Source organism: Populus trichocarpa, chromosome 2 (genome assembly GCF_000002775.5).
Source record: "Populus trichocarpa isolate Nisqually-1 chromosome 2, P.trichocarpa_v4.1, whole genome shotgun sequence".
Taxonomy (NCBI): domain Eukaryota; kingdom Viridiplantae; phylum Streptophyta; class Magnoliopsida; order Malpighiales; family Salicaceae; genus Populus; species Populus trichocarpa.
Window position 1 is genome coordinate 17,520,457 of NC_037286.2, and position 72,089 is coordinate 17,592,545.

At 35.4% G+C, this 72,089-nt stretch overlaps 2 protein-coding genes across 2 annotated transcripts; both read right to left on the reverse strand.

The window, feature by feature from the left end:
- Window positions 1-28,055: 28,055 nt before the first annotated feature.
- Window positions 28,056-34,153, reverse strand: LOC18096465 (metal tolerance protein 2). The gene is made up of 11 exons (XM_006386701.3): window positions 33,477-34,153; window positions 32,772-32,869; window positions 32,465-32,619; window positions 31,803-31,918; window positions 30,774-30,870; window positions 30,586-30,670; window positions 29,404-29,466; window positions 29,160-29,265; window positions 28,620-28,765; window positions 28,458-28,549; window positions 28,056-28,381 (listed from the first exon to the last, which is right to left on the reverse strand). Exons 1-11 carry the CDS (start codon window positions 33,937-33,939, stop codon window positions 28,261-28,263), a joined length of 1,542 nt encoding a protein of 513 aa, XP_006386763.1. The 5' UTR covers window positions 33,940-34,153; the 3' UTR covers window positions 28,056-28,260.
- Window positions 34,154-35,211: 1,058 nt separating this feature from the next.
- On the reverse strand, window positions 35,212-45,384 carry LOC18096466 (homeobox protein LUMINIDEPENDENS). The gene is made up of 13 exons (XM_024592219.2): window positions 45,015-45,384; window positions 44,893-44,920; window positions 44,619-44,749; window positions 43,750-44,399; window positions 43,573-43,666; window positions 43,398-43,491; window positions 41,898-42,024; window positions 41,768-41,819; window positions 41,642-41,685; window positions 41,475-41,563; window positions 39,170-39,601; window positions 37,188-37,726; window positions 35,212-36,590 (listed from the first exon to the last, which is right to left on the reverse strand). Exons 1-13 carry the CDS (start codon window positions 45,174-45,176, stop codon window positions 35,634-35,636), a joined length of 3,399 nt encoding a protein of 1,132 aa, XP_024447987.2. The 5' UTR covers window positions 45,177-45,384; the 3' UTR covers window positions 35,212-35,633.
- Window positions 45,385-72,089: the final 26,705 nt, after the last annotated feature.

The window sequence follows — 72,089 nt, forward strand, 5'->3', positions numbered from 1 at the left end:
GATTTTTCTAGTTCTAAAAGTATATTTAATGGGCAGTAACATAGTTTTCAAGTGTGGCAAGGATTCCTTAATATTCCATTATCTTTTTCTTATAATGATTCATTATTTGTCCTAGCTACACAAAGAAAGAAGGGTTGAAGTATTTAATGGCATATTACTTTTAGGTTGAATTATTTCTTTATATTAATCTGAATTATTTTAAGGTTCTATTTTATTATTTGGATATTTACATTCAGTTTAAGGCTTGTGTTTTAGTTTGGACTTATTTTGGTCCCAAATCATTGTTTTTGGATTGATTTAGGCATTAGACTAGTGTTAATTGATTAGCTTATTGCTTTGCAATTCAATAAGGGTCCATTAAGGTTATTTAGGAGGACTTTTTTTTTTTTTGTAATATCCAGTAGCCATGATATTTTGAATAAACTTGTGTTTTTAAGTTATACAACACTTTTCTCTTTGCTAGGACAAATAACATATTTGAATTATCAAGGTATAATTCACCTTGTGGTGTCTTCGCATACTTTGGGTTCTTATTTCGCTATAAATAGTGGGTCCAAGTTTATTTTCTAATACCTTTGGTTCTTGAATGTAAGGTTATCTTTGGAATAAGGTTTCTATCTAAACCTAATTTTCAGTTTTCTTGGGTTTTTATCTACTTCTTTGTGAGTTTCTAGATTTTTATATTCACAGGGTTCGCAAAAGTAATAATGCTGATGTTTTATCTGCTAGGGTTTTGTTTGATGCTATGCTAAAGAAAAACTTGGTCTTTTGGAATGCGATGATTAGTCGATACTATCAAAATAAACAAACCTATGAAGCATTAAAATTATTTATGAGTTGCATTCAAGCATGGTGTTTGAATCAGATGAAGTAACAATTATACGCATTCTTTTAGCTATTGCTACTTTGGATGCTCTAGAATTGGGTGAATAGGTACATCTATTTTTTAGAGGAAGAAACTTGATAAAGCAGTTAATGTATGTACTTCAATTATCGATATGCATGCAAAACATGGAGAAATATCAAAAGCAAGAATTTTTTTTAACAAGACCCCTAAAAAGGAGATGGGTACCTGAAATGCTTTGATAAATGAATTTGTAGTGAATGTACATGCTAGTAAAGCATTGGAGGATTTTTTGGACATGCAACGGGAAGGAATTGTGAGTCTTTTGATTCCTTTCTTTCCAAATAAGCAAAAACAAAACACCAATGATACCTAAAAATTGTTTAATGAAATGCCTAAAAGGAATTTGTGTTCATAGAATTATGGATGGTATTATTATAATTATAAATTATAAATGGAAATTTTGTTATTTTGATGCTACAGGAGCGTTTTTATCATTAAAATAAATATAATGACAAACCTATAAATAATCATATTTTTTGTTGACTTTTTTTAGGATGTCAAGTGTTAGTGCATGTATAAAGTTTAGGAGGCAAATCGTGATTTCTCAAACCTTAGATTGAAAATGAAAAATGGACCAAAATATAGGATTTTTTTTGTAATTTTCCCATATTTCTTTAGAATAACTCAAATGGATGTTAAAACTGTTTTTTCTTTTCTTTTCTAAAAGGGACTTTGGATGAAGATATATGTATGGAATAACCTAAAGGTATTATAAATAAAGTAAATGAACATATGCCTTGCAAATTAAAAAAAAATCCATTTAAGGACTTAAACAAGTTTCCAAGCAATGATATATTAAGTTTAATGATATCATCACTTTTTTTCCAAGCAATGGTATATTAAGTATTGCTTCGATTATCTTAGAAATGTTACATTGATCGAGTCTTTAAGAGATATAACATGTAGTTTTGTTCAGTTAATAATGCTCCTATTATGAAAGGTGATAAATTGAATGAAAACCAATGCCCAAAAAATGACTTGAAACAATAACACATGAAGAAATTTCTATATGCATTTGCTATTGGGAGTTTGATGCATGCACAAATTTGTACGAGATTGGATATTAGTTTTGTAGTGGAAATGTAGATGCTAGAGTAACCTAGGAATTGAACACTAGAGGCAGTAAAGAGAGCTATGAAATATCTACAAGGGATAAAAGATTATATGCTCATATATAGAAAATCAAATCAGCTTAAAGTGATTAGATGCTCAAATGTAGACCTTATTGGTTGTATAGATAATAAGAAATCTACATCGGGTTATATATTTATGTTGGTTAGTGGGACAATTTCATAGAAGAGTGCTAAACAATTAATTATTGCTTCATCTATTATGGAAGTTGAGTTTATAACATGTTTTAAGGCAACAAGTCATGCTTTATGGTTACAGGATTTTATCTTAGGACTTGGTATTATTGATTTGATTAAGGTTGTCAATTTCATTCTGTTACAGTTGAAATGACTAGCATACCTCATATCATTTTAAGAAATTGCAAAAACTAGAATAAATTTCTTCTTTCTCAAAATCTTGGATCATTCTGGATTACTTGCTTAAATTCCACTCAAGATGTTGTAGTTTACTTTGTCCTTTATGTTTTGGATAATTCTTTGATTGTCATTACGGTTAGGTGTGATTCTCGCTATCTCTTTTTATTAGTAAATATGTGTAGAGTAATTATTCAAAATAATAAAGGATAATTGCTACTAAATTATGTTATGTGGTGTGGCAAATTTGATGAATGGAAAGACCCATTAGAGGAAGCTTTAGCTGGAGGTAGAGGAATGTAAGTACACTCCTACTACTTTTGTAACACCTCAAACTTCTATTGTGGTCTTCACCTTTCAAATAATGCATATACATGAGAAATAGGGTACTAGACACACACACACACACACACAATATCATGATGATATTCTTATGCCTACCTTCCATCAATTTCATCAACAAAGATGATGATACAAAATTATACATACAAAATAGTAAGGTTACAACACTTCCTTGAATTACATATATATATATATATATATATATATATATATATATATATATATATATATATAAACAAAACTTTCAACAGACATTAAAAGGACTTAACCAGTATGTAAGGTTAAATATCTCAATAGCACTTTAATGAGGATTGAGAATTTTGAGGGAAAGTACCTGTGACACATACGATCATGAAAATTAAAATAAACATTTGTGCCATCATGGTTACTAATATCTACCAATTCATACGAGCAAACACCACATCTTTAACACATTTATAAGCATATCAATTCCATGCCAACCTTTTGATTTAATATATTGTCTAACTAACTAACTCTTTTCTTATATACTCATTGAATTATTGTCATCATACCTACAATAACTTCTTGATTGAAAATCTATTTCTTCACCCATGTTACATTCATCACTTATGTTTTGAATTGTCGAACTCATGGTAACATCACAATCATCCTTGTTTGTGTTTTAATCTAACTACCTTTATAAAATCATTACAAATACTCCTCCTTCATAGTCCAACCAATTTAGGGTTCATTACTTTTTACCATACTCATATATCATACTTTAATTTAATTAAGAGTTCATCACTATCAATTTTCAATCTCGACATCTATTATACCAATTATAGCTCATCCATATATTTTTCAATCTCAATATGTTTCATGGCTCAATCATATATTTTCATTCTCAAAATATTTTATGCCCATTTATGGATCATTCAGGTATTTTTCAATCACAAGTACTTTTTATGCTCATCTATGGCTCATTCATATACTTTTTTCATCTTAAGTATTTCTTATGCTCATTTATAGCACATTCATATATTTTTCAATCTTAAATATCTGTTGTGCCCATTTATGGCACATTTGTATATTTTTCATTCTCAAAATGCTTTATGCCCATTTATGGCTCATTCATATACTTTTCAATCTTAAATATTTTTTATGCCTATTTATGGCACATTCATATATTTTTCAATCTTAAATATTTCTTATGCCCAACATGGCACATCTATATTATTTATAACTTTAAATTCTTTTTAAAATACTTGTAACTCATACTTCAATACATGATAACCCTTTGTTGTTATAGTCAGATTAACATTTAGTATAACAGGTTTATTGTTATGGCTGGTTTAAATTTCACATATTAAATGTACCATTAGGGTTAAATTAAATTTCATAAATAATCCCACCATTGTGGTCGATTTAAGTTTCATAAATAATCTCGTCGTTGCGGTTAGTTTAAGCACAAATAATCTCACCATTGCGGTTGGTTTAATTCTTAAAGTAGTTGTTGCTCATGTGGTTAGCTCATATTCCTCGCTCATACAGCTGACTCAATACTTTTCAATCCATAGCCCCCACTTATGTGACAAACTCATTTCATTTTTATAAAAAGCCCTTGTCAAAAAAGCTGACTTCATTTAATTTTTATAATCCCCATCCAAAAGGCTAACTTTATTTAGGTTTTAGAGTCCCTGTCCAAAAAACTGGCTCATTTAAACTTTATTGCCTAAACGGCTAGCTTAAAACTTTTTTTTATCAATAGCTCCCTCTTATACGACTGGCTTAAAACATCTTTTTTGTAGTCGATTTAAATTCACATATTTATTTATGTCGTTGTGGTTGATTTAAATTTAGATATTTATTTTTGTCATTGCAGACGATTAAAATTTACATATGGGCTACCATTATTGCGGTCAATTACAATCACATATTGGTTACCGTAGTTAGAGTCGACCAAAATCACATATTGGTTACCGTTGTTGCGGTCAATTTTAATACATATATTGATTTTTGCCATTATGATCAATTACATTACACATATTTCTTTTCTGCCCCGTTGGCATACTTTCTCATGATGAATTGTTTTACACAAAACATATTACTTTCATTTCTTTCTAACATTACAAAAGCAATTTAAATAATTAAAAGGCAAGAGGACATCCCTTACCTAAAACTCCTAACGCTCGTCTCATGCACAATGTGTCCTTTTCAGGCTGTGTTTTCTACACACCCCAGTGGTATTAATCTAATACTCATTTGACCATCACATACATACAGATAATCTATTTATAAATATTTGTTCTTCCAATTAAAATTTCAAACCTAGAAGTTTCCATACAAACATCAATCATTAATTAATATCCACACCACCAATTAAAAATTCAACCATAGAGATTTCTATTCATTCCAACATTCTAATAAATTTCCAATCATATTACAAAAATAACTTAATATTCCAATCCATGATTTAATATCCATGCCATAATCTAAATCCTTACTTAGAGCTTTTACACTTCTAAATCCCAATTTCATATTTAATACATCACAACCCAAAAATTAGTATTTACCTTATCAATTTAGGATTTTAACATAAAAATTTCCACAATTTCACAATCTCAATCCAATACTCAACACACAATTTCTTTCTTTCATATTGATGAACACACAATAACTTGTCTCCGAACACCTAATTATATTACATTATGTAAGTTTCCTACACCTACATAATTCAATTTATCATTTCTCATAGTCACACATACAAATAATCAAGTATACTCCATTCACACTCAAAATCAAACAAGCAAAATATTAAAACAACATAAATTAATCAAAATTCAAGGTCAAATTTTCATAATTTTCCGAGCACCAATTAACCAAATTCTTAGTCAACAAATATCTTAACCACAATAAACTTAGGATTTCAAATTTCTATATTTTTCAAAACATGACCACAATTATCTAATTCATACAATAATCTCAATTTCACCCTATTTACAATAAATTAAACTCACGTATCATCAACTTACAAAAATTAAATCATCAAACCAAAATTTCCAATTCAACCTTCACAATATAAATTTGTTTCAGCCATATAAATAAAATTCTAGGCAAACTAATTATCATCCTTTCAAATCAATCCCAACACATTTTTTTATAGAATTTTCATATTTTTTATCTATTTAAAACACGACACAATCAATTAAATTTGATATGTAATTTCACCAAACTTGCATACTTTTCAATATCATTTGCAATCAGCATATACACATATAACATTTAAGACAATGCAAATTAATCAATAAATCATCATTACTTCTTAAATTTCCTAAAACATTTTTAAACTAACTATTCAACCAATTTTTAACAAAACTCATAATTTGTCATATTTTTCATATTTCATAAATCAAACATGTTAATTTCGATACCAAACATATAATACACCTACCAATTTAGAAATTAATCACCTAATTGGAAAAAATTTTAATTTCCATATATGGTTGGCCGCTTTAGAAGCAAGAAACTCATGCTCTTCTTTTAATTTTGTTTCATTTCATCCATTTATTTTCACTACCAGAAATTTGCTAAATACCAACGGATTTACCGACGGAATATTTATGTTGGTAATTTGAGGTCGAAATTACCGACGGACACTTTTCCGTCCGTACTTCAGTCGGTAACTACCGACGGACTATTTTCCATCTGTAATTCAGTCGGCAACTACCGACGAAAATTTTCCGTCGGTAGTTACCGACTGAATTACGGACGGAAAAGTTTCTGAATTAAAAAAAAAGGCGGGTCGCTGACGTGGAGGTTTTGGCGGGTTATTTTGTTTCCGACGGAATCACCGACGGATTCAAAACGACAGCCCGTACAGTGCCCGTACAGTGACGTGACCGGTTCGTCGTTTAAATTGCCGACGGACTCACCGAGGGATTTGAAATGGCAGATCCGTACGGTGACGTGTCTATGTTTCCGTCAGAATCACCGACGTAATCACCGACGGACATTCCGTCGGTGAAACCGTCGGAAAAAGTTAATATATGACAGCTCTGGCGACCCTCTCCTCCCCTATTTCTCCTTCTTCTTCCTAATCCCAACTCTCCCTATCTGCAAACAACCAGCCCCCACTCCCCCCCCCAAAATTAAATCTTCCTCATATCAGCACAACAAGTTATATTTCTTGAAGTTTTGTGGTTACAGCATCCGTGTTCTGATTTACCGACGGATTTTATCAATTTTTGTAAGTAATTCTATCTTTTTAAATTTTAACATTTAATTAAATGTTAATTTTATTGTTTTTTTAGTATATGTATTTTGGTAGTAGATGTACATGTTTTATTGTTATTTCTCAAACAAACTTGTAGTATATGAATGTATAATTCTATACCTGTTATGGTTTGTTTTAGATTTTGTAAGATTGTATTTGTTTGTAAATTGTTAAAACTTTATGGAACTACCGAAGTACATGTGTTATTTTGAAATAATTAATAGCTTGCTTAATGGGTCCGTTTAAAGTTTTATCAATGGTATTGCGGAGTGGTAATTTCTGTAAATTTATATATTTTAATTCGTATGGACGTTGATAAATGATAATGAATATTTAATATTTATGACAAGTTGTGATTGGTTTGTTGGATAATCTCGAGGTAAAGTAATATTTTTGCAAGTTTATTTACCTAACTTAGTTAATTAGTACATGATGTCATCATAATTTTATAGAGGTTCGATATAAGTCATGGATGATCGTTCATGGATGTATCGAGATTCACCCCAAGGATTGCGGATGATAGATTATTGTAACGGGGTTCAGTGTTTTATTAATTTCGCAACATCTATTCCCAGAAATTTTACTGGAGGCGGTATTAGGTGTCCATGCAGGAAGTGTGAAAATAAAAAGTATCTGCATCCAGATGTTGTAATGATGCATCTTCTACACAAAAGGGTTTATGGAGAATTACCAGTGTTGGTATGCACATGGAGAAGTATTTGTTAGCGAGAGTGAGAGGAGAATGGAAGAAACGGTGGTTGGGTCTACTTCTAGTGCTAGCAACATGCATGAAGCGGCAAATGACAACACTAATCCTTACAGAAATATGGTTATGGATGCAATGAGAATGAATCAAGGTAATGGCAGTCAATGTCCAATTGTAGAAGAAGAACCTAATGCAGATGCAGCTAGGTTTTTTGATTTGTTGAAAGATTCTGACGAACCATTATGGGATGGCTACACGAACCACAGTAAATTATCGGCCGTAGCATAGGTGTTCACCATCAAGTCAGATCACAGGTTGAGTGAGGTCGGGTATGACAAGATTATTGAATGGGCAAGAAGCATTTTACCTGAAGGGAACATGCTGAAAGAGAAATTCTATGTTGTGAAGTCCATGATGAAAGGATACCAAAAAATTGACATGTGTCCTAACTTCTACATGTTATACTACCTTGAAAATGCTGAGATGACCGAGTGCATGACATGCGGGCATTCCCATTACAAACCTAGAATTGGCAGGGGAAAAACTCTAGTGGCATATAAAAAACTTAGATACTTTCCGATCACACCTAGACTGCAGAGGTTATTCATGTCACCAAGGACTGCTGAGCACATGACATGGCACCAAGCACACCATGCGGTTGATGGAGTGATGGTTCATCCTTCTGACGGCGAAGCGTGGAAACGCTTTAACAGTGTTCATCCTCACTTTTCAGCTGAATCAAGGAATGTGCGTCTTGGGTTGTGTACAGACGGATTCAACCTATTTGGGTCATTTGCTGCTCCTTATTCTTGTTGGCCGGTCATACTCACAGTTTATAACTTGCCACCGGGAATGTGTATGAGGCCGGAGTTCATGTTTTTATCTACTGTCATACCCGGTCCAAGAAGCCCGGGGCGGAATATAGATGTTTGTCTTCGACCGTTGATTGATGAGTTGGCGCAGTTGTGGTCCTCCGGAGCTCTGACTTATGATATATCGAGGAAACAAAATTTCCTTATGAGGGCGGCATTGATGTGGACTATCAATGATTTTCCAGCTTATGGAATGCTTTCTGGTTGGAGCACGCATGAGAAACTCGCATGTCCATACTGCATGGAAAACAACAAGGCATTCACGCTAGCAAACGGAGGTAAAGCTTCTTTTTTTGACTGTCACCATCGCTTCTTGCCACTTCATCACAGGTACAGAAAGAACAAAAAAGATTTCTTTGTTGGCAGAGTTGAAAAAGATGTTGCATCCCCACGTCTTTCTGGTGAAGAATTGCATGATGTTGTCTTAGAGTACGGTGACATTGTGTTTGGCCTTTAATCAGGTAAGCAAAAGTTTCCTGGTTTTGGTTTGACCCATAATTGGGTAAAGCAAAGTATCTTTTTTGAGCTTCCTTATTGGAAGACCAATCTGCTCCGCCATAACCTTGACGTCATGCACATCGAAAAGAACATGTTTGAGAATATTTTCAACACCGTCATGGATGTGAAGGGGAAGACAAAGGACAACATCAAGGCTAGATTGGATATAGCTTTATACTGTAACCGTAAAAATATGGAGTTGGTTTATGATGAGTCACGGGTCGCAAAACCAAGAGCAAGCTTCGTGTTAGAGAAAAACGCACAACTGCTAGTCTACAAATGGCTTAAGAGTCTGTGTTTTCCGGATGGACATGCATCGAACATATCAAGGCTGGTTAATATAGAGGACTGCAGATTGTATGGAATGAAGAGTCATGACTGCCACGTGTTTATGCAAACACTCATCCCATTAGCTTTTCGTGATTTGTTGCCAAAAGGAATATGGGATGCACTCACGGAGATCAGTCATTTCTTCAGAGATATATGCTCCAACAAGTTGAATGTTGATCACATTGAGAGGCTTCAAATGAATATCGTCGAGACACTATGCAAACTTGAGATGATATTCCCTCCATCATTTTTTGACTCAATGGAGCATCTCCCTATACATCTACCGTTCGAGGCAAAAGCTGGAGGACCGGTCCAATATAGATGGATGTACCCATTCGAACGGTTAGATATTACAGTTGCAATGTAATTCATATATAAAAGTATTTTATATGTTTTTCTTAATTGAAAATACTTGATTAATATTTCAATGCAGGTACTTGTTTAATCTCAAGAAAAAGGTTAAGAACAAGGCGCATGTTGAGGCTTCGATATGTGAGGCCTATATTGTTGAGGAGATCTTAACATTTATCTCGTACTATTTCGAACCTCATCTGAGAACGAGAATCAATCGCGTTCCACGGCATGATGATGGCGGTAAAGTGCCTTCCAGTGGGAACTTGTCAATATTCTCCAATATTGGACGACCCACACCTAAAAATGCCGTAAGAGGAAGATATTTGTCAGAAATAGAGTTCAAACAAGCACACAACTATGTTCTATTTAACTATGATGAGCTGAGACCTTTTATTCAGTAAGTTTATACTAATTAAACTTTGTTAGTAATATACTGTTAATTATATATTGTAATATCATACACTCATTATCACTTGCAGGCAACATCGTCAATATTTGCTATCCAATAACTCACAGCTGACCGAATCCCAGATCTTTCAATTACAAGACGAGCAGTTTGCCACGTGGTTCAGAACACATGTAAGCACTATCACAAACTCATTCTAACTTGCAAAATTACTGTACGTATGCATGTCATTACGAGATTCTCGTTCATTTACTGTTTATTGATGTACATTACATACAAGGTTTATCAAATGGGAAGGAGTGCACCTAAGTCATTGTCTTCACTAAGCCTGGGGCCTGAAAGAAAATGTAAGTGCTACAACGGGTATTTTGTCAATGGATATGTTTTCCATACTGAAGAATACGGGCAAGGAAGAAAGACATACAACAACGGTGTTTGTGTTAAGGGATCCACTAGTAGTGAGTTAGAAGTTGACTACTATGGTAGATTAGAAGAGGTCGTCGAACTGCAATATCATAACGAGCAGAATATAATGTTTTTATTCAAATGCTATTGGTATGACACGACTGACAGAGGAATCAGAGTTGATCCGCACTATGGTCTGGTCGAAATCAACTCAAAAGCTAGACTCCGCAACATAAACGATGTCTTTGTTTTCGCAAAGCAATGTCAACAAGTTTATTACACATACACCCCTTCATTTAGAAAGGATCGATCAAGAGTGGATTGGTTGTCCGTTTTAAAAACGAAACCCCAGGGTCGTGTCGAGGTTGTTCAGGATGAGAACAAAGACACAAGTATGCGAGATGAAGTCTTTCAAGTTAGTGAGGTGGTTGAACCATATCGAGTTGCTACTTCGATTGAATTGGAAGAAAATTCAAATTTTCATGTTTTCGATGATAGCTTGTTGATGTTGACGCAGAGGAGTTGAATTTTGTTTTGAACTCTAGCGGACAAGCAAATGTCGATGAAGAAGATGATATTCATATTGAAGATTGCGATGAAGGTGATGACAATTCAATTGATGATGAAGAAGAAGAAAATTTTGACTAACTACCAAAATGAAGCCCTATGTAAAACCCTTTTTTTCATGTAATTTAGATTATGGATGATATATTTTGAAACACAAAATATTTATTACTTGAAATAATTAGTTGAAATGCCACAATTACAAAATAATTACTTGAAATGCCACCACATCACCGACGGCCACACCGACAGACGTAAGTCCGTTGGCATTTCACAGAGAGTTCGAAAACAATTACTGGTAATGCCACCAAATCCCCGACGGCCACACCAACGGACTTAAGTCCGTCAGAATATCACAGAGAGTTCGAAAACAATTACTGGTAACGCCACCAAATCCCCGACGGACGTAAGTCCGTCGGCATTTCACAGAGAGTTCGAAAACAATTACTGGTAATGCCACAAACTCCCCGACGGCCACACCGACGGACTTAAGTCCGTCGGCATTTCACAGAGAGTTCGAAAACAATTACTGGTAATGCCACCAAATCACCGACGGCCATACCGACGGACGTAAGTTCGTCGGCATTTCACAGAGAGTTCGAAAACAATTACTGGTAATGCCACAAACTCCCCGACGGCCACACCGACGGACTTAAGTCCGTCGGCATTTCACAGAGAGTTCGAAAACAATTACTGGTAATGCCACCAAATCACCGACGGACGTAAGTCCGTCGGCATTTCACAGAGAGTTCGAAAACAATTACTGGTGATGCCACCAAATCAACGACGGCCACACCGACGGACATAAGTCCGTCGGCATTTCACAGAGAGTTCCAAAACAATTACTGGTAATGCCACCAAATCACCGACGGCCACACCGATGAATTTATAGCCGTCGGTAATGTGTCAATTTTACCGACACAATTACCGACGAACTGCGCGAATATCAAAGGGTTGTGCATTAAATGCATCTCTGACCGCGTCATCTTACCGACGAATTTACCGACAGAATTCAAAAAATATGGAGCGCCATTAAAAAATTTGGTGCGAAATTCAAAAATTACCGACGGATTTTTAACACCTCACCGACGGAATAAATTAAAATAATAATTAATTTTATATCCATCGGTAAATCCGTCGGTAAAACTGGCTTTTAACCTACCCCGACCGCCTCTTCAGTTCATTTTCTCTTCTCCTCAGTTTTTCACCATTCTTTTCCTCTCCGTTCTTCACTCTGATCTCAAGCTTTTTTTATCGTGAATCTCCATCAGATTAAAAGGTTAGTGTTTCCTCTATTTCATTTTACTTTAATGGGTTTTTTTTTGCTATTTTTTTGATATTTTTTTTGTTTTGGTGTATTTTTTGTAATGTAGATAATTAAAGTCTATAGTTTTTTTTTGCATAATTCATTGCTAGAGTCTATAGTTTTTTTTTTTAATTTATTGAATATTTTGTATTGTTGTATTGGCATAATTATTATTAGTTAATTTGTTGAATATTTATTGTTAATGTTGAATTTACCATAGAATTAGAAATTGAATATGTTGGAATAATTATTAATTTTACTTTATTATTGCATGATTTGTGTTTAATTTTTTCCATTTATTTTGATTGTTATTCTAGAGTTTTTTTTTTTAATTTATTGTTTTGTTGTATTGGCATAATTATTGAATAATTACTTGAATTGTAATGTTGAATTTACCTTAGGATTAGTAATTGAATATGTTGGAATAATTAGTATAGATTGGGTAAATTGGTTGTGGCTATTGTTAATATGTGTAGGTTTGTGGATTTGGGTAGTATTCGGTATAGGGGAGGTGCTGTCGAATTTTTTTTTTACATTTGAATTTAATTATATAATTATTTGTATCAAATTGTGTAGATGCGTAGAACGAAAACCAGAGCTGGTCGCTCAAGTGCGGTCGCAGCTAGTTCGTCTAGCAGCGAGGATGATATTTCCTTAGGTGCCTCTCAAGAAGAGGCACCTACACCACCTGCGCCGTCAACTGATGCTGCCTCTTCCAGCGGTACTTCACAGCGCAGAGGCGGCGTGCCTTCGCAGCGGAATCAATTTACCCGCAAGTACGAGGCACAGTGGAAGGACGACCTTTCAATGTAAGTTTATTAAGGTTTTAGTTTTTTTAAAAAAAAATTACAACATAATTTATGAAGTAATCACTATTGAATTTATTTCATTTATTTTCAGGTTCACAAACATTGAAGCCGCCCGAGTAATATCATCGGCGTTTAAATCGTCGATGGAGATTCCATTGTTTCAATGGAGTCAGATATCCAAGCATCCTGAATGGATGCCTCAAATCAATGCATGGTTTAACAGGTTTGAGGTTGGTATTAATTTATAATTTTCAGCTTATTAATATAATTGTAAATAAATTATTATTTTTATTTAAACTTGTTTATTTATACACAGCACAAATTCTGCTGGGACATTGAGCATAACACTGTTGTGACGAGGGTGTGGGAAAATCACGCGGCAACTAGGTAAGATCGAAAACAATACAGGATTTTTTTTAGACAAAAATTTATGTTTCGAAATGTAATTTTTGGTTGCGTGAAGTAGGTTGCGTGATTTTTGGTATGAAGCACAGAAAAAGGCAAAAAAAACCGTGAGGGATAGGGGTTTCCAAGGCTGGAACGATGTTGCGGTTTGGAGGGATTTCAAACCGATATACATCCCGGAAGATATATGGCCGCACTATCTTGAGCACATGACGTCTGAGCGGTTCACACGACGCTCACAGTCCGGTGCTGGCAACCGGAATCGGCCAATTCATGGCGGGGTGACAACGCACACTGGCGGCTCCGTTCCGTTTGCTGCACATGCGAAACGGATGGTAAGATTAATTTAAATGAAATATATCGTTAAATTCAGTTGTTGTTAATATATCTTTTTTCATTATAGGCTGCGTCTCTTGGACGTGAGCCGAGCCTGATGGAGCTGTTTGTGGAGACGCACGTGCGGAGTCAAGACCGCCAGAAGGGGGCGCAACAGTTCGTTGATAACCGTGCTCAGCATTTCGTGGTATGTTTGTTCAACCATTTTATTTTGTAAGTTATTATGTTTATTTTATTGAATATGATGATTACTTTTTTTTTATTTTCAGGAGACCTATAATAATCGGTTGAGGGAGAGATACGGGGACGATATTTTGACCCATCCGGAATTCGATCCGGATTTGTGGATGGAGGTTGGCTCGTCAGGTGGACCCGATAAAAATCGGGTTTACGGGCTCTCCAACACTACGGCCGACAACTTGCGGTCGACCCGTAGTGTTTCAACCGTTGGGAGCTCCCAATCAATATCGAGCTCTCAATCTAAGAAGTTCGTGGCCTTGCAGCAACACACGGCTCAGCTCATCGAGAAATACGATAACCTAAAAGCGGAGTACGCAGAACTCAAAGCGTCTCATGCACAACAAAGAGCGGAACAAAGAACGGAGTCTGAGCAACTCAAAGCGTCTCAAGCACAACAAAAAACGGAGTATGAAGCGGCTCATGAACAACAAAAAGCGGCTTATGAACAGCTTCACGCAATGATTATGAACTTGTCAAATAGTGGAACATGTGCGCCTAATCCTTTTTGGCCGTATAACCACCAGCCTCCGCCAGGATCTCCCCCTCCTCCTCCAGCTCCATCATCTTTATATTAATTTGTAATCAACATTATTTACCTTTAAAACTTCATTTAATATTTTTCTTAAAACATATTCAGTTTGTAATGAATATTATTTAACTTTGGTTTTTTTTTTTTATGTTTAATATAAATTTTATTTGCATAATTGATTTGTATTACAATTAATTTATATAGTTTTATATTATATATCCTAAATAATTTTTTAAAAACAAATTAAGAAAAAAACTATTACCAAGGCTTTTACCGACGGATGACTTCGGTCGGTATTTTAAACACTCACCGACAGACTTACCGACGGAATTAATCCGTCGGCATTTAACAGTAGCTTCCACAATTACCGATGAATTTACAGACGGACATATTCTGTCGGTATTTCACACACTCACCGACAGATTTACCGACGGTTATTGTCCGTCGGTAAATCACAATATACCGACGGACTAAAAATCCGTCGGTATATTTCAAGCGGGAATCTTTTTTTTTTTTGCGCGCAAATTCCGTCTGTAAAACCATCGGCAAATGGTTTTTTTGTGTTTCCGACCGATATAGCGACGGAAGGGGGAATCACCGACGGACGTAATCTGTCGGTGATGATGTCGGTAAAAAAATCACCGACGAACTTCTAATCACACACCGACGGAATTTTTCCGTTGGTAAAACTGTGAAATCTTGTAGTGTTTATTGTTAATGCAATTCAACCCTTATCTCTATTTTGTTAAGTTCAATAACATCAAGGTTTCCAAATTTCATTGCCTACACTTTCCAAATATATATTACAACATGCAAACATCCATTCAATTAAGAATTTCTATTTCAATTACAACTTCTAATGCCATATTAATCCATGAACATTCAACTTCACAAAGTCATATAAATATCACATTCACAACTTTTCCCAAACACACGTCATAACCTGATTTTTTACCTCATTTTATTAAGAGTTTTAAAAAAATTCATAAATAGTGGGGAAAAGAACAAAAAAAACTCAAAAAATATATTTTTGATGTATTTACATTATTTTAGGCATTTTTAATGTCTTTTCAAAATAATTTAAAATTCAAAAATTTATTTTCAACGCGTTCAGCTATTAACACATCCATTTCAAAATCATTGTTTATTTTTTTCATCGAGTCAACATTGATATTGTTTTTTTTCAAAAATATCAAAATTAAAAAAAATTAAAAATATATGAATAAAGGAACCAAAAGTGTAAAGAAAAAAATGGGAACCAAAAGTGTAAAGAAAAAAATGAAGGACCAATGTAATTTTAGATTGTTTAATCACCAAGTTTATTTGGAGACCTAGCAGGAAAAAGATAATTTTTTTACCATTAAATAGTTATAAAAAAAAGATAGATATTAGTTAGGGCATTAAAAAAAAAAAAAAAACCTCAATCCACACTTTCCTAAAAATATCCAAGAAAAAAAGCCAAGCAAAAAGGAATGTGACTCTCTCCTCAATTACTAAGAAAAAATCCATCACCTCCCACATTCAAAAAAGTAAGCTCCGCCTTCAACTGGACCATCACCATTGAAACAACAACTCCCCCTCCCCATCACCCCAGTAGCTGTCCAACCAGTTGATTCTTCCCAAACCAGTCGTCCTCAATCTTTCTCCGGCTCCTCTCCTGTACACATTAAAAACACTCTCTTCAAAAAAAAAAAAAAAAAACACATGACCCATTCCCTTAAACAACAAGAAACCCGTACGTGACTAGCCTTTCAGGTGATGAAAAAATGAACTCTCTCTTTTAAAGCAAAGGAAGATCGTGACTGGACTTGAAAAGAAGAACAAGTGGTCCTCCTCCCATTCATTCCTTGATTCAAGACTGATCTTCATTGATGGTGAGCACCACCACAACAACGATTACTTCTGCATCTTCTCTGTTCAATGGCAGCCACCATAGCTAGGCTTCACACCGATAGTTGCAGCAGCAGCAGAACCATCAGCATTCCATGATTACTTATGCATCTTCTTTGTCTAATGGAAGCCACAGTGCAGCTGAAGTTTTCATTAGTGTCCAGCAGCAACTTCATCACCTCTGCTGCAGCCTTGAGCAACATAGTCTCAGCCGTGAGCAGCAGCCACATCTCCTCTGTTACAGTCGTGAGCAGCCATTAACTCAACCTGACCAGTAGTAGGAGTTATAAGCCTCAGCAGCCTTGCTTCCTTATTTCTTCTCCCTTGAAGCATCTGCAGTAGCAAACATCTCCAGCCAGGGGCAGCGACAGCTCCAGTGACATCTAAGGCTTCTTTTCTGGTCACGGCAGACACAACAACCAAGCAACAATCTCTTCCTCTCCTCTGGACCAGCACCGCGAGCACAATCTATCGACGGTGATATTTTCTTCCATAGCTTCCAGCCTCTCTTCTCAGTCCAGTAGCAGCCGCAAGATCTTCATCCTCTCAATCTAGTAAACAGAAAACTGTCCTCTTACTCCAGATCAACATTCAGCAACGGACAACAGCTTCACCTTCATAGCCGTGCCCCCGTGACATGATGACATCACCAGCAGCACCTGAAAGCGAAGGATAATTTTTATAGGCTGTAGTCTATCAGTTGTTACACGTGAAATTATTTAATTTATGTAAAATATATTAAATTATATTAAATAAAAATGTTATTTATTTTTAATATTTATTTATATTTAACTTAGGAATTTAATGTTTATAAATGAATATAAACTAATGATAAAGTTCATGGAATAAAAATATTTTACAAGAAAAATTATAAAAATGTTATAATTATGGAATTCATATTACAACAAATTGTATTGTTCCTAAATGTTCATGGTCAATGCTCTCTTAATACTAGATATTTATTAAAGTCATAAAAACCGGTATATATTATGTGTTTTTTTTTATAAAAGAAAGTAATTGTTCTCATAAGTTGAGGTACAAAGGATACCTAAAATTAATATATAGGTATTTGTCATAAGACATTTAAACTGAACTAATCCGCGTGAGAATCTCATATTGAGATATCACTTGTGTCTATAGAAAGGCTCATTTGACGATCGTGTAAGTGATCCTTAGACTTGAAATCACTAAGTTATCTTATATAGGAAGTGTTATGATTTGATCATGTTATAAGTTATCTTGGTAAACGTAACAAATGGGCAGATATTGGATATACCATAAACTATATCGAGGTATTTGAGTGATCAAGAAAGGATTCATCACCCTATGTGAATTAGGGAGATTGTTCCACTTGTTCTCAAATAGTATTGATTGTTAAATTCTTGTGCAAGGTGGAATAAGATTTGACAGAATGAGATTTGAAAAAACTATCAAATCTTATTCAAATGTTCAATGACTATAATGTTGCGAAAAAATATGAATATTTGATATGGCAGAAACACTCCATGTTAAAAATTCTAAATAGAAACATTATTGATGAAGGGATAATAATCACACTGAGAAATTGGTCATTGAAAGGTTAAGTCATACCACTTATAACTTTTCTAATATTTTAGGGATCATGACACACTCCTAGATGATGTACTTGATCTTCAAATATAAATTAATCAATTATTGAATTGATAATAAATTAAATTATTTGATTTATTTAATTCTATTTATTTAGAATTATAATTTATATTTGGATCAACATATTAGAAACCTAATAGGTTACACACATTAAGAATCATTTTTCAGAAATTAAACTGGGATAATTAATCAAGTGTGACATGATTGAAAATAATTTAAAAAATTAATCACTAGAATGTATTTAATTCAAGGATTATAATTCTAGTCTTAGAATAATCAAATAGAGACTTGATTGATTAAATTTATAAAACTATCCTTAAATAATTTTTGAATATTCTTTAAGAAGAAAATATATATTTTATTATTTATAGAGTTTTTAGGATTCCCTATAAATATAAAGTTATACCTCTTATTTTAGAAGGGTTATCTGTTAGATAGAAAACTACATGAGTCACAGAATAAAGAGCTAGCATTCTAGGCATAACAATCCATCTCTTCTAAATAGGGATTTAGGAGATTTATCATTGGTGGTTCGTGTGGATTTCTGTTGGAGGCCAAACAATTAGACGACTTGTGGTTTACAACAACTCAGCCTTTAAAGAATTATTCAAAGCCAAAGAAGATCAGATCTTCAAGTAATAAATCCATAAATAACTCTAAATCTGTCTAACGGGATCCTAGGGACTCCCGAATATTACCTTAAATTTATTATTTCAGCTATGTGTATGCATTTCAGGAACTTAACAGTGGTATCAGAGCCTTCGTTAGAACAATTAGGGTTGTTTGATTGCATATTTTATTGTTATTGGTGTTAATTAAGAATTAATTTTGTGTGTGAAAAATTAAAAAAAAAATGATTAGTTATTGTTTTGAACAGATCAGATCTGGTTGGAATATGGATTTTATGTCTAGATTCCAGTGACTAAAAAAAAGGTTTTGGTCGTTGTGCCTCCACTAGCAGCGGTGCTAGCCGCTTGTGCACCTTGTATGGCGCATAAGCCCACACGCAGCCAGACATAGCGCCTCTTCACCAACAGCCATTGGTGTCACTGTTCTTCCAACGCAAGGTAGAAGCCTCATGCTAAAGGCGATACACCGCGAGGGGTTGTCTCTCACGTTGTTGGCGAACAGCAGCGTTGGCTACCACTACACCAGCCACTGGCAATGGGCAGAGAGCCCAGTGCTGGTAATGGGGAAGAAGATGAAGAAGGGCAGAATTATGATTATGCCCCTGGTGTCTCTTTAGGGTTTGGGGAAATTACCCCTTACCCCTACCCCTTTTAATTTTAAATATTAGGCTTTTAAGTTTGCATATTGTGAATATGGCCCTAAAACTTTATTTCTAATTACAATTTAAGGTCTTAAGGTAAATTATGAATTTACACTCTATAAATGAAATTTAGATTTTATCCTAAATTAAATTAATTATAGAATTAAGTTTCCTAATAGAATTAAGAATGGATTAAATTGTTTAATTTTTTTTTAGTTTTATATTATCCTAATAGGATTAGGATTTATTTAATTAAATTTCTTTTAAAAAAATATTTTTTTCTAATTTATTGAGAGATTTTTTCAGCCAAAAATTTTTGTTTGGGAAATTATCAAATTGGATTTGATTGAATATTTCTAACTGTTAGAAATATTATTTTAAATTGCACATAAAGTCAATAATTAGAATAACTTGCAATATATATTTTTAATTCTGCATATTAAAATGTTTAATGGACATTAAAGACTAATGTGATTGTGCTTTTATTTGAAGGTTGAATGGTTGTAATTTATATTAAATAGAACCTGCGTGTCCTAACTTATCTCTATTTTTTCTTCTGGGTTGTAATTTTTTTCTCATTTGATTCCCCTTGAATGTAACTCGATATTTTTTTAATTAATTATGTAAATGTTATGTAATTTAGAAATGTAAGAATTTAGATAGAAAATTATTATGTAATCCAAGACGAAGAAAGAAATAGTGATGAAGGCTACAATTTAAATCATAGTTATTAAACCCGGCCCGGGGGTTGACCCGGCCAAGGGGCCGGGTCCCGGGTTTCATGGGTCAACCCGGGTCAACTTGGGTCAACCCGGATTAACCCGGAAAAATTAAAGTTTTAATATTTCATATGAAAAAATCCATGTAAATATAGATTATACATATTATGAAGTTTAAAAGAATATTTTAAAAAGTTTTTTATCCTACATTAAAAATATATTATGTTAAGCTTTTAAGTTAAAGTATTTAAACTAAAAAAGTTTTTTATCCCACATTGAAAAAACATAACTTTTTTCTTGGAAACATAGAGTATATATACTAATGAGTTTCAAATCCCACATTGAAAAGATAATATATTATCCTTTTAAGTTGAAGTATTTAAACCAAAAGGTTTTTTATCCCACATTGAAAAAACATGATTTTTTTCTTGGGAACATAGAGTATATATACTAATGGGTTTCAAATCCCACATTGAAAAAACATGGTTTTTTTCATGGGAACATAGAGTATATATATGAAAGGGTTTCAAATCCCACATTGAAAAGATACCATGTTATCCTTTTAAGTTGAAGTATTTAAACCAAAAGGTTTTTTATCCCACATTGAAAAAACATGGTTTTTTTCATGGGAACATAGTATATATATATGAAAGGGCTTCAAATCCCACATTGAAAAGATACTATGTTATCCTTTTAAGTTGAAATATTTAAACCAAAAGGTTTTTATCCCACATTGAAAAAACATGGTTTTTTTCATGGAAACATAGAGTATATATACTAATGGGTTTCAAATCCCACATTTGAAAAAAAAAAAAAAAAAAAAAAAAAAAAAACCGGGTCTCGTCCGGGTTCGCCCGGGTCGCCCGGGTTTGGCCGGGCTGTTGCCACAGCCAGTCTTTTATTAAACCCAGACCGGTCCAACCACCGGGTCGACCGGGTCCCAGGTCGACCCGCCGGGCCGGGCCGGGTTTAATAACTGTGGTTTAAATGCTTGCAATGAATTTATGAAGACTTGCTACAACTACCTTGGATTTGACTATCTAATTCCATTCAATTAGCTCAAGGGAATTAGCTTAGTTTAATGTTTATATATAAATTGTTATGTATGAAATGTATATCTATTATGTCATGTTATGTATGAGACCTAGTTAATTGATAATAAATTCCTCAATTATATATTAAGTACATGTTGAGAACATGAATAGTTGTCTTTCAATTTTATATGCATAAAATCAAAGTTCTATTCATGGATAATTTATTAAGTTACTCAATGTTACTATAAATCGAATATGTTTAATGCTATAAAATTAGGTCTTACATAACTAACTTGTATAATCTGGATAAGTCACTCATGATCATATGAAGTTAGAGGCATGAGTTAGGTGAAACATATATGATATGTTTAAACAAAGATTTGTCACCTAATTTATCTAGGAGTCACATAAAGATGTGATTAATAAACTATGTTATCTATCTAATTTAATTTATTTTAATTTGTTAAGTCACTCAAGTTCAAATAAATTAAACGGGATTCTAGCCCATTAAGAAAATCTAAGCGAGATTTCCTAAATTAATAGGGAGGGCTATTAATTTGCAAGAAAATAGTGGGAGATCAAATTAGAATTAAAGACCTTTTCTAAATTTTAATTTAAATATGTATGCATGAAACTAATACTCGCTCTCTTTACATAAATAGGTTGATAGATAAAATCAGTAGTAATATATCCCTACAAAGTATATTTGATGCTAACAAATTGACTAAATCAAACTTCTTGGAGTGGTACCGAAATTTAAGAATTGTTCTCAAACAAGAAAGAAGGTTATATGTGTTTGAAAGTCATATTCCTCGTGTCTCTAATGAGGATGCTCTTATTGAAGTTAAGACAAAATATCATCGTCATATTGATGACGATGAGCAGGCTACATGTGTGATTTTGGCTAGTATGTCACCTAAACTTCAAATAGAGTATGAGAATATGGATGCTTATAATCTGATTAAGCATCTCAAATAATTGTTTGATGTTAAAAAGTATAAGACCTCTAAGGAATTGTTCTCAAGTCCGATAATAAAATGTCCTAATGTAAATACTCGTGTGATATATATGATTGAAAACTATCTTGCTACTTCACATAACATTTCTTGGATATTGTATATCAGATATGGTTTTCATATTTGTAATAATGATCAAGAACTAAAAAAAGGTAGAAGATTGCTTAAGGGTGAAGTGGACCTACATGTAGGTAATGGAGCAAGAGTTATTGCATTAGTTGTAGGAACTTATAATTTAACTTTACCTAGTGGGATGTTACTAGAACTTGATAATTGTTATTTTGATCCAGTACTTGCTAAAAACATTGTATCCATTGCTTATTTAGATTTGAATGGATTTAGATTTATTATTAAGAACAAATATTATTTTTTCTATAATAATGATGTTTATTATGGATTAAGTAATTATACAAATGGTTTGTATGTAATCTAGAGATACCCACATTCAATATAAACATCAGAAGGAATAAATTAGATAATCCACATTTATCTTAGTTATGGCATTGTAGACTAAGTCATATTAATGAAACAAGAATCATTAAGCTACATAAAGAAGGATATTTTGATCCTTTTGATTATGAATCATATGATACTTATGAATCTTGTTTATTGGGTAAGATAACCAAAACACTCTTAACTGGAAAGAGTGAAAGATCAAAAAAAATTGTTAGGTTTGATACATACAGATATATATAGACCAATGAATGTTCATGTCATAGGTGGATATACATATTTCATTACATTTACTAATGATCATTCTAGATATAGTTATGTGTATTTAATGAAATATAAGTCTGAATCATTTGAAAGGTTCAAGGAATTCAGAAATGAAGTTGAAAAGAAAACTAGAAAAAATATTATGATACTTCGATCTAATCGAGGTGGTGAATACTTAAGCTAATATTTTTCAATATTATCTAAAAGAGAATGAGATTCTATCACAATGGACACCTCCTGGAACACCACAACACAATGAAGTTTCTGAAAGGAAAAATCACACCTTATTAGATAATGAGTTATATAGACCTTTCATTTTCTTTCTAGATATGCCCCACAAACTACTGCTTACCTTTTAAATAAGGTTTCATTCAAATATGTTGATAAGATTTCATATGAGATATGAAAAGACAAGAGACCAAACTTATCATACCTAAAGATTTGGAGATGTGACACTTATGTGAAGCATAATGTATCTGAAAAGTTAGGAGCTAAGTCATGTAAGTTTGTGGGATATCCAAAACAAACATGTGGATATTATTTCTACCACCCTATTGAGCAAAAGGTTTTGTCTCAAAACATGCTACCTTTGTAGAAAAAGAATTTGTTCTTGAAAGGAATAGTAGGAGGAAAATTGAACTTAAAGAAGTTCAAGAGCCACAAACTTACATCCAAGTGGAACCTGAGCCTGAGAATGTAACTTTGGATGATCAGTATCAAGGTGAAGAAACACAAGAACTCCATAGATTTGGTAGGACACATCAAGCACCATTAAGATATCAACTTCTCATGGATGTTGAGAATGACAAGTTACTTATGATTGATAAGCCTACCAACTACATAGAAGCAATATTTGATATTGATTCTAAAAGATAGCTTGAAGCTATGAAATTTGAAATGGATTCCATGTACACCAACCAAGTATGGACTTTGGTTGATCCACCTGAAGGAATAAAATCATTGAATGTAAGTGGGTCCTTAAGAGAAAGACTGACATGGATGGGAATATACAAACGTACAAAGCCAGACTAGTTGTCAAAGGTTACAAACAAAGACAAGTTATTGAATTTGATAGAACCTTCTTGCCAGTGGCTATGTTAAGATCCATAAGAATTTTGCTTGTTATAGCTACATACTATGATTATGAGATTTGGCAAATGGATGTTAAAACTACATTCCTGAATGGAAATCTTCACAGGGATGTGTATATGACATAACCTCAAGGTTTTGAATCTAAAGAATTTGCAAACAAAGTATGCAAGCTATAAATGTTCATTTATAGACTTAAGTAAGCTTCAAGGAGTTAGAATATCTATATTTTGGGTCTGATATGGTCTCTATTAATGAATATGGGTTTGGGTTACATGGGGTCTAAAGTTGGCTTGGGTTAATTAAGATATTGGGATCATATCAGATTTGTTTAGGGTTGATTTTCTAATTCTACAAGGACTTAAATTAGAAAAATATTCTCCTAAAATTCAAGGAATTTCATTGATTAATTTCCCTATTATTTAAGAGAATATTTATCAATAAAGGAGAAAGTTTCTTAGTCAACAAAGGATGCTAGGGGGGCTATCAGATCTGATTTCCTAAGCCATGAATGATTAATTAATGATTCTCTTAGTCTAGGAAGGAAATTAAATTAGAAAGTATAAAAGAGGGAGATTTTCTTCATTAATTGTCCATGTAAAACAAGGAAACTAAGCACAATAGGCAAGACTTCAGAATTAATTCCACATTTAGATAAGATTTTCTAATCTATTTGGGACTTTTTAAGGGTGGCAAATCTAACTCTAGCATATTTAGAATATTAATTTCAGGTTTTTATTATTTTCTTATTGGTCTTTGGTTTATTATTACTTATTTGAGTCAATTTTATAAGTGGGCTCAAATCAGCCCACATATTAGGATCCATTAGGGTTATTTGAAGCATTATATAAGTGTTTTGTATGTTGAAAAGCAGGTAGCGATGGATATATGAAATAAACTTGTGTTTTGTGTGATGCAACACATTATCTTTGTTGGGAAAAGATCAAATCTGACTTATCAAGGTATAACTAACCTTATGACATCATTCAATTCAATTCCAATAGTGTTTGTGTCTTGGGACGGGTTTTCATTGTGTCACACTTCTCAAACCTGATTTTTAGCTTTCATAGGGAAGTACCATCTTTGTTGGGGGTTGTTTGGGCACGTGATCAAGAGGTTCGTATCAGTTGGTATCAGAGAAAAGATGATATATCTTTGAACTAGAGGTCATTCTGATATCGTTTAGTCTAGTTTTCAATTCTGGTATGTAAAAAAATTAGTAACGGGTCAGATTTGCATCAAGTTCTAAAACGTAATCCTTACTGTTTGTTTTTGTCCAAATCATTTTGTTTCTATTATAATTGGATTATTTAGGATTCAAGTAATTGTGTTCACTAATTTTCACTTCTGTTTTATTTCGTGTCTTCGTTTCGGCTACAATTCGTACGAATTTGCATTGCTACTCATGAAATCATAATCGTAGTTTCATTTTGCTTTGTTTTTAGTATATTTATTGATTCTTGAGTCTAAAAATTATAATTGGATTGCGATGTGAAGGCTACTGACTTTGATTTATTGATTTCAATTCCTAAAGAACCAAAAGAAAGCAAGTTGTAAGGTAAAAGGCGTAGTGAGCTTATTAAAGTGAAAAGCCTTGATTTTTATGTGAAACACAAGTGGTGTGAGAATATATTTTGTGCTACTATCCAAATTTTACAGATTCGAAGAATATCTAAAAACAACAAATTGGCAACATAAAACCTTGACGTCGCTTTCCAATTGCGAGTCATAGGCCGAAGAAATACGATTCGAAGGGTCGTACAGATGTCAAATATGATTTTGAAGAGTTTGTTGATGAAAATGAAAATGCGGGTAAAGATGACTATGATTTTGCATCTGTTGGTGAGGAATGTGAATTTTCATGGCATAGGGAATAATGAAGATATGGACGAGGGCTTGGACTCCATAAAACTTAAAATTCCTAACTTCCAAGATAAAAGCGATCCTGAGGCTTATTTGGAGTGGAAGAAAAAGGTAGATTGGAATTTTGATTGCCATAATTATTCTAAACAAAAAAAAATGTGAAATTGGTGGTCATTGAGTTTACGGAGTATGCATTGATTTGGTGGGATCATATTGTAATCAATAGGTGGGGAAATGGGGAGAGCGACCCGTTCAGACTTAGGGGAGATGAAAGTCTTAATGAGGAGACAATTTATGCCAAACCACTATTATAAAGACTTATATCTGAAGCTACGAAGTCTGAATTAAGGCTCTAAGTCAGTAGATAAATATCATAAAGAAATGAAGATAGTAATGATTCGGGTCAATGTTGTTGAGGATAGAGAAGCCACCATGGCTAGATTTTTTAATAGGTTGAATCGGGACATTGCCAATATTGTTAAGCTATAATATTATGTGGAGCTAGAGGACATGGTTCACATGGCTACGAAAGTGAAGAGACAACTTAAAAGTAAGGGACATGTTCGGCTAACATTTAATTCGGGTTCTTCATCATCTTGGAAGCTGAATCTAAGTAGAAAGGGTATTGTCTAGCTAGGGTCATTTATTCCTTCCAAAGTCAAACCACCAAAGGCTAAAGTTGATGTCCTTACTGGTTCCAGAGGTAAATACAAAACTCAACCTAAACATACTCATGAGGTTAAATGTTTCAAGTGTTAGGGACATGGACATTATGCTTCGGAGTGTCCAAACAAGAAAATCATGATGATTAGAGATAATGTTGATATCAAATCTGAAAGTGACATATCTGATTGTGAAGGCATGCCACCATTGGAGGATAATAATGGGTATGAGTTGTGTTTTGCGTGATGCATCACATTATCTTTGTTGGGACAAAGATCAAATCTGACTTATCAATGTATAACCAATCTTGTGGCATCATTCGATTCAATTCCAATAATGTTGGTGCTTTGAGACAGGTTCTCATAATATCACACTTTTCAAACTTGATTTTTGGCTTTCTTAGGGATATATGATCTTTGTTGGAGGTTGCTTGACCACATGATCAAGGGGTTCACATCTGTTGATATCAGAGTTAGGTTCCGAAACAAGGTCATATCCTTCTGTTATTTTTGTTTTCTTGGTGTTCCTTTAACTTTTTCATTGTTTGCATCGTTCATCTTCTTCTTCTTTATGTCTGCGGCATGTAAGAAAAAAAAAGAAATATTCCATCTTGTTACTTTCTCTAATCATATCAGTAGCATAAAAAAACAAAAAAAAAAGGATTAAACAAAATTTGAAGGTTGATTCAATTTTACCGCAAAAACACAACTCTTAGTAAACCATAAACAAACCACTTCATAATCAATTAAACTTCATATTCCATCTTCTAGGGGTGAGATTGCATCATCTATTAAATTTAGGCTTATTTTGACATCGTTTTCTTAAGATTTTAATTTGAAGTTCAATTCTACTACATACAAGGGGTTTGGGTACCTAGACATAAGAAAATTATAGGTGTCATTAAATTATAAAAGATTGTATTAGTGATGGTTGTAAATATGGTAATACATGGAAGAGAACATGTATGCTGTCTGACTTATGACTCATATTAATGACCTAAGTAATTATAATGTGACCTAAGCTAATTATAATGTTAAAGTATCATTTTAATTGATTTATCAGCTATTATTTTTTAAATTGGTCTTTTTGGTGCAAGTTTGTGAGTCAAATTATTGTTAGTTTTTTTTATTTATTGAAGTGGCCCGGTAACCTTGTGTTAGTATTCATGTTTAACTTAGATTTTCAATTAAAGATAAATTGATAAATTTTACCAATTAATTTGTTTAATAATCACTGAGGAACTTAAAGAATCATGATGGATAATTATCCTCCTAATTATGTTCTTGACCCACTACAGAAGAACACCAAATAAATCATAATAGATAATTGATAGCAAAATTTATACGATTTCCCTCACTAAAAGAATAGGTGGCAAAGGGAGGCAGGCGTGAATTTTTATTTTTTTAACAAGGGTTTCTTCAGATATTATGGCTTCCAATGGTATGCAATTCCATCCTACTGTTTTATTTTATAGAATGTTATAGGGTTACTCCTAGCAGTCTTTGTATGGTATCTCTCATAAGCAATTAGACAATTCCGCTTTCAGGGTTAGGGATTATGTATACAAAATGCAACAAATGCAGTGTTCCAAAATACAAAACATGCAGATCAGTGGATGAGCTTCCGTCCCTGACGCATCCCAACTACTCATTGACAAACTTGGGGATGGGACTCCCTAATCTTAGCAGAAAACCAACTTGAATGATACTAGAGGATGCCTTTAAGATTTCCTTTTCTGCTTCTCCTGCCAGTTCCATGGCGTCCCTATGATGCCGCAAGGAAAAATATCAAACATAGCACAACATGATGATCAAGAACATCAAAAGGCTGACTTACATACCTGATCAAGATGCTAGGGCGCATGGAAATTTCAATTTGGAGTAATATATTGCCTTGCATCAGGTGGCGTGTTATACGCTCAACCTCTATTTTCTGAAATCCATTAAAACCTCTTATAGGTTGAAAGAAAAAAAAGGTTAAAACAATAAAATGAGACAAATACCTCCGGGATCTTTGATGAGAAAACGTCAGAAACAATCAGTTCAATGTCTTTGTCATCCAAAGAAATCTTTTTATTCTGATTCACTTTTCCATTTAAATTTTCTTCTTGATCCATCATAGTAGGAGAAATACATAAATATGCGGGATCTGCAAGCACATTAGAAAATGTGGTAGGGCACAACTGTAGAGTCAATTCTATATATGTAAAGGGAAAAGGTGATCACATATGGTGAATTGTTAGACAAACGGTAATGACACATAATCTGGAAAACAAAATAAGGACATAAGAAAGATGGTAAGACATTGAATCATTTGATAGACCATGTTGACCAAGAAATTAGAAGGCAAACAGAAAATCAAGGGTTTGGAACTTTGGATTAGCAACTAAAATAAACAGGATCCAACTGACACTCCTTATTGGGACTACCCAATTAGATTTCGAAAGCTTTTAAGTCAAATAATAATTATCCAGAAGATGTCATCCATTGTGTTACCCTCTCACTCAACCATTCATGGCAGATGATAGAATCAAGTATCATACCTATGTGTATAAAAACTTCAGCTATTCCTGGATGGGAGTTGTGAATTTCCTGGCGAACATTTTCACCGATTTCATGAGCAGCACTAACACTAAGAAAAGGATCAACCTGCAAGTAAAATAAACCATGTCAATCAAGAGGGAAACCACAAGGTCAATTGTCTTAACATAAATTCAGATTTTCAACTAAACTTCGAATTGTACCACAAAAGCATCAAACAACTTGACATTCAGAAGAATAACCCACCACAATATGTACATCAAGGTATAGAGATGAACCAGCCCTCCTTCCTCTCAAGCGATGGCATCCCTGTAAACAATTACAAAGGATTCTTGAGCAACAATGCCAGGAAGCAAAGACCAACTAAAAGTACTCAACCATCATTCAACATATATGACAGGACTAATCATAAGGTACACTTTACAGGCCATGCAAAAGGGATGATCACATTTTTATTCCTTTCTACCTTTATTGATAATTCTATTCAACTCCATCAACTTCAAAATTTCCATTTGAGTAGTGATAAAATCTCCAATCAGGTATATGGTTCTACAAAATCCCTCTGGGAATTTCTAAACTAATTGCAGTGGTGGTATTTGTTGAATAATGTACTAGGAAATTTTAGTGTAGTCTAGACATTCAAGATGAAAAAAATTAAAAATAAATGACTCGTAAAGTATCATGAAAAAAAGAAATTGCACTTCATAGTTCTACATGGTGTTCAAAAGTCTCAGGAATTTCATGGGTGGTATGGCCATTCCACTGGTTATTGATTATTGAAATCAAAACTTGGGAATATCTATCACAGTTATGTTGCTTCACTAGCAGTTAACCACCACCCCCCCCCCCCCCCCCCCCCCGGAACTGTCCCAACAAATATTAATAAAAAGTTCTATTGGAATTTTTTATTAACTGGTAATCATATTTGCGATCAAAATGTGTATTATTTCTATATAAGCACTACAAGGTCTCTTGCTGCAAAAGCTGGCACCATGTCTCTGGCATTCCAAGCAAACTCATGGCAAAGGAGATGGGTTGTACAGAAGAACCACAATCATTTACTGATTAGCAGTTAGCATCATATCTGACTATTCTATGTTTCTGAATCAAATTTAATGCAAAGCCAGCCAACCAAAGATGTTGAGCTGAAAAAGTTGAACTGTCCCATTAGTTTTAGGTTCAATACATGGGACAAAATTGCAAACTGACAAAACTAAAAGGAAATTTCATTGTGATGGGATATCCACAGCTATTAGCTTATGCATTTTCCACTATTGTTAAGTAGCGACTTTCAGTATTCTGAAACTATGTCAGCAACCAAAAGAGCCTAAATGATAGGTAATATTAAATGAATAGTGAACACTAAACAAATGACCATAGAAGTTCTGAAAAGAAAAGGGTTTATAGGAATAAAATCCCGATGCCTACCTGGACTCCCTGAACTTGTAGTATTGTTTGCTTTATAGGATACAGATCTTCCTCTGGGATTGCAGCATCTACCAGTTCCAAAACACTATGATTTGTCCATAACATGATGTCAGATAAGGAGATTCATGCCGCTAGAAAATGCATCTGATGCTCAGTGAAAGATTAAGTCAAAGTAATTGGAGGTATACCTCTGGTACCCTGATTCAAGTCCAGCTTTAAGTATCATACCCGAGACAACAAGTCCAGCAAGAGGATCCAGAAACTTTACCCCAAGAATAGCCCCTCCTAAAGTGATGAAGAATAAATTGATGGTCAACTAGCATCAGTGATTTAAGAACACTTGGGAGAAATGAATGGGCAGAACAAGAAGATTAAAAGTGTATTGAATACTATCTATTAGAAGAATTGGAAAACAGTTTTTCCAAAGATGAAACAGACTATATCACTATATGGCTTGTGCTTTATAAGACGTATAGAAATGGCCATGGTACCAAGGGTTAGCACAAGTGGTTAAAATTTGGCCAAGGATACCAGGAGGTCCTCTGTTCAAAGTCTTGCTTTTGCATCTGCCTATGTTTTAACAATAAATAAATATATATAAAAAAAAACCACTAACAAATCACTTCAGTGAAACTAAAGATAGAAGAAAAGAGGGCCAGTACTTTGCCCAAGTCAATAGGATGAACCAGGTTACAGCCTCACGTCATAATATGCTATGAAAAGGCACCATAAAATACTTCGTGCAGGAATGATGAGAAAGAATAGGGCTAAGTGTTATTCATCATTCACGCGGACATTGACATTTCAGAAACACTGAACAGTTGGCACCAAAATAAGAAATTTTGAAAGAACAATTGGCTGCCTAGTATATAAGACAGATGTTTTTTACAAATTAAGTGAAACACATCTTGCAAGCATGATTTCGGCTTTCACATCAGTTTAATTTTAGGAATCTTATTGATCCAAAACTTATTGGGGTCTTGATAGTGTGTTTTTTGACAAATCTTCCATGACATTAAATCAAATTCAGATTTTTAAACGGATTATGTACTGATAATTAATCTACAGTCTGTCATTATGTTGCAGTAATTCTAAACTATACTGCAAGTCTTAAACAAATTATGCTGCTTAGTTAAAATATCTTGGAATAATTAGCTTCATGTTCAACTTAGACCAAACCATACTGAATGCCAGCTACATGAATAAAATCTTCTTACCAACACCAATAAGAGCAACAACAGATGAAATGGCATCTGCACGATGATGCCAAGCATTTGCTTTCATTAGTCCACTTCCTTGCCTTTCCCCAGCTCGTTTTGTTACCCAGTAAAGCCTGCAGGAAAAAGAAACATGAGGTGACACAAAGACAAATGAGCCAAGATCATAGATTTCAATAGAAAAGGAAGCTGGAAAAGATGCTATAGACAGGAAATAGACAAGCCACAGAGCAGGGAACGTAGTTAGGGTGTTATCTTCTGCACAAGAAATAAAGGATGTAGAGTGGGATGTAAGGGTCATAGATACATATATAGACACAATACAGAAAGCTCCTAGTTGTTTTTGCCTTTAGAAGCCATGGACACGGGTGTGTATATAGAAATATTTAGCAAAACAGGCTACATGTTTCAAATGAGATTTTATTAACCAAAGTTGCACTTCAAAAACCATCATCACACAATGGCAGCACAACCATTGCAAAAGAAAAGACTTCAAGGATATGTCCATCAACATAAAGTTATTATTATCTGAATAGACCGTGGTATATCTGCCAAATGAATAATTTCAAGGCTATTGAACAGGCAAGTGAAAGAGAAGCAACCACCTCTTCCTAAAGAGGAAACAAAAGAGGATTGTCCAGAAATAATGCAACATATCTTACCCTTCTTTAACAGAAATTGATACAATTGTCATACTCAAAGCAAGGATGGGATGATCCATGTCAACCCCATGATGATGCCCACCTTGAAGATGATTATGCACATGTTCATGGGTCAATGGATGGTTTGCTACCTCAGGCACTGCAGTCAGCAACCCCTGCACACGAAAAAGGTTGATTTCTACAATTTTTTATTCAAAATCCTTTATGAAGTTTATGTGAGGCAGGTAGAGTAATTTTATTCCAAAATGTGGACAAACTTCATGGTCGGTGCTAATGAAGATGAGAAACAAGAGGAAATGAACTATACAAGTAAAAGATCTAATGCATGCCACGCAATACCACCAGCAGTTGCTAAAAGCATGCAAGATATCCCAAGGGCTCCAAGAGTTTCAAACTTGCCATGCCCTGAGAGGAAGGAAAACCAATTATGAAACCAAGAAACAGGCCCCTATGCACAATGCATCTAAAAGATTATTGTACACCTTATGCGAAGGAAAAAAAAACTCAGGAACCAAAAATAAATACAGCACATCAAATTTAGCTGTTACTAGGGGTATCCAAGACACACTTGAAGCTAAGGTTCTATAGAACAAAAACGGTGCTCAATACAAGACGGGCAAAACAAACTTTATTATGTGCATATATCATCATGAATCGATTGAATGAACCATCCCGGATCAATTAAAAATCAATCCCAGGATGATTTATCGATAGACATGCGCAGGCCTTTCTGGATGTTTAAGAGGGAAAACAAAATTCAGATTATTCTCTGCTTCCTCTAAAATATCTATGTTTCCACAAGGACAGATGCAAGAGAAATCCCAACCCAAGACAAGTTAAAACAGCCAAATATGTTTTACTAATTTGGACATTACTGCATAGATTTGCTAGGATTAAAAGACATTAATAATCATTTTTCAACAAATTACATGATTACAGCCTAAAACCTAAACCGAGAGAGAGAGAGAGAGAGAGAGTGAGTAGAGCTTAGGTACAGATTAAAAAAAGTGACCATAAGGGTGTTCTTTATCTTTAGGAGCCATCCCAGCTTTGAAAGACCACAACGCAATCCCACTAAGCACCACGTCAGAGACAGAATGAGCAGCGTCGGCGATGATGGCAGTGCTACCAGATAAATAGCCAGTGAAAGCCTTTCCAGCCGCCAAGCCGATATCGGCAGCGAGTCCCAAACGGAATATGCTTTCGCTTTGCTCACCAGGAGAGGGTCGGTGGTGGTGGTCAGAGTGATGGGCATGAGAATGGCCAAAATGCCACCTTCTATGGATTATGAAAGGAGGAGGGTTGTTATAGCTATTGTTATTATTAACTTGGTGGTGAGAATTGAAGGGTGGTTGGAGTAGGAAGCTGGCACTGGCACTGCTAGTAGCACTCGGGTGGCGTCCTGAAGAGATAAAATGGGATGATTTGTACAACAAGATTGAATTACTAAATCTTTTGTAGAATTTGAATCCCATTATTTTATGTTTTTTGGAAGGAAATTGAAAGGCCAAAATAAAAATGAAGGATGGAGAAGGAGCTAGGGATAGGGATTGGGAAAGAGATAGGAATATGATTCCGATTCCTCCTCTTCTTCTTCTTCTTCTAGAGGGCACTTGGCATGGCAGGAAAAGAAAGAGCAAGAGAGAAGAAACATTATTGTGGTTGGGTTGACCACAGTCAGCATCTATTATTATTTTGATGCTGATATTCGCTCGCTTTTCTTGCCTTAACAAGTCGTTGGAAACCATTTTTTCTTAATGTAATTAAATTTAATTGATTTGAATTCAATTGTTGTATTTTTTAATGATATAAAATTTAATTTATTTTATTTTTTATATTATTATAATTTTTTAATCTTATTTCTTTAAAAGTTTCATAAAAAAATTAAATAAATGTTTGAAAAGCTAATTTTAACATTAAATTTCTCCTTTTCTAAATTCTAAATCACAATAGCTCATCTCTAATTTATTTTTATAATTTTTTTTTGAGGTTGAATTTTATTTTTATAATTTTTTTAAAGATTAAATTTCTTTTAGAATTTAATTTTTAACACTCAAAACGATTTCAAACATATAATTTTATTAGAATCTCTAAATTAAATTTAATTCAAGAATTCCAACATATTGTATTGCATCGCATTGCATTTAAAGTTAGTTTAAAAATGATAATAATTACTTTTTAAAATATTTTTTATTGATAAATATATTAAAATAATATTTTTTATTTTTAAAATTTTATTTTTAATACTAGCAAATCAAAACAATATAAAAAATAAAAATTAATTTTAAACAAAAAAAAAATTAAATTTTAACCACCCTCTATTTACACTGAAGTCTTCTTAAGTTCTAACCCATTTCTACACATGCTTAATTAAGTTCGAGGCCAAATTGATGGAAAAATAGAATTTATATTCAATTGATATTGGTGTAACATGTTAATGACTAAATTGTGATTTCACTCATTCAATGGTGTTTTTTTTTTTTTTTAACAATAATAATGATTAATATTCTTTGACTTCATTGAATCACGGATTATGCGACGTCTCTTCAAATTCTGTGTCCAATATTGTTTGGTGCCACTGCACTGCAGCAGCTACCAAAGCTTGAACCTGAGTGATGATGGTGCATAGCCTGTTATAATTCCATGCCATCTTGCAACCTCATGGTCAATGCGATTGGAACCATCTTTCCCTCCTCCGACAGTTTACTAATCTTAAAGATTTCCTTCTCGAAACAAAAACGTCCATATTGGTCAAACTCATGGATGGCATTTTAATTTCCACTCATCTTTTTGAAATCATCCTTGTTTAAATTCTTGAAATCGAAAAATGAATACAATAAAATTAAAAAAAGGGAAGAGATTCTAGTTACTTTACCAAGACCACGTCCCAATGACGCAGAGCCATCTCTTCTCTCAAGTTTTTAGACACTAGATGCTCAAGAGTATCATCTCGAAGAAAGGAGGAGCTGCAACTTCGTCCAAGTATTAGATGCTTTCAGTCAAAATTTAGTATCGAATCCCAAGTATCTAAACATTTGCATTCGCTGTTAGAATTCTCCTCGTCACAACCACACACCCTATATAGCGTGTAAATCCCTGTCAATACATTCACTCCAAGCAATGGATCAGCCCAAGCCAGGCCATACTATGAAAGAAGCTTTCAAGTCAATCAGTGCCATCTTCTGTTTCCATTCCAGTTACGGTCCCCATGCCCAGAGGAATTCCGTTGCCTGGACCTATTATTATTATTATTATTATTATTAGGCATATAATCCCATCCGGAATTCATTCTGGATCTGGGTCCTGAATGGTTTCTCCCTGGCATGTACTCTTGTGATTCATAACGCCTATTCTCCGGACTCCAAGACTCATAACCCTCATCACCCACATCACTCACATATTCATTTCTTTCCCGGGGAGGACCTGACCTCAACGATGGCTGCACAGGCCCTCCAAATGATGACACATAGTTTGTTTGATTAACTTGGGAAGGGGAGTTTGAGACTAAACCCTGCCTAACTCTCCAGGAATCAGCCACTGGACCTACATCACCAGTATGTGGCCGTGTAAAGTATACAATCGGAGGTTCGTTTATCTGGGGAGGTTGTGACTGTAACTGTGTTGGTGTTGGTACGGCGGTTGTTGATGGTGGAAAAGGCACTAGCCGTCTCTCCTGTGGATTTGATGTGAAAGAAACAGATGGAGTTGATTTTATGTTGTTCATAGCAGCTGAAAGGTTTAGCAAGGAAGGGGTGTTAACAGGTAGAATTTTCATGGTTGAAACCATTTCTGAGGATGGTGTCTGTAACATTGAAGAATTTGAGGGGTAACTCTGGTTTGCTGGGAGAACTATTGAAGGTTGTCGGTTTTCAGGTACTATGGAACTTGTTTGAGGCATTGAGAAAGGGTTCATCACTGCCGAAACATGCTGGGATAGTAATGGAATGCTAGCTTGCTGCTGCGGTATTCTGATGCTAGTGGCCTGATTTTGATGCTGCACCAAGCTAGTATGCTTTTCTGCTAAGGGGACACTGGTGGGGACTCCAGGATCACTGTATACAACTCTGTTCCCCATTGAAGCCTGCTGGGAAAATGGATTCTTGGCAAATTCTGATCTCCATCCACTCTGCATATTTTACAAAGTAACCAAAGAGAGTGTTTATTAGCATATATGATATATATATATATATATATATATATATATAAAGAAATCTGAAAACAATTATATACCATTTTTATTTACTTTTTTTTTCCAATGACAACACCTGCGAGGGGGCCACTACATTTTTAGTCGAGCACAATTTTCACAGCATGGGACACATCAATCCATCATTCCCAGCTAATGGGAGATAAGATAATCAGTGGATGAACAATGGCAGAAAAATGCTTCAACCATATTTTCCAGCCATTGCTGGCAGCTCTAATAGATGAGGGGTGCAAGAACTACAAAACCCATTTCTAAACTGCTGAAAACATCCAAGCAATTCCCATGGACAAATCCCAAGTTCCACAACTGGTCACACCTCTAATTGCCCAAGTTCATTTTGACCTTTATTTTATTTCCATTGCAAGTAGAGCTTTGTGCATTCCAGATTTTAATTTATGCTTACCTATGAATTTATTTTTACTAAATTGCAAGAGAGCAAATAGCTCTACCCATAGGAAGTTGACAACAGTTTAATGATACATAACAAAATTTGCAATATTGGCCTATGTCACGCACCGTTCCAGGATTGTTGCTCGAAGGAGTTGGCGATGGAAGTGAGACTTCAACCTTCTCCTCCACTTTCCCACCAAGCCCATTTAAACTACCTGCCAGACCAGCCCCTCCTGTCTTAATCATATCAAGCAGCTTCACAGTTTCTTCACTTGATAAATTGCCAGCTTGGCCAGAAGTCAATGCAAAAACCAATTCTGGATTTTTTAACAGTACAGCAAGCAACTCAAGATCTGGTTCAGTTGCACTCCCTCCACCAACCTGAGGCAGGGAAGGTGCAGATGCAACTACTGTATTTACATGTTCAGTATGGGAAACCTGTGTTTCTGCAACATCAGCATCAGGTGGCTGTTCAATTGGAATCTCTGGGGTCAATGTGTCGTCATAATCCATCTCAAGGTCCCATGGTTCCTTTGGATTAGATGGTATCTGCTGGACTGTCTGATAGATGGTTTCTATCTCCCTACGGTTTCTGTTTTTCTGAACATCAACTTCTTTGCTATTTTCACCAGTTCCCACTCTCCAGAGAACGCTGAGTTTTATTTCTGCAGAAAAGAGAAGTGCATAAAAGGCTGAAAAAACCAAAGAATGTGCATTGAGCTAATAAGAAATACCAAAGGAAAGCAGCAGTAGAAGAGAAAAGCCTGAACAAAATCAAATAATCTTGGACAACCCATGAGAAGTTGAAGATAGCAGTTTGGTTTTGAGAGAAATAAAAAAGACACAGGAAGTGAAGGAGCTCAGCCACCCCTAATTTGCAAAGAACCCTGTTGTGAACGCCCTGAATCCTGTCTAGCCAAAGTCCAAATAGTGCTTAAGCTGATTATCCACTTCCGTAAAACTGATTCTCTATGCATTGTTTAATATATTTACAAATTTGAAACAAGATCCTCCCTGCTTGGAGTTCACCAACCAGTTGTTTGGGCCCCATGCTGACAATATACAGTCCCCAGTCCAAAAAATGATAAGCACTGCAAACCCCTTTTCACTCATGATATAGTGCTTGATACGTGCTCAATTCCAAGATAAGGAAAAAAAAATTACAGTTGTATAGAAAAATGGTTGGCAAACCAAAAACACCACAAGTACATAATTTTCACCTTTAAATTTCATGTCCTCACCATTGCAATCCAGCAACCATATTCAGGAGTTTCAAGTTTGAAGTAATTGACATGATTTGATACCATATTGTACATGGATACCATAATTGAGAAAGAATTAAAAATCAATGTGCCTATGTAATAAGATAGATAATTTCCATGTTCATAGCATATGAGCAATCTTCAGGAATTTTCTGCATCCAGTTAAGATGCCATTGTCACTTGTTACCCACCAATGATATAAAATCCAGTAAGAAGCATAAACTTCACTTTATAAAGTAACTTGTATTGTTCTGATCTTATGCTGAGTTTTCACACAAGACATTAACAGTTCAAATACTACTTTCTTTCCTGGTGAAAAGTTAGTACTTAGAAAATTAATAGCATGAAACAAGTTTTTGAATCCACGTCAGTACTTAGAAAATTAATAGCATGAAACAAGTTTTTGAATCCACGTCCCCACAACTACAAAAATAGTCTTTATCAACAAACTAGTTAGCATCTTCAATACACATTGGCACATGTTGTATTTGTAAAGGCTATCCACTTGCTGTATTACAAGGTCAATCCAAAAACCAAAATAATTGTGATGAAATGGCAGGGAATCAAGGGATGAGCAATTAAATGGAAAGTGTCAAACTAGAAATTGAATATTGACATATATCCAAAACTATTAAACAACAAATATTTTAAATGCGTCTGCATCTCATCTATAACTACATACAATACACACAAAATGATCCTGGAATTCTTGATTGCACACTATTAAAATTCGGATAACAATTTAAAAGTTGCCTTGCTTTATCCATAAAGCATCTACTCATCTGCGCTAATATTATTAATCGAACATCAAAGTAACCAACAAAGAAAAACCAAAAGCACATGTACCTGGAGGAGTCTGCCATGGGATCTGGACTTTAATGCAAACTCCCCCCATGGGTTCCTTTGAATTGATTTCTTTCTTTAGATCAAGGAAACCCTCAACCTTACTAGAAACTTGGGGGGGAGGTGTCACAGGTTTCTTGTATTCCTCAATCTTTGGCCGGATATGAATTTTAGAAACTGGACACAAACTGGGGATCATACTTGAAGGCTTATTAAGCCCTCCATTTTTCATACCAGTGCTTCCATTGGATGAGGAACCTGTTTTCCCATGCTTGTTCTGCATGAATAAAGCACGCATTTTTGCTTTTTGGATATCATCCGCAGACATCGGGCGACCTTGATTAACAGGGGCAGCTTTGGTCGCCTGAGGGCTCCTGCCAGCTGTTTTCTGGCCTGGCTGTTCAACAAGCTGAACTTTTCTACGTTCTCTTGTATCTGTTCCTAGCTAAGGGAGGTACTTAAGAGTTCATCCAAACAAATTAAACAAGAAAACTACAAAAGCACATTTATCATTGAGGTGCTTCTGTCATTCAAGAGGATGAATTATTTCCAATTCCAAGAAAATAAAATCCCTTAGTTAGGAGCTTTTAATTTTTAGGTGCCAGCTGAAAACGAAAAACAGATAAGCTTGATAAATGAATACATCTGAGACCAATCTTTGACAAACAAAAGGTAAAACAAATAGAAGAACAACAATCAAAAGTGCTCTTGCACTTCAAGCATTATATTTGGGATGAGGTAAAATTGATCAGTCGAAATGACTAAGCAAAAATCACAACTTTATCAACCATTCAACCAGGATTCCAGATAAATCTGTAACACAACCAACAATTTCTGAAGGTTATGCCCCCAAATGGGTTGCTGAAGGGGTTTTCCATCATTAAACTGTACCTTAAGTTTGATAATAAGAAAGAGCTATCAATTAATAGCTATAACAAATTGAAATATTTTGAGATTGTCAGTCAGATTAATGTTTCTCATTCATTACTTAAAAGTATGGAGATTATGTGAGAATTTCCGCATATTCCAAAGCTGTATAACTTTTAAGTGAGATTTCACAAAACATATAGCAAGATAATTGAACTTGAAATCATCGCCAATGTCACTAAGGAACTGATTAATTTCGTTTTTATAATCAGCTAGACTATAAAACATGATTTTGCCACCTGCATTAAAATTTGGTCGATTGACACCAAACTCGATAAAATGCTGGTCAATTGGCTGAAATCAATAATTGCAGTTAAATAGGCTGTTAGAACAGAAGTAAATTGCACATTTAAAAAATTGAAGTACTTAATAAAATGTTTTGAAAAAATCCCTCCTACATGTGTTGATGATGTTCACTTCTGGCTCACCAATATTTCCACCACCAAATGAACCTGACACTGGCCAGACAGCAAAGATCCTGGTGTTGAGGCTGCTGTAATTTTCAAAAGAAGTGCAATTCATTTATTGATTGGGACAAATTGACCAACATTTTGTCAATTTTGGCGTCAATCAACCAAATTTGAAATGCAGGGGTAAGACAGTCATTTGCTACAAGCATAGGGGCAAAAAGGTGGTTTTACCAATTAAATATCTACAAAAGGCAACCAGATAAGCTAGTCCAGGTAACTGAACTCACTTGCCCATGTAGCATCAAATGATTTCCTTGCTGCATTATATTATGTAAATATTACAATGGAAACATTATAAAAAAGCTTAAAGCTCAACAATCGCTTCAGTTGATTTGGACTCTTTTCCTGGTAAAGAAAAAGAAAAATCCAGAAGAACAACCAATCCTGTACAAGTAAATGCATAATCAAATTCCTCTCATACTCCATGTGCCAGCTCTGGGGGAAACCAATAATAAAACACAGTAGATAAATATCAACTAAAAGATACTACAAGTCAGTGGTTTAGGGCTGCACTCACAATTATAGTCACTGTAACAGCTAGCATGGGTGAAGAGAGTAGCATGCATCAGTTCTTGCCATACAAGTTTCCTAAGCTAAGCTTTCAAACCCTAAGACTGTCAGGAAAATATATTTAACCTAATGGTGAATACTTTGACAAGGTATGTCCCAGGCCATTGTTTATATCATAGATAAAATGGTAAGAATATCATGTGGCTTTGGACTTTTCATTTAATAATGCAGTGACCAGTTTACTGTGTGTAAAACAAGCATGCACTGAGAGATTGATGAAACTATATGATGATGTAAGCAAAAGCTTCATCAGTTAACCAAGGAAAAGATAAGTCAGTCAATTTTCCTTCAAATGCCAGAGAAATTGCAATGCACCACTTAAAAAAAAATTCTGAGGATACGGGATGAAGATGCGCCTAGAATGTGCTTCCTGCTCAAATCATCTGTTGATGCAGGCAACAGCTTCAATGCTTGCGAAGACTCAATTTTCCTAAAAAAAAAGAAATTTAGGCTGAATGCCCCCAACAAACACCAATAACAAGTCAAAAAAAAAAAAACATATCAATACCTGATATTTTCAGAACTTTCAGATGAGAGAGCAAGAACACCATCCTGTTCAGAATAAAAGCTATTAGAGAAGTCCTATAACATCAGTCCACTTTTGACCATGCAACTGATTGTGCATAAAACTTACAGGATTACCAATATCAGACTGCCATGATTCATTGCCCATAATTTCATCAATGCTGCACAAAATTAGAGCCAAAAGATGAGATTTGACTAAACAAATCTTGCAAGTATAGGAGGTAATCACATGAACTTACCTCTGCTTCAAAATCATGTCCTGTGCATCTGTAGACGACTTTATGCCGTTGGGTTTTTTGATTGCTTGACTTTTTGCAAACATTTTGCTCCATTTTGATAACAAAACCCTGGCCCTGTTTGATATGTCTGATCTTCAAATCAGATAAATGAGGTTCAAAATTATCACAAGGCACATAAAGAAAGGAAGCACACAGATGTATCTCATATCAAACAATACAAAACTCAAGAGGATTCATCAGAACAAGGCCAGAATCAGTGTTGTCAAAGCCAAAAGGCACCAAGCCTGTAAAATGCCCGAGGCGCTCGCCCGAGTGAACCAAGGCAATATGCTATAAATATTATATTATATTATATTATATTATATTATATTACATAAATCTAAAATATATATCTTCCCAATTAAGATTAGATCATTAGAAAATCAAAAGAAAATATAAAATACCATAACATGGTCACATAAAGTTAAATTTTTCACCCTTAAAACAAAATAAGATAATTTAAAGTAGTACGTAGCCAAATAGATTAAAAAGCAAAATTAAATAACATCATCATTATTCATTAATCTTCAAAAACATCTTCATCCATGCTTTCCTCTCCTTCACTTGAATCCTCCATATCCTCCATTTCATGATTATAATCAAAATCCTCATCTCTCAAACCATACTGCACTTGTTTAGAAAAAAATAAAGTATTACCTGTACAGATGTGTTGTTCTCCGACTCCCACTGTTGAAAAAAGAAAGTGTGGCTGGTGTTTCTCTTCTAAGTGTCCTTCATTGTCTGTTTGTCTCCCACTTTAAAGATTTATTTTAATTTTTTATCCTAATCTTTGTTTTTTACAAAAATGCCCCTAAGTTGTTTCTTGTGGTAAATTAAAAAAATGGACAAATAGGTCAAAACATAAATCATTTAAAAAAAAGAAAAACCCAGCAGAAAAGGAAGAACTTCAAGCAAGCGCTCGCCTTAGCGCCTTGCACCCACTCACAAGGCACTCGCCTAGGCGGGTACCTCATTGAAATCCAATGTCTGAGGCTAATAAAGGCGCCGGGGCCTCACCTCGCCTCACATGGAGCGCCTAGGCAAGCGCCTCAGCGCCTCTTGACAACACTGGCCAGAATGGTGTCAAGACCGAACAATACACAAAGAAAGGAAGCACAACTGCTAATTCATCCATCTTGTTTATTTGTCTGATAAGCACAGAAGCAGTCTGTGATCAAATTGGTTTACAAAAAATAAAAGCACCAGAATGTTGACAATATCTTTATATTCATAACAAACTGGTATGAACTTTGTTATCCATAATGAGAAAGCCAAAAAAACCAGAAACTATCATCCCCGAGCAATAAGAACAGTTACAAACATTATAAATAGCCCATGGAGTTCATTTATCAATTAGTAATTAGAAACTGACATCTGATGTAATATGCAAGAATGAGAGAACAAGAAGCATAATATAGGAAGGTCAAAAGGCACAAGATAACTCTCTGAACAAAAGCACACCTGGAGTCCTGTAAAACCGCAGTCCATTGACACTGTGAAGTACAGCTGACATGTGTTCAGGAGGAGCTTTATGTAGGGGTAAATGACAGAATACCTGCAGACACCATAGATGCAATCCTAAGCATGTTTACAAGGTAAGAAAATTGCAGGGAAGATGATAAAAATTTACAATTACCTTCAAGGTGACAAGAAGAACACTTGTTTGTTCTTCAGCAGCTGCTTGACTTAACCATGTTGTCAAAATCATGACACCACCTTTAACAAGAAACCTGGGAACATGCGTGGAAAAGATTAAATGCAAATGGAGAAAAAATCACATCTTGTTAGATACATATAGCAGGTTGCAAAGTACCAATTTAGAACAGCTGGAGTCTGTATTTGCAAGATCCATTCCATGAGCTTCACCTGCCCAGAAAATGTTTCTTCTTTCCGCAACAAATCAAAAATCTTCTCAGCAAAATGTTTATCTAATTCATCTAAACCAGGCAACACATCATCCTGTGTTGAGCAAGAGGGTACTTCATCAACTCTGGAAGGACCAACAGCGTTTAAGGGAACAGGATCCTGGGCAACAGAGTCTAAGGGAACTGGGTTCAGGCTTGCAGGGTTTAAGGGAACTGGGTTCAGGCTTGCAGAAATTAAGGGAACGGGATTTGGGCTAGAAGAGTTTAAGAGTGATGAAGTGGGGCTAGCAAAGTTTAAGGGAGCTGAGCTGGAGCTAACAAAACTGAAGGGAACAGGATTGGGGGCAACAGAGTTCAAGTAAAATGGATTGGGGATAACAGCGTTTAAGGGAGCTGGATTGGGGCTAACAGTATTCATGGGAACTGGATTTGGGGCAACAGAGTTCAAGGGAACCAAATCAACAGGCATCAAAGCATCAGATGTTGTTGGGACCCCATCTTGAGGTCCTTTGTGTGCATTAACTCTAATAGCCTTCTCCCTTGACAACCGAACCAGTTTCCTCACTCTCATACGCTGGCTTGCAAAAAAATCTCGAACCTATAGTCGATGCAACACCATGTCATGAGCCATAACAAATACACATCCAGACGCTAAAAATAAATTAGGATCAAAACAAGAAAAAAATTGCAGAAAAGTAATCAATATAAATGAAGGCATATGTCTCCAAATTCGTGTAAATACATGCAGAGTAATGGTGAAAGTCAATGCATGAATTTTGTCCCAAGCCAGACTTGAGCATAAAGAAAGGAAAATCACCTGTGTAACTGTAGCACCGAATTGAGCACTAATCTCACGTGATTCCTTCTTACTAATTGCATCTTTGATAGAGAAAACTTCTTGCATATACTTGACAGCCTTAGGGTTTATCAAATCTCTGGGTCTTTTTCCTGCCGAATCGACATACAATGTTAGTATTGACCGACAGCAGCCCATTTTACAAGACTTTTGATCATTATCAAGACACAAACAGAATCATATCGATACAGTATATTCATAAAAAGGTAAGGTAGAAGCCGTAAAAAAAACTCACCAATTTTTATCGACAGAGCGCCAGCAGCCTGCGGATGATTTCAAAAGATAAAAAAAAAATTATAACAAGGGGGAAAGCCCTAAAAACTTATGATTTATAAAGAAATTAGGAAAAAGACACACCATTTCTTGAGAAAGAGGATTGACGCCGGTGAGTTTGCATTGAGTAACAACAATTCTTTGAAGATGATCGATTTGGTTGTGAAAAAGCTCTCTCTGCGAATCTAAAAACTTTTGAAACGACTCCACAGAGCTCCCAATCTCTGTTTCTGTCAAATCCTCCATTGTCAAATTCGAAAACTGGAGCAGTCTCGATTTTCGATGTACCTGCACAACTACGCATTACACTATAGTTGCAGTGTGAAGAATTTCGTGGTTTCTAAATGAAATAACAGAAAGTTCGCATTAGGGCTAGGGTTACAGGAATAAGGAGAGAGGAGGGAGATGCGTGGATTGGGGATAGGCAGCTGCGAGCGGATGAGCAAGCAAATTAGGACCTAAACTAGCACGTGAGAAAAGAAAATAAATTAAGCTTAAGAACCACACGCACAATTCTGCTGGCGCGCGCGTGCCGCGCATCTAAGTTTTTCGGTGGGCTCGAAATATTTATGTGCTGCTGTTTTCAAAATTATAACAAGTTAAATGATACAGGGAAGGCAATAAATTTTTTACTGTAAATTATAATAATTATTTTATTTTTACTTGGATTTTTGTGTAATTAAAAGGATCATGGGGTGTTTTAGTATTTTTACAATGTATTGTTATTTTTAAATCAAAAAGTTGCGGGTGCGGATTTCTCGCGCCCCAGCGAGTGGGCAACACCCGCACCATTAAGGAAGCACGTATAACGCTTTCCAGTGGTCAAATTTGGTTTTCCCTCATCTAACTGGATGCGCAGTCATGCCCTCTTCCACATGGTAGGGCACCAGTAGACAGATAATGATTGAATTGCCGCCAATGATCAATTGTTTATGTTTTTTCTTTCTTTTCTTTTTCCTGACAATCAAAATGTATAATTGTCCTTTTTGTTTGTTATTTGTCAAATTATGCATGTTTTCTATTATCACGTACCTTGGGTCTCACATTGTCTGTCAGACCCGCACCTAGATCAAAAAATTTAAAATTTTTCAAAAGCACGATTGGACTGTAAAAACAAGTATTGCCTCATTCAAGTATGATTTTTTATTCATATGCAGTTGAACTTAACTATAAATTTTTTTTTTGTTTGTATAACTTATTTTATAAATTTGTTATATTCGAAAAGGAAAGAATGGAAAAAAAATATTGAGTTCTAAGTTATTTATTTCAAGTCTTTAAAAATAAACTTACCATTTTTGTATGCATTGTGAATGAAAATATTAATTTTATGTTTCATCCAAGTGCTGGACAGTTTTTTAAACGGTTCATGCTTTTTAAAATTTGAGATGTTGTTGCATGATCTAATTATCAAAATTTATTGCAATGAAAGTTTATTCTACATTATAACTATTAATATATACGAAAATTTGAAATATATGATCATAAGATAAAACTTTTGAACTTTTGAACTAATACATTATGTTGTAGGAAAAGAAAATATTTTATATGTAAAAGACTTATTATTAATTTGACTATCTTAATTTGTGCAATTTACAGATGATTTCTTCACTAAAATTAGAGATTAATAAAAAAAAATGAGTGAATTTTAGGGATGCATGTGGTTAATGTCCCAAAATAGAAAACAAAAATATAGAAAAGATAAAAATATATTTGGTTAAAAAGACAAAGATGAAAATACAAAATAAATATGTTTTTAGAACTATTATAAGTGAATTCTTATATTTTCAGAAAAAAGACATATAAATCTAACATGATTGTTAGGTCCAGGCGTTTGGATCATGTTAGACCCAAGGCGCTTAGGTCTGGCAAAGAGTTGAGTGTAAATTTAAAATTTAACTCACTTGGTTAGGTTTAATAACACTATTAAAACATTCTTCATACTCTTAATATTTGTTTATATTTTAACAAAAAAATTGATATTGACTCGCTGCGGAGCGCAGGCCAATATACTAGTAAATTTTATAAGAATAAGTTTCAATGGGTGATTAAATTAATTGGAACTTGATTAGTACTTAAAAGTGCATTTTTATCAAGGTTTTATATCATCATTTTGCACTTGAAGTATCAATAACTTCTTAACTAGAGCATGTTTTATAATAACAAGTCTGATAATATAAGATAGCTTTAATTTATGGTAAATGCTCATTTTAAATGCAGGTATATCTCATAATTCAAAGGATTGATTGATGTGATTAACTATTGAAAGTGAAAGGACAAACAAAGGCTAAGCTTAGAAAGGAGATGCCGATTCAATTCAAATTGGAACACTGTTCAGTTATTGGGTCATATCTGGAGCTGTAAATCTTGGATTTTAGTTTGATTTATATGGATAGAAAGCTAAGAAATAGGCCTACAATGTTCATGAATAGTGTAAGACCCAAATCTGTCGTTTTCAAATTCAAAGTTTGGCCACAAAAGAGAAGTCAAAATCTGTCCTGCAATCCAGCCCAAACACTGCCCAGAATTTTACCCATATTTGGAGTTTTAGAAGGCAAAATGACATGAAATGTGGAAGGAAACGACAATTTCCAACAACTTTCATGAAGAAGACCTGCTCAAATTCTGATGGTAACAATGACATTTCATCCAGACAAAAGCTTGAGGGCTATCCACCACGTCCACCAGCAACACTACTCAGTATTGTAGACATATCACGAGTTTTAGTGCTCCAAATGCTTTGAAATTTGGTGGGTGGAAGGAAAAGACAATTGCCAACAACTTTTATGAAGAACACTTTGCCAAATTCTGATTGCATCAATGTCATTTCATCCAGCTAAAATGCTTGAGTGTTGTTGTCCACCAAGTCCACTAAATCAATAGTTGGCCACTACATCAATAATCAATTACCAAATGAATAGTTTCGAATTTTAGCCTATAAAAGTAGGCATTTGCCATTCATTTAGGAATCTTGGTTCTTCATATCAGGATCATGTTCTTGCTCTCTCTCTTTATATTTTTGTAATGCTTAAGTTTTGCTTTCATTAATCTCTTGTTCATGCTTTTCATTTCCTTTACTATACTTAGTTAATTTATATAATGTTTATGTTCTTATATTGTTTATTTATGTTTTTCTTCTTCATAATGTCTAGCTAAGTTAATTATGTCAAGGTGAAAAGGTTTCACTAATGGTGTTAGAATATGTATAATATAAACTCAACATGGACTTTAATGTTTATATCCAAGAAAGTTTGCTATTAACATGTCTTATCATTTTTATCTTATTAACTCTTAATACCTTGCTTGTTAAATGGTTAATCTAGATTTGTATTGTATAACACTTGATACATCAAATACTTGATCCTTCATAGTCTTCGGCCGACATCGTTGTTATGAGAGGAACTTGATTTGTTGTCAACATAAGTTAGCATCATGAATACCTGATAAAATTTATAAGTATGGTGTTACGTAAATAAGATGATTAATATGATCATGTTGATAATTTATAAAGATTTTATATTTTACTTATCTCTAATACTATTAGTGGCTCCTCTAACCTTGACATTTGTTTTTATCATTGTTTAATCTTCACATTTATCTTACATCTCAAAGTCCTCTTTAACTCATCATCACCACCACCATCATCATCATTGTTGTTGTTATTATTATTATTATTATTATTTATAATTTATATAGTTCACCTCCCTATGGTTCGACCCCGGTCTTGTCGGATTATTTATTACTTTGACACTCCTGCACTTAGGATAAGACATCAACTCTTTGATCGTGTCAAGTTTTTTTGCGACGTTGCCAGGGAGGTAAATTCTTGTATAAATTATAATATTTATTTTATTTTCACTTTTCACTTTTCTTGTATCTAACTTTTGTTTCTTTTGTTTTGTTTCTTTTTCTTTGTTTTCTTCTTCCTTTTATTCTCTTCTTACACGTGCATGAGAGTTTGGTCACGTACATTAAGTGGTAGACTTTGTAGGGTATCCTCATCATTTTCAGAAAATATGGCCGAAGAAGATAACCAATCACTTCATAATGAGAATAATGAGAATAATCGAGTTAGAACACTAAGAGACCACATGAATCCAACAAAAACAAGTGCACCCTCATGTATAGTTTTCCCTCCTGATGCATCTCACTTTAATTTTAAGCCAGACATGGCTTAGATCTAGAAAATCCATACTTACATTTGAGAGAATTTGAAGAAGTCTGTAACACCTATAATGACTTAAATTGTAGCATGAACACCATCAGATTAAAGCTTTTTTCTTTTTCATTAAAAGATAAAGCTAAAACATGGCTACAAAATCTTAGGTTAGGATCCATTCGTGCTTGGGATGAAATGCAACAACAATTTTTAAAGAAGTTTTTTTCATCTCACAGAACAAATTCTTTCAAAAGACAAATCACCACTTTCACTCAAAAACCAGGAGAAACATTTTACCAATGTTGGGATAGGTATCGAGATTTGCTTAATACTTGTCCTCATCATGGTTTTGAAACATGGAGATTGGTTTCACATTTTTATGAAGGGTTAACACCTAAAGATAGGCAAATAGTGGAATTGATGTGCAATGGAACTTTTGAAAATAAAGACCCTGATGAAGCAATGGAGTACCTATCTTATCCAAATATACAGGCAATTCTAATTGATAAGCAACGGGCCCGATTCTTTCCTTAATCTCAAAAGGGCCAATATATCTCGGGACTAATTTCCCTTTTACTCCAAATCGAATGATGCCTTTCCAAGGAGCCACCTTCAAAAATACTTTATCCCCTACTTGGAATTCCAACGGCCTTCTTCGGTGATCTACGTAACATTTTTGTCTATCCTGGGCTTCCTTCATCCTCCTTTTGATCACCCTCACCTTGTCAGTTGTCAGTTGCACCATTTCAGGTCCCAAAAGCTTCCTTTCTCCTACTTCCTCCCAACAAATTAGGGTATGACATTTCCTCTCATACAATGCTTCATATGGAGCCATACCAATAGTAGTTTGGTGGCTATTATTATAAGTAAACTCCACCAAGGGCAGAAGATCCTCCCAATTCCCTCCAAACTCCAGCACACAGGACCTCAGGAGATCCTCCAGAGTTTGAATGGTCCTTTCAGATTGACCATCCGTCTGAGGATGAAATGTCGTGCTCAGATTCAACTTTGTCCCCATTGCCTGTTGTAAGTTAGGCCACAACCTCGATGTGAACCTTGGATCCCGATCCGATATAATTGAAACTGGCACTCCATGAAGTCTGATTACTTTATTTACATACAATTTTGCCAGTTTATCCACCGAATCAATCATCTTCATAGGCAAAAACAAAGCAGATTTCGTTAGTCAATCCACGACCACCTATATGGCATCATTCCCCTTCTTTCCCCTGGGTAATCCCGTTACAAAATCCATAGAAATATCCTCCCATTTCAATTCCGGAATTGATAATGACTGTAATTTCCCTGCAGGTTTCTGGTGTTCTATCTTTACTTGTTGATAGATCCCACAGTTTGACACAAATTCTGCTATTTCCCTCTTCATATTTGGCCACCAGTAGTATTCTTTTAAATCCCTATACATCTTTGTACTCCCAGGATGAGTAGCAAATCGAGATTCATGCGCTTCTCTTAATACTTCATCTTTCAAAGTCTTATCCTCAGACAAATAAATTCGCCTTCCCATAGCTATTAGCCCATCAGATAATATTTGAAATGATGTCTCTATACCCTTGTTTACCCTCCCCTTGATCTCTTTTACTTTCCCATCTGCTTGTTGAGCCACCAAGACCTTGTCTCGAAACACAGACCGGATCTTTAACTGAGCTAACAGTGACCCCTCAGGCTCTACACTTAGCTGCAAGCCTATTTGTTTTTAATTCCACTATACTTTCCTGTTCCTTCAGCTCCATATCATTCATCACCGTTTTTCCCTTCCTACTCAAGGCATCAACTACTACATTAGCCTTACCAGGATGGTAGTCAATAATGCAATCGCAATCTTTTATTAACTCTACCCATCTTCTCTGCCGCATGTTCAACTCCTTTTGTGACATCAAATACTTCAAACTTTTATGGTCTGTAAAGATTTGAACTTGTGTCCCATACAAGTAATGTCTCCATACTCTTAAGGCAAACACCACCGCTGCAAGTTCTAGGTCATGAACCGGGTAATTCACCTCATGCGACTTTAGCTGTTTTGATGCATAAGTAATCACACGCCCGTGTTGCATCAATACACATCCTAGGCCCCTTTTTTAGGCATCATTATATACCACAAACCCTTCTGTCCCCGATGGAAGGGCCAGCACAGGAGCAGAAGTGAGCCTCTCCTTCAGTTCTCAAAAGCTCGCATCACACTCTTCTGACCAAACAAACCCGACTTCCTTGCGGGTCAGCTTTGTTAAAGGTGATGCTATGGTGGAGAACCCCTCAATAAACCTCCGGTAATATCCCACAAGGCCCAAGAAACTCCGGATTTCAGTCACATTTGTAGGCCTTTCCCATTTTAATACGGCCTCAACCTTTATTGGATCCACAAGTATCCCTTCTGCGGATATTACATGGCCTAAAAATATCACTTCCTAAAGCCAAAACTCACACTTATCCAGTTTGGCATATAATTGATTCTCCCTTAAGGTCTGTAGCACAACCCTTAGATGTTGTTCATGTTCCAAGTGAGAGTTTGAATACACTAAGATATCGTTAATAAATACAACCATATATTGGTCCAGGTAAGGCCAAAACACCCGATTCATCAAGTCCATAAACATGGCCGGAGCATTGGTTAACCCGAAAGGCATCACTAAAAACTCGTAATACCCATAACGGGTTCAGAATGCAGTCTTTTGTATGTCTTGTTCCTTGATTCTCAACTGGTAGTATCCAGTACTCAGATCTATCTTAGAGAACACCTTAACACCCTTCAACTGATCAAACAAGTCATCTATTCGTGGAAGTGGGTACCTGTTCTTCACCGTCACTTTATTTAATTGACGATAATCGATGCACAGATGAAGGGTGCCATCCTTTTTCTTTACAAACAATATCAGAGCTCCCAAGGGCGAGTTACTAGGCCGGATGAAGCCTTTATCTAACAATTCCTGAAGCTGGACCTTCAGTTCCCCAATTCCATAGGTGCCATCCTATAAGGAGACTGGGCTATAGGAGAAACTCCTAGAATAGTTTCTATGGAAACTTCAATTTCTCTAACTGGAGGTAATCCCGACAACTCTTCTGGGAATACATCTCGAAACTCTCTTACAATAGGAATACTAGTCAAATCTATGCTTCCCTTTTCCAGCTCTCTTACATGGGCTAACTAAGCAGAACAACCCTTCCTCAGTAATTTTCTAGCCACCAAGACTGAGATTACACAACTTGGAATTATTTTTCTTTCCCCTTTAAACACTACTTTTTTATCACCTATTCCTTGGATTGTCACCGTCTTGGTGAAACAATCCACTTGTGCCTCATGTTTACTTAACCAATCCATACCCAGAATTACATCAAAATCATATAGCTCTAACGGCATAACATCTCCCTCAGTTCTAACCCCCTAATATATAGTTTTACCCCTTTATAAACATCATCAATATGTATATTCTCCCCTAGAGGTGTACTAACTGTCACTCCTACACCCAAGTTACTAGATAACACATGCAAGTCATTCACAATTCTATAAGATACAAAGGAATGACTAGCTTTAGGGTCAATTAAAGCATAAACATGCATTGTATCTAACTGTAAGGTACCTGCCACCACATCTGGTACAGCTCCCACATCCTCGTAGGTCATGCGGTATACCCGACCCTGAGTCCTCCCCTCCTGATTTCTGGGCCTCCCACGAGTAGCACTCGTCCTTGACTGGGTAGGCCTGATAGGACGATTGACTGTCACCGATTGCTGCCGGCTCTGAACCTCAATCCTCTAATCATGGGCTCCATCGGTAGTTCTACGAGGACAATCCTTCTTCCTGAGACTCGTGTCCCCACAATAGTAACAACCTTTTCCTACATGCGGGCACTCTTTCCATCAATGCCCCTCACCTCTACAAATATAACATCTCCCTGGCATCGCAGAGCAATCTCCAAGGTGTCGCTGCTCACACCTTTGACAAAATGGATACACTGGTCCCTTTTGCTCTATAGACCCTCCAGCAGTTTTGACTCCCTGTCTAGACTGTCCTCCCCAAGCTCCTCTTCAACTGACCCGTCTAGATCCTCCTAAGCTCCCTCATGGGATGAAACTCCCACCCCTTTTCTGGAACTGACTTGATAATTGCCCACTCTTCTCTTTCTTTGGGAGAGGAGGTCTCCCAGTTAAAAACTCAAAATCTATTCTCTTAGCTCCAATTACCTGACTCTGCTCGACCACTGGTTTTGGGGTATCCCTTATTACCCTCTCCATACCCTGAGTTGCCCGTACCAATTCCCGCACAGACTGAAACTGCATGGCTATCAATATCATTCTTAGTTCCCGCCTCAGTCCATCACGGAACCTCTCCACCTTATGGCGCTCTGTGGGAAGGTAGGAGGAGGCAAAAACTGCTAAATCCTAAAATCTCCTCTCATACTCTAGAACTGTCAAATCTCCCTGCCTCAAATCCAAGAACTCCTGTTCTTTCTCCCTTCTATGTTCCCAGGAATAGTACCTCTCCTCAAACTCTTCACGAAAGTCCCTCCATCGCAATACCTCCCCTGATCTCCTCTCTCTAATGGTCTCCCACCAAGAGTGGGCACTATCAACCAATAGTTGAGTCACGCAATCCACTCGTAGCTCTTTTGGCACCTGCATCTGATTTATAACTCTCTCCACTTTCCTCAGCCAATGCCCAGCAACTTTAGCATCCTCTTCACCACTGTAAGTCATACAACCCATCTCTCTCATACCCTTCACCCAAGGCACTATAGTGACTACTCCCCCTATTCTAGGAGCTGTACCGGAGGCTCCCGTTACCATTCCTGCTGCTACAGCTCTAACTATATGTTCCATAAAAGTAGGATCTGAAAATGGGTTTGATCCAGCTATCGGTTCCACTAGTGGGGGTATATTATCTTCCCCCCGTCTGTTTGATACCTCGGGCATGGACACATCTGCCTGACGGGATAAAAAATCATCTCGAAGTCTCACTGACTCGCCAACTTCAGAGTACACTGACATTGTAGGTATATGAGAGGAGGTGTCTGCCAAGGGATCCCAGTCTGGATCACTTTCATTTCGAAAACTCTGGTCACCATCCTGAAACATATTTCAAAATCATATAATCATTCCTATCCCCGGAATAGCAACCTGGGCTCTGATACCAACTGTAACATCCCCTACTTGGAGATAAAAAAACAACACTCTTATGTCAACCGAAAACAGAGAAATATATATATTCATGGTTTTCATATTAAAATTTACCGAAATTTTGACGGAGTCCCCCCTATACCGGAAGGTCCCAAGTTATTGATATGTAGCCATGATATTCATGGTTACAATTTCCACAATATTCTCACACCTATTACCCATGATATTCATGATATACATTATATAACAAAATATCATTATGGATGAAAATAAAAGTAAGTACTTAGACATGAAAGATGGTTACATGAACTACAAAGATTAAGTTCATTCAATCAAGTTTAAACATTAATTATACAAATTAAGTTATACAAACATTTTCAAGTTTACAAAATATAAGGGTATACCCCCTATAACCTAAATTACAAGAAGGGAAACATAAGTTAGGATCTACTCCTGTCGTGCATGTGATGTTCCTGAAACAAAATGCATATTATTGAAAGGTGACTATCACATAAAAAAATTAATAACATGAAATCAAGCAATTTTAAAAGGGTAACATGCATTCATATTTTGTTCCCTTCTCCTTTCTGTTTTCATTAGAATCTCTTTCTTATTCAAACTATTAATAATCGTTCCCTCTTTCACTATTAACCTCCATTCCAGACTTTATAAGATCAAACATGATTATCTTTGTTTAACCCATTTCCGATACCCTTTTCACTGGTATCATCATCATCATCCCATAGGAGTCGATGCAGGGTGATCCCCTTACCCGGGATCCTAACATACACTGAATGTATGCTAGCCGAAAACATGACGATCCCCTTACCCGGGATCCTAACATACACTGAATGTATGCTAGCCGAAAACATGGCGATCCCCTTACCCGGGATCCTAACATACACTAAATGTATGCTAGTCCAAACATGGCGATCCCCTTACCCGGGATCCTAACATACACTAAATGTATGCTAGTTTTTGCCTCAAATCACACTTCTCATATTTCATTTGTCAGTGATAATTTCATCACTTAGCAATTCACACAACAACATTTCCCCTTGAGTACACATACATTCGGTAATTCACATTTCACATCAGTAATATATATTAAAACATGGAATTTACATAGAAGGTAAAGGTGTTATTCACCTACCTACAATAGAAGCTCTACTCGTGCTCCCATGCTGCTGCTGTTGCACCACGCCTGTGGTCCCTCCTGCAAATCACATGTTTATCTCATAAATTTTCCTCACTCAAGGATATGTTTTATAATAACCATATCAACAACCAATCAACAACCAATAAGTCTTTCTTTCAGTCATTTCTTAATACTTTATATTTTTCTCATTTCACTCATTATTATTGTCGTTCTTTGTCCAATCCTAGTTATCATTCCTTTCTTTATATTTGGACTGTCACTGTCCAACTGTTACTACCTCGTTTTTAAACTGTTACTGTCTGACCTCTCCTCAGATTTTAACTATATCTGGAGTTATAGAACTCCAATTCAAGCGAAATTTATGTCGTTGGAAAGATAAGACATGAGGCTACAAGTTCTATGATTTGAGGAGAACCCAGTTCTGCCTCTAAGATAGTCAAAATCGCTTATCAATAAACACTTGGACTGTTACTGTCCAACTGTTACTGTCCATTTTTGAACTGTTACTGTCTGACCTCTCCTTAGATTTTTAACTATATCTGGAGTTATAGAACTCAAATCTATAATTTAACATCCAGGCATCAATTCATAATTAACTTTAAAACAACTCATAAGACCATGTTTAGAATATCTTACCCGATACGAATCAAGGTCTCGATCCCTCCTTTTCTTTCTAATGACAGCCGACCCTCCCCTCTTCTCTTCTTGTTCAATTTTTTTCTTGTTAATCCCTTACCTACCAGTGTTTATTTTTACCTATAGCCCTAAATCTTGGATGGGTACTTGAAATTTGGTGTTTCTCTGTTGATCTATAAAAATAGATACCAAAACTCCCTCTCTTCTTTCTTCACGATAGTTGCAGATCTGTTTTTGGTAAGAAGAGTAGTATTTATGCTCTATAATTATTCTTATTTGTATTTAGACCCCATTTTTTAAATGTATTTGTTTTGCCCCCACTTCTTTTTAGTTTAGTTTATTTTCTTTAATTAAATCCAGCCTTGATTATCTCAGGATTTACATATTCATTTGGTAATTGATTATTGATGTAGTGGCCAACTATTGATTTAGTGGACTTGGTGGACAACAGCACTCAAACATTTTGGCTGGATGAAATGACATTGATGCAATCAGAATTTGGCAAAGTGGTTTTCATGAAAGTTGTTGGAAATTGTCTTTGCCTTCCACCCACCAAATTTCAAAGCATTTAGAGCACTAAAGCTCGCGATATGTCTAAAATACTGAGTAGTGCTGCTGGTGGACGTCGTGGATAACCCTCAAGCTCTTGTCTGGATGAAATGTCATTGTTCCCATCAGAATTTGAGCAGGTCTTCTTCATAAAAGTTGTTGGAAATTGTAGTTTCCTTCCACATTTCATGTCATTTTGCCTTCTAGAACTCCAGATATGGGTAAAATTCTGAGCAGTGTTTGGGCTGGATTGCAGGACAGATTTTGACTTCTCTTTTGTGGCCAAACTTTGAATTTGAAAACGGCAGATTTGGGTTTTACGCTATTCATGAACATTGTAGGCCTATTTCTTAGCTTTCTATCCATATAAATCAAACTAAAATCCAAGATCTACAGCTCCAGATATGACCCAATAACTGAACAGTGTTCCAATTTGAATTGAATTGGCATCTCCTTTCTAAGCTTAGCCTTTTCTTTGTCCTTTTACTTTCAATAGTTAATCATATCAATCAATCTTTTGAATGGTGAGATATACATGCATTTAAAATGAGCATTTACCATAAATTAAAGTTATCTTATATTATCAGATTAATATAACAAGCGTTGGGCCAATATCTCCCAAGTCAGTTGACTTTAGGGTATTAGGTGTTAAAACACCCATTCAAGCTTAATTGCTTAGATTAGGGAGGCTACGAAACCAAACTTAAAGTTTTTTATTATTATTTTTTGTTTTTTTTTTTGCAAATTATATACTATCCCTTTCCCTTAGTTGTTACCTTTAACAAAAGAACAAAAATAATGTAATAATCCAATGTGCAACCCACAATCATACGTTAAAGTGTATGTGTGAAAATGAAGGTTTAAAAATACTTGTTAAAGTAGTATATAAACAGAATCAATAGATAATAATGCGAGAGTTTGTAAACCTGAATATTTCAAGAAGTATTATGATAGACCTTGTTAAGAATGTTTACTAAGATGCGTCTCAAGAGTCACTTTAACAAAAGAACTCCTTGACTCTGCCATCTTAGTAACAACGGATTTGCAAATAGAAAACACAGTTAGTTAAATTTTGTTTTTTTAGGTATCGACTACCCTTTCCCCCCAACCAAAACGAGACATTGTCCTCAATGTCCTAAGGTAGAAAGATAGAGTATAGAAGACATCACCTGAAACAACGAACACTGACAAACCTGAAACACACTTAAACAAATATAAGAAATAACAAAACAAAATAATATGCTATTAATAAAACCAAAAGACACAAGGTTTCACAAACGAAGGCTCAAATCCAATCTAAGCTTTTTACAACTTTTCTTAGTTGATCAATGTATGCGACTCATGGAGGGATCAATGATAGGGATGAAAGATTGTAGCTGGTCAATCAATTGTTCAGCAGTAGCAGCAGAGATTATGATTTGTCGTGCCGAAGATGTTAGAAATTTCTGTTCCACAGCTTGATCAAGAAAAGACAACAATTTATCATAAAAACCATTAACATTTAACAAACCTATAGGTTTATGGTGAATGTGCAGTTGGGCCCAAGAGGAAATATGAAAGATCTCTTCTAATATGCCCAGACCACCTAGTAAGACAATGAAGGCATCAACGTGTTTAAACATTGTATTCAGTCGATCAGACATTGTGGAGACCTGTAGTTCCTCTCCAATTGTTTTTCCAAGAAGGTCCTCTTCTGCTAAAGCTTTGGGGACGACCCCCAAAACTTGACTGCCTCCTAAAAATGCAGCTATTGACACACCCCCCATTAACCCAAGGCTGCCTCTGCCATACATTAAATGAATCTTTCTCTCAGCTAATACCTGACCAAGATGATTTGCTAATTCTAAAAACTCTTTTTCTTTTCCAGGACTAGATCCACCGAAAACACAAATATTTCTTATTTGATGACTTGAGGAACCTACCATTTTTACACACTTCGATATCTGTTGAATGTGTGGGTTGAGTAGAAATGAAGGGAAGAAAGAGAAGATTTTATAGATGAGAAATTGAAAAACCAATCATACCACCTATATATAGGCCAGCTGGAGTCTCTCTCTCTCTTTTTTCTCTCTTTTTTTAAAAAAAAACATGTGTATGTACAAGCAGTTGTGATTGTGGCTCACATCTTCCCTTAGTTTTACGTCCAAAAACGGCTTAAACGCCCTCTATGGGTCGGGGATATGCTTCCTATCCAGTTTTCTTAAAAACTGGCAAACAGGGTCTTTTTTAGTCAGATTCCCAAGACTATGTCGAGCATGTTCTTTATGGAATTGTGGCCATAAATCATGAATTGCACGATGCACATCTCCACTTGGGTGCGTCTCAAGAGTTAATAGAAGATTATCCAAAAACTCCTTACTCAGGCCATCCTTAATGAACTGTATTTTATCTTCACGGTTTACAGATACCATTCCTAAAGAATGACATTTTGCATTACAAGTCCATCTAGCACATCTGTGACAGACTTTCAGTCATTTTGCACGACGTTTCTTTGCAAAACTGCTTTTACCTGTTCCAGGCATGTATGAAATGAAAGAATTGGAGGACTCACCTGATAATCAGACCTTTGCTTCAATTAGCCAGCGAATATCTTCAGGAATTCCATGGTTCATTAACAATCTCAATCTTTCATACCTAGCACGATAAATTTTTGTAATTGAATTCTGAGGCAGAGCTGGAAAATACTTTTTCAATTTTTCAAGAGCGGTGTCCATTTTTTTAGATGAGAAGTGGAAAAGAGATGCAAAGAAGGGAGAAAGAGCAAAGAATTACACAAATATATATACAAATATCAGTTATCATGGGAAACTGAAAGAACCGACTTAAGAGTCACGGAGTACTGTTATCCGCCATTTGACCGAGGTGAGAGAAACTAGCAAAACAAAGGTCACACCAAAAAGAAACACAAAAACAATGTGAGAAAAAAAAAATCAATCTTTATATACAGGATCACCCAATTCAATAGAGTCATTTTCAACTGAAAAATTGTCAAAGTAAACTTTGAAACGATGTCCATTTACCTTGAAAACATTACCATTCTTTGGATTCTCGATATCACAGGCCCCATATGGATACACATGTTTCGCAATAAAAGGACCGCTCCATCTTGATCTTAGTTTTCCAGGAAATAAATGAAGTCGAGAATTATAAAGTAAGACTTTTTGACCAACATTGAATGTTTTTCTCAATATTTTCTTGTCATGAAACTCTTTGATTCTTACTTTATGAATTCATGAATTTTCATATGCATCATTTCTTATTTCCTCAAGCTCATTTATTTGTAATTTTCACAGCTGACTAGCATCATCAAGGTTTGAATTGAAAGCTTTAATAACCCAATAAGCTTTATGTTCAAGTTCCATAGGCAAGTGACAAGGTTTTCCATAGACTAGTCTATAAGGTGACATACCTAATGATGTTTTATAAGTAGTTTGATAAGCCCAGAGTGCATCATTAAGTCTTAAAGACCAGTCTTTCCTATTAGGGTTCACTGTTTTCTCCAAGATCTATTTGATCTCCCTATTAGCAAGGTCTACTTGTCCACATGTCTGAGGGTGATAAGGGGTGGCAACTTTATGTATGATTCTATATTTCTTCATTAAAGACTCAAATGACTTGTTGCAGAAATGTGTTCCCCCATCACTTATCATGGCTCGAGGAATTCCAAATCGACTCAAGATATTTTCTTTCAAAAACTTTATCATTGTTTTGTGATCATTGTTTCGACTTGGAATTGCCTCTATCCATTTTGAAACATAATCTACTGCGACTAATATGTACAAGAAACCAAATGATGGAGGAAATGAACCCATGAAATCTATACCCCAACAGTCAAAGATCTCAATGACAAGAATAGGATTTAAAGGCATCATGTGACGTTTTGAAATAGATCCCAACTTTTGACAATTTTCACAAATCTTGCAGAATGCATGCGTGTCTTTGAACATAGTGGGCCACTAAAATCCACTTTATAAGATTTTTGCAGTTGTCTTTCTTAATGAGAAATGACCCTCACATGCCTCAGAATGACAAAATTTAATGACACTACTTACCTCATTGTCAGGAATGCATCTTCGAAATATTTGATCAGGACAATATTTGAATAAATAAGGGTCATCCCAATAAAAGTTCTTCACTTCGTTCAAGAACTTTCTTTTGTCTTGGATGCTCCAATGAGCTGGCAAATGTCCTGAAACAAGAAAATTAACAATATTAGCAAACCAAGGCATTATAGCAACAGAAAGTAAATATTCATCAGGAAAGTAATCATTGATTTGTGTGATGTCAGATGTGGAATCTATTGTGAATCTTGACAAATGATCTGCGACAACATTTTCGGTGCCTTTCTTGTCTTTGATTGTGATATCAAATTCTTGAAGTAACAAAATCCATCGTACTAATCTAGCCTTAGAATCCTTTTTTGAAAGAAGATATTTCAAAGCTGCATGATCACTAAAAACAACAACATGTGAGCCAACAAGATAAGATCTGAACTTGTCACATGCAAATACTACTGCAAGTAATTCTTTTTCAGTGGTAGTGTAATTCATTTGAGCACTATTTAAAGTTTTACTTGCATAGTAAATCACATAGGGTTTCTTATCTTTTCTTTGTCCTAAGACAACACCTACAACATAATCACTAGCATCACACATTATTTCAAAAGGTAATGACCAATCAGGAGGTTGAATGATAGGAGCAGAAGTAAGCAAGTTTTTAAGTTTAACAAAGGCTTCTTCACATTGTTCAGTCCATTCAAAAACATTCTCCTTTGTTAGAAGGTTACACAATGGCTTAGATATGACACTAAAATCTTTGATGAACCTTCTATAAAAACCAGCATGTCCTAAGAATGATCTAAAATCTTTAACAGATTTTGGTGTTGGCAAGTTGGCAATTAACTCGATTTTAGATTTGTCAACCTGTTGCGATGTCGCGGTCGCATAAATTAATTACCCTAGCTTCAAACACAACACACAAGATAGTATAGAGCAAGCAAGGGGTCGATCCCACGAGGAAGATTCAAGTCAAATTTTTATGCTAGATGATATGCACTTTGGGGGGGGTTTGGACGTTATCTAGGCTAAAGCAAAAGAAAACAGAAAACCATCAAACGAAATTTAATAAAATCATAAAATTATCAAGAGAACAAACCTTGGTCACAAGCACACATCCACCTACAGAAATCATAACTGATCATAGAAATGAAACATCAATTTATATTCTGAATATTTATCTCTTCTTAACATTGGTTAGTTAACGGATCCGCCGTATAACTAGCCCTAATCATCAAACAACCACAGTGTCCGCACTAGTAATTTAATTCAATGGCAGCCTTAAGAACTAGATAAGTTGACTAATCAAGAAAACATAACTGTCCGCAGTCTATGTTTGATTTGATTGAATGTTCTCCCTAAGATTAATAACGTAGATCCGTCATAATTATTAAACTCAATTGCTTCACTAGTTCATATACCACAACTCCGGTTTTGATATCAAACTTAGCAATAGATTGTGTACAATAATAACTTAGAGTCCGCTCTAGCAATTAAAATAAACAATCATAGGAAAATAAGCATAGGAGAACAAACATATTCATCATATAAACTGAAAAGAAAAGGTAAAATAAATCTCACAGTTCTTGAAATCCGAAGGTTTCCGTGTCCTTTCAACCAAGAAAAAGTGTTTAGTCTTGCATGTTTGTTGAACAACTAATCAAAAAGAAGGAAGAATGCATAATTTAGGGTTTCTAAGAGGAAGGGGGCGTTTTTCTCTTTTTGGCTGGCTGCCCCCCTTCTCTTCTCTCATTCTTTTTATATCCTAGGAAACCTTAGGTCTCTATTTTACAAAATAGTCATCCATTAAGTAGAATGTTTACATTTAAGTACTTCAATAACTATTTTCCTAGAAAAGGAGAAATAGCCTTGCATGAAATCTTTAAGCTTTGACTTAGAGGAGCTAAATTGCTGAAATAAAAACTTGGATATCGATTTAGATGCTTCGGAACGTAATTTGGACTCGTTTCTTCACGAAACCTGTTTGCTGGCAGAATTCAGATGTCATCTTTGAAAACTCATATCTCCCTCATAGGACATCGGTTTTGGCTGACATTTGGAGCGTTTATAGACCTTTGAGTCATGAATCCAAAACAATTGAGTTTGCATCAATTGGACTTCTATAGCTCCAGATATTCAAGTTGGAATGGCTGAAGGTCAACACTGGCAGATTGCGAGATTTGACTTTGAAGGCTGCGATTTCCATGCTCTTCCTTATTTTATTTTCTTGCCTTAGATGTCCAGAAAGGTATGGATGTTAGATTTTTAATGCCACTGGAATCACTTCATTTCAACCTCTAGAGCTCACGCTCTGCACAAAACATCGACTGAAGGTCAAATCTGCCAATTATCTCCAATTTACTCATTTTTGCATCTTTCATCCAAAAGTGCCTTCAAAACATAAAACAAAGAATATCAAGGCATTTTATATATAAAACATAGGCAAAACACTAGTTAAATGTGGGTGAAACTACCGAATAATATGGTTGCATCACAACCTCAATTCCTTTCTATGAAACAATGTGACCAAGTACAATGCCGTTTGTTACCATAAAATGACATTTTTTCCAATTCAGCACAAGATTCTTCTCTTCACACCTGCTCAAAACCTTTTTCTAATTTAGTCAAACAATCATCAAATGAATCACCAAAAACAGAAAAGTCATCCATAAAAATTTCAAGAAAACGTTCAACCATATCACTGAATATGCTAAGCATGCATCTTTGAAACGTGGCTGGTGCATTACATAATCCAAAAGGCATCCTTCTATATGCAAAAGTTTCAAATGGATATGTGAAAGTAGTCTTCTCTTGATCTTCCAATGCAATTTCAATTTGGTTGTAACCTGAATAACCATCTAGGAAACAATAAAATTCATGACCTGCAACTCTTTCTAGGATTTGATCCATGAAAGGTAAATGAAAATTATCTTTTCTAGTCATTGAATTAAGTTTCCTATAGTCGATGCACATGCGCCAACCAGTAATAGTCCTAGTTGGAATTAACTCAATTTTCTCATTTGTTATCACAGTGACTCCAGACTTCTTGGATACAACTTGGGTAGGACTTACCCATTTGCTGTCAGAAATAGGATAAATGATTCTATTATCTAGAAGCTTAATGACTTCATTCCTCACTACTTCTTTCATATTAGGATTAAGCCTTCGTTGCATTTCTCTAAAGGGTTTAGCATTTTCCTCCAAATAAATCCTGTGTGTGCAAATCAAAGGACTAATTCCTTTTATGTCAGCTATGGTCCATCCTAATGCATTTTTGTGCATTTTCAGAGTTTGTAATAACTTACCTTCTTGATGTGCATTAAGTTTGGAAGAGATTATTACCGAAAAAGTTTCATTTTCTCCAAAAAATAAGTATTTGAGATTGAATGGTAACGGCTTTAAATCAGGTTTTGGTGGTTGAACACTTGAAGGTATAGACTCAATTGATCGTGGTGGCAATTCTTCAATTTGTGGTCTCCAATTACTTGCCTTTGATTCTTCCTGAAAATATACCATTTGCAAATTCTCAAATTCATTAAACTCAATTTCACTGGAAATAGTTTCAAATTGATCATGAACTAATTTTTCAATAAAGTCCACTTCCTATAAATTATTATTATCTCCAAGTTGCTTGCAAATGTTGAAAATATTTATCTCCAATGTCATGTTTTCAAATGATAACTTCATCAGTCCATTCCTACAATTAATCAATGCATTAGAAGTTGCAAGAAACGGACGTCCTAAAATAACAGGAATTGAATTACATGCTTCAACAGGTTGTGTATCCAAGACAACAAAATCCACATGATAAATGAATTTATCAACTTGTACTAACACATCTTCAACTATTCCTCTAGGCACTTTTACAGATCTATCAGCAAGTAAAAGAGTTACAGAAGTTGGTTTTAACTCACCTAGATTGAGACTCTAAAAGACTGAATATGGAAGTAAATTCACACTAGCTCCAAGATCAAGTAAAGCTCTCTCAATTTTATGTTCTCCAATAAAGCAAGAAATTGTAGGACAACCAGGGTCTTTATATTTCAAAGCATTATGGTTCTGAAGAATGACACTTACTTGTTCGGCTAAAAAGGCTTTCTTTTTCACATTCAGTTTTCTCTTCACAGTGCACAGATCTTTTAAAAATTTAGCATAAGAAGGTACCTGTTTAATAGCATCTAATAAAGGTATATTGATCCTTACATGTTTGAAAGTTTCAAAGATTTCAGAGTTGTGATTGACTTTTCTTTGTTTGGTCATGGCATGAGGAAATGGAAGTGCTGGCGGGGAATCAGTCTTTTCTTTGCAATGTTCAAATTCAACCCCTTCCTTACCCTCGGAGATTAACTCATCTTTCTCACAAGATTCAAGAGTGGGTTTTTCAATAACCTTACCATTACGAAGAGTGATGACTGATTTGACTTGATCCATGTGTTGGCTTCCAAAACTACTTGCATTTGCAGTGTATTGCCCCCTTGGGATTTTGTTGTGGTTGAGATGGAAACTTACCTTTTTCTTGAAAACTGAGAGCAGATGTGAATTTTACAAGAGCATCTTTTAGATCTGCCATGGTTTAAGCATTTTGAGTGTTGATTGTCTCCTGCTTTTCAATGAATGCATGCAATGTTTCCTCAAGATTTCTTCTAGGAGGTGGAGCATAAGGAGGTGCATATCCATGAGAATTTTGGAAATTATAGTGTGCTTGAAACGGTGGCTGTGAAGTTTGTGCATTATTTTTACCACTCTTCCAACTGAAATTTGGGTGATTTCTCCAACCAGGGTTGTATGTTTGTGAGTACGGCTTGTTCATGGAGGCATTCCTTGAAAGAAGGCAAAGTTGAACAATCATTGGTTGCATGTACATTCGTTTCACAGATTTGACACACAATGTCTTGAACAGATTTTAATTGACCACTCTTTTTAAATTCAAGTGCCTCGACTTTTCTAGCTAAAGATGCAAATTTGGCTTGGAGGTCATGATCTTCCCTAAGGTTGTACATACCTCCATTAGATGTATGAGGTTGAGTTTTACCTGGTGCCTCATAAGTACTTGTAGTGTCCCAATTTTGAGCATTTTCAGCTAGCAAGTCACAATGTGTTCCATGTGTCATTGTTGCAAAAGGCTAAGATAGACCCCTCGAGGATATTGCCACAGGTTCCTTTGAAGATTAAATGGGATTTAACCATGAAAACTAAGCCTGTCAAGATCTTAGATCGAGATGAGAAGTTGTTGAGGAATAAAAGAGTTCCCTTGGTGAGAGTATTATGGAGAAGCTCTCGAATAGAAGAAGAAACATTGGAAAGAGAATCCGAGATGAAGGAGAAGTTTCCGCACTTATTCTCCGACATAGGTAGGTAACTTGAATTTTGAGGATGAAATTTGTTATTAGGAGGGGACAATGTAAATCCCGAGATAATCAAGGCTGGATTTAATTAAAGAAAATAAACTAAACTAAAAAGAAGTGGGGGTAAAATAAATACATTTAAAGAAAATGGGGTCTAAATGCAAATAAGAATAATTATAGAGCATAAATACTACTCTTCTTACCAAAAATAGATCTATAACTCCAAATATAGTTAAAAATATGAGGAGAGGTCAGACAGTAACAGTTCAAAAACGAACAGTAACAGTTGGACAATAACAATCCAAGTGTTTGTTGATGAGCGATTTTGACTATCTTAGAGGCAGAACTGGGTTCTTCTTAAATCATAGAACTTGTAGCTTCATGTCTTATCTTTCCAACGACATAAGTTTTGCTTGAATCAGAGTTCTATAACTCCAGGTATAGTTAAAAATTTGAGGAGAGGTCAGACAGTAACAGTTCAAAAACGGATAGTAACAGTTGGACAGTAACAGTCCAAGTGTTTGTTGATGAGCGATTTTGACTATCTTAGAGGCAGAACTGCGTTCTCTTCAAACCATAGAACTTGTAGCCTCATGTTTTATCTTTCTAACGATATAAATTTCGCTTGAATCAGAGTTCTATAACTCCAAATATAGTTAAAAGTCTGAGGAGAGGTCAGACAGTAATAGTTCAAAAACGGATAGTAACAGTTGGACAGTAACAGTCTAAATATTTGTTGATGAGCGATTTTGACTATCTTAGAGGCAGAACTGGGTTCTCCTCAAATTATAGAACTTGTAGCCTCATGTCTTATCTTTCCAACGACATAAATTTTGCTTGAATCGGAGTTATATAACTCCAGGTATAGTTAAAAATCTGAGAAGAGGTCAGATAGTAACAGTTCAAAAATGGACAGTAACAGTTGGATAGTAACAATCCAAGTGTTTGTTGATGAGCGATTTTGACTATCTTAGAGGCAGAACTGGGTTCTTCTTAAATCATAGAACTTGTAACCTCATGTCTTATCTTTCCAATGATATAAATTTTGCTTGAATCGGAGTTCTATAACTCAAGATATAGTTAAAAATCTGAGGAGAGGTCAGACAATAACAGTTCAAAAACGAGACAGTAACAGTTGGACAGTGATAGTCCAAATATAAAGAAAGGAATGATAACTAGGATTAGACAAAGAACGACAATAATAATGAGTGAAATGAGAAAAACATAAAGTACTAAGAAATGACTGAAAGAAAGACTTATTGGTTGCTGATATGGTTATTATAAAACATATCCTTGAGTGAGGAAAATTTATGAGATAAACCTGTGCTTTGCAGGAGGGACCATAAGCGTGGTGCAACAACAGCAGCAGGGGAGCACGAGTAGAGCTTCTATTGCAGGTAGGTGAATCACACCTTTACCTTCTACGTAAATTCCATGTTTTAATATATATTACTGATGTGAAATGTGAATTACCAAATGTATGTGTACTCAAGGGGAAAGGTTGTTGTGTGAATTGCTAAGTGATGAAATTATCACTGACAAATGAAATATGAGAAATGTGATTTGAGGCGTAAACTAGCATACATTTAGTGTATGTTAGGATCCCAGGTAAGGGGCTCGCCATGGTTGGACTAGCATACATTTAGTGTATGTTAGGATCTTGGGTAAAGGGATCGCCATGTTTTCGGCTAGCATACATTCAGTGTATGTTAGGATCCCGGGTAAGGGGATCACCCTGCATCGACTCCTATGGGATGATGATGATGATACCAGTGAAAGGGGTATCGGAAATGGGTTAAACAAAGATAATCATGTTTGATCTTATAAAGTCTGGAATGGAGGTTAATAGTGAAAGAGGGAACGATTATTAATAGTTTGAATAAGGAAGAGATTCTAATGAAAACCAGAAAGGAGAATGGAACAAAATATGAATGCATGTTACCCTTTTAAAATTGCTTGATTTTGTGTTGTTATTTTTTTTATGTGATAGTCACCTTTCAATAATATGCATTTTGTTTCAGGAACATCACATGTACGACAGGAGTAGATCCTAGCTTATGTTTCCCTTCTTGTAATTTAGGTTATAGGGGGTATACCCTTATATTTTGTAAACTTGAAAATGTTTGTATAACTTAATTTGTAAATTAATGTTTAAACTTGATTGAATGAACTTAATCTCTGTAGTTCATGTAACCATCTTTCATGTCTAAGTACTTACTTTTATTTTCATCCATAATGATATTTTGTTATATAATGTATATCATGAATATCGTGGGTAATAGGTGTGAGAATATTGTGGAAATTGTAACCCAAGACGATTGGGTCGGGATTAAGTTATGAAATGCGAGTTATTAGAAGTGTAAACAGGCTACATATCAATAACTTGGGACCTTCCGGTATAAGGGGGACTCCGTCGAAATTTCGGTAAATTTTAATATGAAAACCATGAATATATATATATATATATATATATATATATATATATATTTCTCTGTTTTCGGTTGACATAAGAGTGTTGTTTTTTATCTCCAAGTAGGGGGATGTTACATAATAGTTCTGAATTTTAGCTTATAAAAGAAGGCATTTGCCATTTATTTAGGAATCTTGGTTCTTCAGATCAAGATCATGTTCTTGCTCTCTCTCTTTATATTTTTGTAATGTTTAAGTTTTGTTTTCATTAATCTCTTGTTCATGCTTTTCATTTCCTTTACTACACTTAGTTAACTTATATCATGTTTATGTTCTTATATTGTTTATTTATGTTTTTCTTCTTCATAATGTCTAGCTAAGTTAATTATGTCAAGGTAAAAAAGTTTCACTAATGGTGTTAGAATATGTATAATATAAACTCAACATGGACTTTAATGTTTATATCCAAGAAAGTTTGCTATTAACATGTCTTATCATTTTTATCTTATTAACTCTTAATACCTTGCTTGTTAAATGGTTAATCTAGATTTGTATTGTATAACACTTGGTACATCAAATACTTGATCCTTCATAGTCCTCGGTTGACATCGTTGTTATGAGAGGAACTTGATTTGTTGTCAACATAAGTTATCATCATGAATACCTGGTAAAATTTATAAGTATGGTGTTACGTAAATAAGATGATTAATATGATCATGTTGATAATTTATAAAGATTTTATACTTTACTTATCTCTAATACTATTAGTGAATCCTCTAACCTTGACATTTGTTTTATCATTGTTTAATCTTCACATTTATCTTACATCTCAAAGTCCTCTTTAACTCATCACCATCATCATTGTTGTTGTTGTTGTTGTTGTTATTATTTATAATTTATATAGTTCACCTACCTGTGGTTCGACCCCGGTCTTGCCGGGTTATTTATTACTTTGACACTCCTGCACTTGGGATAAGACATCAACTCTTTGATCATGTCAGAACTATATTATATTACATTATAATTATATAAAAAACTAAAATTAGTGGATTTTTTTATACGTGAGGTTTTTTAGAAAAATAGATAAGTTTTTGTTTTTACTTTCTATTTTATTATGATATCATGAGCCTTGATTGTCAACTAGAGGAAATAAAAGCAAACATAAGCAATGAAAAAAGCATGTTAAAGTTGGTTTACATTTTGAAAACCACTGGAGCTTCTTGGGTCACCCAGTTCTGAAACTTCTCGTCCTGAGCCAACTTGCGCACAAAGGTCTTGGCGGAGACTTCTTCTATGGTGTAGACCGTCAGTTGTAGGAGTGCTTCATCTCCCTTTCTTGCTACTGTCTTCATGTTATCTCCTTCTACCTTGTTTTCCCCCAAGGTATTTATGCCCATGTTTGACAGTTCTTGACCAAGGCTTTCGGCTCCTTTATCATGTGACATTATGTATGTGGCTTTTGGGAATGACATGCTAAGGGGAGGGATTTCTAGCTTTTCTTCATCAGGCTCTCTTCCTTTAATTCTAGCTATCCTTCTTGCCCTTCTCCGACCAGCAGCCCACCGATAATCCTCTTGGTTAGGTTGGTACCCTAACCCAAATCTTTGAGCAACACTTTTCATCCTTGCCAGATTAACCCCTTCTGGTATCTCGATAATAAGGTTATACTGAAATGGGATCCCGCGGTTCAAGAAGCATAGACTTGCCATCCTTGCTGCTTCTGAGATCCTTGGCCTCCTTAGCACTGTGTTCTCCGGCACCCAGTCGGTGTTCATAATCTCAAAGGCATGGATATTGTTACCCTTGCAATCATCCGCTTCGATAAAAGGTACAGCTACATTCTTTATCATGGATACTGTCTCCTCGGCCTTGACAGTTACCAACATCCCATTCATGATATACTTCAGGCATTGGTGCAATGATGAAGCTACTGCCCCCGCTGTATGAATCCAAGGTCTTACTAACAACATACTATAGGAAGGGTGGATATCCATAACCTGAAGTGTTACTAGGAACATTTGTGGTCCCACGTATAGCTCTACTTCTAAAGTCCCAATTATTGGCCTAGGCGAGCCATCATACGCTCTGGCCATCATAGTACTTGGCTTAATATGGGATTCATCGATCGGCATTTCTTCCAGCATGTGCTTTGGCAACACGTTAAGGGTCGAGCCATTATCAATGAGTACTTTTCCTATGAGGCAGTCCTTGCACCTAACCGTAATGTATAAAGGCTTGTTATGTCCGGTACCTTCAGCATCGAGCTCATCAGCTGTGAAGTACAGGTAATTAGTTGCATGGATCCTCCCCACTAGATGCTCCATGGTTTTATGTTCAATGTCTTAGGGTACATATGCCTCATTCAATACCTTTTGCAAGGCGTTTCGATGCGGCTCAGAGCTGAGTATCAAGGACATAAGGGAGATCCTAGCTGGAGTCTTCTTTAGTTGATCCACTATGCAATATTCGCTATGCTTGATCAACTTCAAGAATTCATTCGACTCCTCTTCCGTTACTGGCTTATTAACTTCTAGTGCTTTATCCAGATCTACCACTTCTTTGCCCTTTGCCTTCCTCAACTCCTCGGGCGTAAAGCAACGACCACTCCTGGTCAAACCACTTATCTCAGGCTGGAACAAAGGAAGAGGAGCTCGAACGTTAGAGGCATAACCATAATTATAAGGCATGGCATTGTGATTCCCTTTTGTGTAGGACGGTTTAACCAAGATTAGCCTTGGGGGCCCATGAGCTGTTTGCTGGATCCTGCATACTCCTGTCATTTCATCTTGACCTTCCATCATACTCACCTCATCGCTGCTCTTCATGGGTTCAATCCTCAACTCCCCCATTTTTAGCATTTTTGCAATCTTTTCGCAAAACTCGATACAATCCTCAATATGATGTCCATCTCTTCCATGGTATTCACAGTAATCATATCCCTCCAAATGGCTCTCCACCTTTATCTTTAGAAATCCTGATTGTACCAACATGTCGTACAACCTCTTCATGGACACCTTCATGGACACCTTCAACACCTTGCATTGATTTCCCACTTCGATCATGCCTATTCCACTACTATTTGGGGCATGCTTAGGCAATGGGTTTGAATTAACATTGGGCTTGTCCTCAAAGGATACTCATCCCATCTTAATAAGCTCCAACAACCTCTTCTTGAAGGCGTAACAGGTTTCAATCCCATGCCCGGGATTACCCCCATGGTACTCACAAGCCAACTCGGGCTTGTACCAAATTGGGAATGGTGGTTGTAGTGGTAGTGTAGGGATAGGAGCTATTTGTCCAATGCTCAACAGTTTGGCGTACATGTCCTTCAAAGGCATGGGTAAGGGTGGCAGTTGTTCTGAAGTGTATCTTATATGGGGTCTTTGGTAGTGATTTTGGTAGTTTGATTGGTTATTTGTTCGATTAGGGGAAAAATGTTGGTTAAAGTTTATGCGTGAGAATTGAGAGGTAGGTACTTGAGGATTATGGAAATCTACTCTCTTGCCCTTATACCCACCTTCCAGATTGTTAACATCACCTTCTCTCTTTCTTCCAATAAAACCCTTCTTTTCCACTGGCATCGCTATTCGCCCAGCTTTAATCCCTTGTTCTATCCTCTCCGCTATGCGTACCGCATCATAGAAGTGTTGAGAGGAGCTACCCATTAGGTGCTCATAATAAGGTGCTTTGAAGGTATTGGCAAACAAGCTCACCATCTCC

Coding starts and splice junctions, on each gene's coding strand:
- LOC18096465 (XM_006386701.3), bottom strand. CDS start 33,939: ATGGGATTCAAATTCTACAAAAGATTTAGTAATTCAATCTTGTTGTAC. Junction 32,620..32,771: donor ATGCATTAGATCTTTTACTT/GTATAGTTCATT, acceptor TTTCGTGTGCAG/GGGTTGCTGACTGCAGTGCC. Junction 29,266..29,403: donor ACCTTGATGTACATATTGTG/GTGGGTTATTCT, acceptor TTTTACTTGCAG/GTTGATCCTTTTCTTAGTGT.
- LOC18096466 (XM_024592219.2), bottom strand. CDS start 45,176: ATGGAGGATTTGACAGAAACAGAGATTGGGAGCTCTGTGGAGTCGTTT. Junction 43,492..43,572: donor TTCTTCTTGTCACCTTGAAG/GTAATTGTAAAT, acceptor TGGTGTCTGCAG/GTATTCTGTCATTTACCCCT. Junction 42,025..43,397: donor GCGGTTTTACAGGACTCCAG/GTGTGCTTTTGT, acceptor TTTGAAGATCAG/ACATATCAAACAGGGCCAGG.